At 32.7% G+C, this 72,089-nt stretch overlaps 6 protein-coding genes across 15 annotated transcripts in view; 2 read left to right on the top strand and 4 right to left on the bottom strand.

Annotated features, from left to right (window-relative positions):
* Window positions 1-10,121: 10,121 nt before the first annotated feature.
* LOC115706198 (laccase-4-like) lies at window positions 10,122-17,308 on the bottom strand. Its single transcript, XM_061103510.1, has 6 exons — window positions 17,094-17,308; window positions 15,292-15,443; window positions 13,966-14,210; window positions 13,709-13,837; window positions 12,133-13,083; window positions 10,122-10,473 (listed from the first exon to the last, which is right to left on the bottom strand). Exons 1-6 carry the CDS (start codon window positions 17,214-17,216, stop codon window positions 10,343-10,345), a joined length of 1,731 nt encoding a protein of 576 aa, XP_060959493.1. The 5' UTR covers window positions 17,217-17,308; the 3' UTR covers window positions 10,122-10,342.
* Window positions 17,309-33,041: 15,733 nt separating this feature from the next.
* On the bottom strand, window positions 33,042-34,047 carry LOC115703773 (uncharacterized). Its single transcript, XM_061111546.1, has 2 exons — window positions 34,042-34,047; window positions 33,042-33,685 (listed from the first exon to the last, which is right to left on the bottom strand). The coding sequence occupies exons 1-2, from the start codon at window positions 34,045-34,047 to the stop codon at window positions 33,167-33,169; spliced, it is 525 nt and encodes a 174-aa protein (XP_060967529.1). The 3' UTR covers window positions 33,042-33,166.
* Window positions 34,048-50,425: 16,378 nt separating this feature from the next.
* On the top strand, window positions 50,426-54,670 carry LOC115700032 (uncharacterized). The gene is made up of 6 exons (XM_061111495.1): window positions 50,426-50,593; window positions 51,801-52,661; window positions 52,738-52,964; window positions 53,024-53,750; window positions 53,845-54,362; window positions 54,451-54,670. Exons 1-6 carry the CDS (start codon window positions 50,426-50,428, stop codon window positions 54,587-54,589), a joined length of 2,640 nt encoding a protein of 879 aa, XP_060967478.1. The 3' UTR covers window positions 54,590-54,670.
* A 4,693-nt stretch (window positions 54,671-59,363) lies between these two features.
* On the top strand, window positions 59,364-61,244 carry LOC115707445 (glucan endo-1,3-beta-glucosidase). Its single transcript, XM_030635409.2, has one exon. It carries the CDS (start codon window positions 59,862-59,864, stop codon window positions 61,002-61,004), a length of 1,143 nt encoding a protein of 380 aa, XP_030491269.2. The 5' UTR covers window positions 59,364-59,861; the 3' UTR covers window positions 61,005-61,244.
* A 4,417-nt stretch (window positions 61,245-65,661) lies between these two features.
* Window positions 65,662-68,685, bottom strand: LOC115705900 (uncharacterized protein At2g39920). Of its 9 annotated transcripts, none has more exons than XM_061103497.1 (6): window positions 68,552-68,662; window positions 68,353-68,457; window positions 67,749-68,189; window positions 66,962-67,409; window positions 66,480-66,680; window positions 65,662-66,310 (listed from the first exon to the last, which is right to left on the bottom strand). In XM_061103497.1, the coding sequence occupies exons 3-6, from the start codon at window positions 67,816-67,818 to the stop codon at window positions 66,100-66,102; spliced, it is 930 nt and encodes a 309-aa protein (XP_060959480.1). In that variant the 5' UTR covers window positions 67,819-68,189; window positions 68,353-68,457; window positions 68,552-68,662; the 3' UTR covers window positions 65,662-66,099. The 9 variants fall into 9 exon arrangements, with proteins under 9 accessions (XP_060959480.1, XP_060959482.1, XP_060959486.1 ...); XM_061103499.1 differs by lacking the exon at window positions 68,353-68,457 and having other exon boundaries at window positions 67,749-67,898; window positions 68,104-68,189; window positions 68,458-68,620; XM_061103503.1 differs by having other exon boundaries at window positions 67,749-67,898; window positions 68,104-68,189; window positions 68,294-68,552.
* Window positions 68,686-71,940: 3,255 nt separating this feature from the next.
* LOC115707223 (uncharacterized protein At2g39910) overlaps window positions 71,941-72,089 on the bottom strand; it is a 3,556-nt gene continuing 3,407 nt past the window's right edge. For both annotated transcript variants that reach the window (XM_061103493.1, XM_061103494.1), the window contains one exon: window positions 71,941-72,089. This exon is cut by the window's right edge. The gene's annotated coding sequence lies outside the window, so the exon portion shown is untranslated.

Here is a 72,089-nt window from a genome sequence, read left to right as displayed (position 1 = left end):
TACACCATATTGTAGAGCTCGTCTCAAGCTTCGAAACGGTATATAGAATATCCAAAACGGACACTCGAGTCAAAAGTTATGACAAAAATACGATTTCTGATCTCTTAGGAATTTCTATAAACTGTGAAATACGAAAATTTCAATTTTCGCACTCACCGAAACACTACCAAAACTTATCCAAATCACTCCAAACTTCACAGGGTGCATGTATGCCATAAATACTACCATCCTTACGTAACAGAAATAAAAATCGACCCCTTAAATGAAAAACGCCATTAACGTTCGGACTAAGCTTTAAAAAGTTCCAAACTCGATTTCTAACTCAAAAATCACTTCTAATTCAACAAGAAAATATCGAAACTAGTCCCATGACTACCCGAGAACAATTCTATAAGGTCAGAACCTTCATAACTATTCTAATTCACAAAACCCCTATACGAAACCAATTGTTTTTAAACTTAAAACGAAATTAAACCATACCTTAAGCTTCCCTCTTCAAAGATTTGCTATCCTGCTACTACCAGAGCTTAGATCGCTAAGTTTTGGATTGAAAATTGAAGAAAATAGATATAAGGGGAGAAGGTTTTATCGAAGGAGGGAGAACGAGAGTTTCGTTCGTCGTTCGTTCTGTTCTGTTTCACTGATAACTTAATATATATATATAAAAGTTAACTTACGTTAACTTATATATAAATAATATTATAATAATATAATAATAATAATAATAATATAATATAATATATTAATAATAATAATATAATAATATTAATAAAAACTTTATTATTAATAATTATCTTATTATTTCTTAGCCACTAAGAAATTTCTATTTTTAGGGTATTTGGTCAACTTCGAGTACCCTAAAATACCCCAATATTTCTAAAATCAACTTATCCCAATAATCTCATCAATATTTCTAACTAAAACTGTTGTGACATTTTTGGCCTCCAATCGGGTCTCCTGTGGTCGCCAAACTTGAAAATATTTTTATTTCACAAATAACTCATATTATATCCACGTATTTCAAATAAATCCCCGTAATTAACAAATTACGCTTATATATCCACTTATTGAGTCTCCGGGTCGCCGAACCTGAAATATTTTTATTCCACATATAGCTCATATTACATTCACACATGCTATATAAATCTCCGTAATTAACAAATTACGATTATTTACTCACTTATAGCAAAATTTAAATTTTATGCTGAAATAAATTAGTAGGATCATAATCCCACTTATTACCTGATTAATTCATAATATTAATATAAACCCTAATTATTTACCATTTAACTTATCGGGATATTACAACCATCCCCTCCTTATAGAAATTTCGTCCTCGAAATTTATTTAAACAATTCGGGATATTACCCCAATATTTATGATTCTAATTCTCAAATTGCTGCTTCTATCTTACTGTTTTTTTTTTATAGCACTTTCTTAACTAGTAGAATTGTCTCATTTCATCTTTCTAGTCCAAAACCTGGACAAGATATTTTTCTCATATAATAAATTTGTCTGAAGTTTAACATCGTCACAACTAAGAACATGGGTCGAGTCTGATTCATATTTTCTCAACATGGAGACATGAAACACATTATATACTCCGGACAACGCAGGAGTTAAGGCTAGCTAATAGGCTACCTAGCCTATTTAATCCAGTGAACATGTATATAATAGTTCTCTTGTACCACACTTATTAAGGTACCTAACCAGTGGTACATTTAATTATCACTTTTTAAATAAACACCTCATAAGGGAAGATATTATTCTAAGATATTCTAACCTTTATCAAATATGCTCACAGTATATTTCTAATATTCTATTGATCTTCGCAGGTTACCTACCTTTCAAGAATAAAGCATTATACTATTTTCGCTTTAACTTCCATGGTTCTCAATAACCTTCTTTAATTCTTAACATCATAGCCAAAAATATCAACCTTGGAATTTTACAAGATTAGACTATTCCTTTGTATGAATTTTGTATTCTCATTTATAGTATAAATTGTCTACACTGATAGACAACATATTAACTCTGTATGTCCAATCGTTACTACTCGGTCAAAATCATAAGATCCCATAGTACATAATTCATAATTATGTCTTTCTATTCCTTCTATGAGATCTCCTAAGCTGATCTACTGACTTAACTTAGTAACAAGTTAAGTATTCATTTCTGATAGATATTCAATTAGAGCACTTCTTATTTCCACTCACTTACTTGTCTCAATACCTTGTAAATTTACGCTTATTAACACATCACTTCCTCTTAATAATTTCTGGAACGACTACCGATTTTGCATCCTAATATGAATCTTTCTAGCGTACTTTGTCCTCACTCATACACTTCCCAGGGTGACTCCCCGAAGGATTTCCCATCTTGAGATTACCCCAACTTAAATATGCTTAACTCCAAAGTAAACTCATGGTGGGTTATCAGAAAGTAGATGCTTCTTTGTCGTTCTTAATTGTATTTCTTGCTTTCATTCTTTCATTAATAAAATTCAATTGCTATCACTCCCTTCATAAACCTCTTGCAATTCCTCATCGGTTTTTGTTCACTTAAACTCGAGGAATTCCCATCTTATTGTCAACTTAAATCTTGTTCATCTCCACTTATTTTAACTTGTATCAATTTCCCTTGAATTGACAGAACTTTTAATTAATTTTTTTTCCAATCATTTACGATTTACCACAATTATAAAGTAATTTGATTAAACCTATACAGTAGAGGCAACAGTACTCATACCAAGTACCCACAACTAAACTGGAAATACCCATTTCCTGAATTCTCAACTAATAACAATTAATTAAAGATCATTCCTTGATCCCGAAGTTTATTTTCATCATCACCACTAAGGTTTCACTCCCGATTCATATGATACCATTGCTTCTCTGCAATCATCACTATCTTCATACTTCGTTAACCACTTTAAAACTTATTCTACACTCAATTATATAACTCGTTGTTTAATAAACAACCTACTTTGTGATCCAACATCCACCAATCACTCAATTACGTGTCTATTAAATTGCATCTCAATTCATAAGCTTTTCTCCATTCTGGGTGAGTATGCCTTTCCATAATTGCACAATAAAGTAATCTTTTCCCAAAATGTCAATGGTCTCCTTATATACCATATTGACTATCCAGTCAATTATAAAGTACTCTCCATCATTACCGTATCACCTTAAGTAATTTAGGTAATCTTCTTTACTTCAGTGATACCACTACTCTTCCTGACGTTCTTTTATACGTTACACACTTTATGCCTCCATTGGGCCCTTACGCCCATAGAATGATGGCTCTTATACATGACTTCATCACTCTAGTTGTTTCTTGGACTGATGACTGGTCCCACGAACCAATCCAAGTGTTTCTAACGTGCTTTTCTCTGACTCGCACGCTTCATAGGAAAATTTCCTAAATGAAACCACCCCAAGTCAAGGACACTCAACCATGGAGTTCCTTCATGCCGAGCTACCAAAACAAGATGCTTCTTGCTAACATAGGTAGTCCCACGACTACATAATCTCAAAATTACTACACAATCATCACCTTCAATTCATCTGGGATTCCAGACAATACTCATAAATTGTCCCACCTTTGGTAACGCTAGATCACTTCTAAACAAAAGATTTTGTTATTTGAATCAATAAGATCGATGCCTCCATTAACTACTCATTTTCTATATTCCACTAGGGAATATCAACAATTTAACTCATATTGTCATCTTTCTAATCTGAGTTAAATAGATTACCATTAAATAACATACATGCACAGTCCATTCAGATTTCTTGATGTCTCTAACTAAATGTACAATGTTTAATATCAATAGTAATTATAAATTGCCCATAAATTCTAACTTAAGTCGACCGAAGGAGCGATATTCGCGTCCCCTTGAATCATAACTGACACTTGGGCAGGACCAGTACACTTTTCTCCTTTAACATAAGTCTTTCTTAACTACGTGTAGGTTCTTTTCAGATGACCCGCTACCCCATAAAAAAAACAAGATATGGCTCTAAATTGGCTCAAATGGCGCCTTTTTGCATCTTGAACACTCAGGATAAGGTCACCATCTCTTATACTCACTTTGACCGCTATCATGGTCACCCTAGAACCTTTCGTTTTATCCCATAATTTGTGGTTCATTTAGTTTTTGCTTCTTGATCTATTAGTAAGGTGGCTTCATATATTCCACCACATCTAGTGGTACAACAGGAAGTCTCGGTAGTATAAGAACAGACACAAGATGAGCCTGCTATCTTTTCAAATCTTAGATTTATTTTTTTCTCCTTGTCGTCTAACCATGTCCTGTATAACAGAATTTACATGTTCCCAGCATTATGGTCATAAATAATTCTCTTCCATATTGTTTGCCCTGAGCCCAAATAGCTCGCTAATCAGACTATTTGATTGCCCTTACTGTATAACTTATCACATATTTAGTCCACGTCTTCTAACTATTTAAAACTCAGACGGATATTAATATCAATATGCATATACCATACACATATTCTTATCAAAATTATCAGTATGTTACTTTTCCCAACATACTTTATAATTGCCTAGGCAGGTAATCCAATAGCAAATAATATAAATACTTACTATATACCATGAGTCGACCTGTCCTCGCAGCAAATGTACATATTCGACCAGTCTTCAGGACCTTTAAAACCATGGCTGCTCTGATACCAAGTTGTAACGCCCTAATCTATAGGGACGCCACGTGTGTGATTTTATAAACTAGTTTAATACTAATAGAATAATTAATTATTAAAAACCGTGATAATATTAAAAACTTGACTAAAATAAAACACTAAAAATGGACATTATAACGGCATAAAAAGTGTGTTCCGGGAATCCCTGTTGTAAAAAGTTTTGCTAAAGAAATATGTACGACAACCATTTAAACATAAAATCAAAATACACAGCAGATACAACCAGTCTAAAACAACTCACGGCAACTCGGCACGCAGTGCGGCGAGGTCAATATGTACATTGCTGGAGAAGACTGCCACCTCATGGTTGATCTAGCTTTTCTTTGCCTTTACCTGCACCACATAGCACCCGTGAGTCACAAGGACTCAGCAAGAAAAGTAATAATAACAATCATATAGCTTATTATTCGAATATTGTCATTTATACACAATAAAAATCAAACCATCACACTTTGTTCATAAGATGAAATCCAAATCACTACTGGCATCTGCCACGAATAAACATTAGTATACAGATATTTGGTAATACAAAACCATTATACCAATAATGGAATTCATATTCATTTAATCATATAAATAATATATATGTTACCTCATAAAGCAACCATCTTCATGACATCATGTTGCCTAATTAGGCAAGTCGATGCTTTAATCTGATGATCTTGTATTGTATCGCCTAATCAGGCAAGCCCATGCCATAGCCTGGCACCCATATGTCGCATAACTGCATCACCTAATCAGGTGAGCCTATGCCCAAAAATCTGCACCCATATATCATACAATTGCATCACCTAATCAGGTGAGCCCGTGCCACAATCTGGCACCAATATATCGCATCGTCTAACTAGACGAGCTCGTACCTACGCCCGGTACTTATCATGTCACTGACGCCTGTACTTACGCCCAGTATGTCGCCAGGAAAATCGCATCACCTAATCAGGTGAGCCCGTACCTACACTCGGTACTCATCATATATCACTAACGCCCGTACTTACGCCCAGTACGTTACCATGAAAATTGCATCACCTAATCAGGTGAGCCAACATATCACATGCATAATATTATCACATTATCAATACTCAACCAATCAATCTTTTCAATATATAACAATATTAACTATATCTCAATATTAATCAATTCATAACAATACTAATTGTATTACATACAATGTACTATGCAGTACAATATACTTTTCAATATATAACAATATTAACTATATCTCAATATTGATCAATTCATAACAATACTAATGGTATTACATACAACGTACTATGCAGTACAATATACTTTTCTATATATAACAATATTAACTATATCTCAATATTGATCAATTCATAACAATACTAACGGTATTACATACAACGTACTATGCAGTACAATATACTTTTCTTACCTTTAATCCAGGTTCATACATTTCAATCAATCCAAGTGGAGAACTATCCTCGATGATCCCGGCCCTATGTCACAACAACGATAAACTAATAAGTGTTTATCCTAAAACACTGCTTATATTCACATAAGACAATCTAGGGTTTTCTACCAAACCCCGCGGTATAAATACACTAAAATAAAACTTATATTTCAGCTCTAAAACATACACCATATTGTAGAGCTCGTCTCAAGCTTCGAAACGGTATATAGAATATCCAAAACGGACACTCGAGTCAAAAGTTATGACAAAAATACGATTTCTGATCTCTTAGGAATTTCTATAAACTGTGAAATACGAAAATTTCAATTTTCGCACTCACCGAAACACTACCAAAACTTATCCAAATCACTCCAAACTTCACAGGGTGCATGTATGCCATAAATACTACCATCCTTACGTAACAGAAATAAAAATCGACCCCTTAAATGAAAAACGCCATTAACGTTCGGACTAAGCTTTAAAAAGTTCCAAACTCGATTTCTAACTCAAAAATCACTTCTAATTCAACAAGAAAATATCGAAACTAGTCCCATGACTACCCGAGAACAATTCTATAAGGTCAGAACCTTCATAACTATTCTAATTCACAAAACCCCTATACGAAACCAATTGTTTTTAAACTTAAAACGAAATTAAACCATACCTTAAGCTTCCCTCTTCAAAGATTTGCTATCCTGCTACTACCAGAGCTTAGATCGCTAAGTTTTGGATTGAAAATTGAAGAAAATAGATATAAGGGGAGAAGGTTTTATCGAAGGAGGGAGAACGAGAGTTTCGTTCGTCGTTCGTTCTGTTCTGTTTCACTGATAACTTAATATATATATATAAAAGTTAACTTACGTTAACTTATATATAAATAATATTATAATAATATAATAATAATAATAATAATATAATATAATATATTAATAATAATAATATAATAATATTAATAAAAACTTTATTATTAATAATTATCTTATTATTTCTTAGCCACTAAGAAATTTCTATTTTTAGGGTATTTGGTCAACTTCGAGTACCCTAAAATACCCCAATATTTCTAAAATCAACTTATCCCAATAATCTCATCAATATTTCTAACTAAAACTGTTGTGACATTTTTGGCCTCCAATCGGGTCTCCAGGGTCGCCAAACTTGAAAATATTTTTATTTCACAAATAACTCATATTATATCCACGTATTTCAAATAAATCCCCGTAATTAACAAATTACGCTTATATATCCACTTATTGAGTCTCCGGGGTCGCCGAACCTGAAATATTTTTATTCCACATATAGCTCATATTACATTCACACATGCTATATAAATCTCCGTAATTAACAAATTACGATTATTTACTCACTTATAGCAAAATTTAAATTTTATGCTGAAATAAATTAGTAGGATCATAATCCCACTTATTACCTGATTAATTCATAATATTAATATAAACCCTAATTATTTACCATTTAACTTATCGGGATATTACAGAATTCAAGGCCATTATCAGTTCTGAGCTTCTTGATTCTCTTGCCAGTTTGATTCTCGATCAAGGTTTTCCATTCCAAAAACACCTTAAATGAGTCATTCTTATTTTTCAAAATATGAACCCAAACAAATTTGGTAAAGTCATCAATAAAGGATAGAAAATACCTGGCTCCACCTCTGGATTCAGTCCTTGAAGGTCCCCATAGATCCGAATGGATGTAGTCCAAAATAGCCTTTGACACATGAAGACCCTTTCCAAACTTGACTCTTGTAGATTTACCTAGAACACACTGCTCACAGAATTCAATTTCTTAGATTTGATCCTTCCTAAAAACTCCTTTCTTCTTGAGCACTTGCATTCCTCCATTACTAATATGAGCAAGTCTCCTATGCCAGATTAATGTTGGATCTCTAGATGATTTAATTGTTGCATTCACTTCTGAGTTATCTGTGTGACCCTGCAACAAATAAATTCCATTCTCTTTGATTCCCTTAATGACTATCATAGAGCCCTTGACAATTTTCATAACCCCACCTTCTATCTTGACAGAACACCCTTCTTGATGAAGCATAGCTACTGAGATAAGATTTCTCTTAATCTCAGGAACATGTCTGACTTGTATCAACTCAGCAACTCTACCATCATTCAATTTTAATCTAACAGTTCCTATTCCTGTGATGTTGCAGGATCTGTTGTCACCAAGTCTGACTGAACCTCTTTTGATTGCATTGTACTCATTGAATTGGGATTGATCAGGGAAAATGTGGAAGGAACACCCTGAGTTAATTACCCAATTTGATGAAGAACAATCTTTGGAGACAACTAGAACCCCTGGACTGTCATAACCTTCTTCATCAGAGGCTAAGTCCACACTACCAGAGTTACTGTTATTGAATTTCTTCCACAATGGGCAGTCTTTCTTGAGATGTGAAGTTGAGTTGCTGATAAAACATTTTCTTTTATTCTTTGAAGAAGAAGAATACTTACCCTTATTTTGATTACTTCCATCTTTATTCTCTTTCTTTGGAAATTTCCCTCGAACCAGCAATCCTTCCCCTGAACTACTCTCTTGAAGCTCAGATTTCCTTTTCATTTCCTTTGACATCAAGGCATTTTGTACTTCTTCTAATGTAAGGGAATCTTTCCCATACATCATTGTATCCACAAAATGCTCATAGTTTTTACTAGGAAGTGAATTTAGGACTATAATTGCTTGATCCTCATCTTCAATCTTGATGTCAATGTTCTCAAGATCAAGAATGATCTTATTGAAATCATCTAAATGATCTTCATTTTCCTCATGCCATCTTCAAAGAGTACAGTTTCTGCTTCAAGAACAATCGATTAGCCAAAGATTTGGTCATATACAAGCTTTCCAATTTCAACTAAAGTCCAGCTGCAGTTGTCTCCTTTGAAACTTCCCTGAGAACCTTGTCCCCAAGACTCAAAATAATGGCACTGTGAGCCTTTTCAAGAATATCAGATCGTTCTTTCTCAGACCAACTTGCAGATAGCTCTTTCTCCCCTGAAATGGCACCTTGTAATCCCTGCTGCAACAGCAATGCCCGCATCTTTACTCGCCATAATCCAAAATCGTTCTTCCCTGTAAATTTCTCAAGATCGAACTTTGTGCTCCCAATTTCTTCTCGTATAGTTCACCAAGCTCTTGTTAATCGATCCAAGATCCAACTTCGAACTCCCAAGCTCTGATACCAGTTGTTACACAAGTCCACTACAGTTCAACATCAATCAACCATACAAGATTGAATCTAAAATGTGTTTTAATCAAAACTAGAACACTTAATAGAGTAGCAAAAAAGCAATGCTCTGTTATTGTATTATTTCAGTAATGGTGTCAATTACAACAGTTTAAAGAATTGAGTTACATACCCTTTTATAGAACAAGGGATTACAAAAATAAGAGTAGTAACTAACATTAACTGCCAACAACAAACTAACAGTAACTAACCTATTAGAATGTGACACCTAGGCTAACTAACTACCTATAATAACTGTCATGATATTAGTTTAAGCAAACCAGAAAATAACACCAAAGAAACTAAAGTATCATGATAAAGAATGATTTGATCAATTATGATCTTGTATAGATATTGTGTATAGAGGTTCTTATAGGCCATTTGTAATTTTGTGTTGTACTATTAGGTAGTAAAGTTGTTTGTTTGTGGATCAATACATCTCACTTATTTAGCAATATATATATTTAGCTAGACAGTAGGCATGATATACTCTGTAAAAAAAGAAGTAGTTATTTTATTCTTATATATTTCTATATTGTTAATATGAATTGTAATAAATGATATAAAAATATTAGCATTTTTTCAAACATAAAATTTTATTTTCCACACTCAGAAGGAAACTATTTTTTTATTCCAAAATAAAAAAAAAAAAAAAAAAAAAGTAGGAAACTACCTTTACTTCCTGAAAGACCACAACCATACAAGGGCATTCCAATTGTACATCGACCACAACCACAACTAATTGAATTCCTTATTTTTTTTGTTGTCTTCATTTATTCATTCACATGTACAAGAAAACCAATTTGTTATATCAACCTCTTGTCCACTAATCCATGATGATGATTATTGTCTAAAATTTACTACTTCCCCACGTATAATAACCAACTCTTCTCTCTACTCTCCATGAATGAAATAAAAGCTTATTCTGATTTTTGCATCCGTAAATGTAATGAACACATTTTAACACTGTGGAAGGTCATTAGGCGGTGGTGGCAAAGACTCATTTGGGCCAAAACCATTATCCACTATGAATGCCATCTTCAAACCCCAAGTTGTGTGCACCTCTAAATGACAGTGCAAAAACCAGATCCCTGCATTAATTACATAAACAAAAACTTATTAATTATAACAACATCACACTAATTACTCTGTTGTATAATCCAATTAATGAAATAATGTAATTAATACTTAATTAAGTAACAAGGTCAACTGTCCCATGAGATTATATAAAGTGATGTGAATACATCCAACTTTATTAAAAGTCTTTTCCCAATATGGAGATAAGAATAGAAAGAACATGTATTGCTTGAACGTGCAACTTCTTTTAATGCATGTGGTCCAGAAGATAATTATAACTTTTGTGTGTTAGGAGAACTTTATGACATATGGTTGGTTTTTACTTCCATACTAAGGTACTCATATAAATAGTAACATGGTGTAATATCTTTGTCAAAAGAAATAATAAAAAATAATCAAATATCAATTCATGATCTATTGAATTTCGAAGTTGACATATTGTAATATACATCAGTGGTGATGATTTAAACAGATAATAAATAGCATTACTCAATTTATTTTATAATAGCTAAAGATAATATGTACAATAATGTACAGATACACATATATATGTGGGCATATCTCACACACAATAATTTCTTATGTGATCCTACATCACATGCAACCTCTAGCATTAACGTATCCCATAAAATTAATTCCAATTAATCACCCATAATTATATATATATTTGTGCATTTGCTACATATATAATTAAATAAATTTATATAATTGTTTTTTAGAGGAATTTATATATATTGTTTGAGCTTGAAATTAATATATATTATATACTAAATATGAATGATCAGTAATCTCTAGCTTGTATTATCATTCTAATGTTCACCTTAATTAATTAAAGAGCTAAGTAGAGCGGTTGGACTGTTGCTCAGGTTGAGCTTGGACTAGGCTAAGTCTCCTTTTAGAATCCACAAAAGCCAACGCCCAAATAAAAAAAAAAATCACTTTGAAAATATGCATTAATTATTTTTAGTATTTATTTTAAAAATCTCATATTTTCTTTTGTAAATGATTCAATAATTTTGTTGAGACCCAAAAAGTCTGCCCAAGGTCTTTTAGCTCAAGAGGTCTCCCAGTTTCTTTTTCTTCGATTTTTTTTAACATTATATATTAATGCTAAAAAAAATTGTTAGAAAACTTGTTTAAAAACCTTTTGAATTTTATTTTATTTCTCAAATAAAAATGCACATTTTCTTATTTTAATTTTTCGATGCGGACCTGATATAACGTATTAGTGATGCCCAATTCTATTTTGGAATTGGTTTGTACAATATGGTACATGCATTTTGGAACAAATTAAAACGAAGAAAATGGCTGCCATTAACTATAAGTTTGGTTCAAAAGTGATGAGATTATTTGAGAATTGGGATAAGACAATGTTCAAATCTTTGATGTGTTGGTATTGATTGATGAGAATCTTTATTTCAACATTAAGTGTGCTAATTCATGACAGAAATCATGTAATATAAATTGTATCTATATTGCTATTGTTTTAAGATTATTGAATGTGATAAATTGTGTCTATCTATATATATTTATATATATCATTTATGTTGAAACTAAAATAATTATTATAGGACAATTATGATGTAACTTAATAGAGTTGCAACTTATTATGATGTAACTAATAAAAATACTAAAATTATCTACAAATTTGAAGTGGTAGAATAATTGATCACCTGGATTATCTGCCCTGAACCTGATAGCAGTCCATCCAGCAGTTGGTACTCCAATAGTGTTCCTCTCAACCGGGTCAACAAGATTAAACAGTTTCGGATCCTTTACCGGGTCAAAATTCCCTAATCCACTTCCAATCACGTAGAAATTGAATCCATGCAAATGGGTCGGGTGGCTCTCAGGAGCTATCACACCCGTACCCTGCAAAACGATCTGTACACTCGAATTGTAACTCAACCTGTAAAGCCTCGTCCCATTCATGGTCTGGATATTCGCCGGAGAAGGCCCGGTGTAATTGAAAACAACCGGCGGTTTGGCCGGAAAGTCATCGGTGAAAACGCCCTTGATGTTGTGATAATGTGCTTCAAGAAGAGCAACAGACGGCATGTCAAAGGTAACGTTGTTTATATTTCCCACAAGTTTGGATCCACTGGCACACGTGTCACACGGGTTGAGCCCAACTCCTATAGTGAAGAGGAGAGAGTGGTCAACGGTCAACGGGACTTTTGTTGGGTACTGGATGGAGTTCAGGCTTTTGAGGGAGTCAATGAATTTTTTTGTTATTGGGGTTGCGTTGTGGGGTGGAATGTTGGTTAAGAATAATGTTGGAGCAATTTGGGGAGTTGATGATGGATGAGTAGTACTACTATTATTGAGTTTGTATTGTAATTTTGAGAATGAGGTGGAGTTGTCAAAGCCTATTGGGGCGTCCATGAAGGGTGAAATTACTATTAAGTAGTTGCCAATGGGTTTGTCTGCTTTGAGAATGGCGTTTGTGGTTTGACCTGGGCTGACAAATATGGTGTCTGTTTCGAAGGGTTTGGTGTAGACAGCATCGGCTTCCACCACGGTCAGCTTGTGGCCGGCGATCTTGAAGAAGAGCTCGTCGTTTAGGGCTGCGTTTATGATTCGTAGTAAATATGTCTTCCCACTTTCCACATGTAGAGTGTAACCTGCAATATTAATTACAAGGGCAAAATCGTCTCATTACAAGAATATATGTATATATGTTTATATATACATATATTAACGGTTCATTTTCATGTATTAATAAAATGAACAAAACTTTTGACTTGATATATTGTTGCTCAAATTCAAAAATAAGCTGTGCAATAATTTAATTTATAAGTTAATAGTGTTGTATATTAATTCACTATACACTCATATCCCATTATAGGATTTTGACATTAACCATTAGCTTTATAGAGATCTTTAGTCAAGCCAGGAAAGGGTTGTTAATGATAATTAGCACAAAAACTTTTAACATATAGTTAGCAATTATTGGTCACAAAATCTTAGCGAAATTCATGATCATATAAGTTAATATTTAAAAATATAATAGCATAAAATTAAGAATTATATATGGATATTGCTATTAGGTATCCCACATGGTTATATCAGCAGTTTCCTAAATTATTTATTAAATCAAAAAGTGTGAGACTTAATACTAAATTGCACCAATAAATATTTTTGTGGTGTTTGACAAAGTGCCGTAGCATTTTTCAATAATATTTTTGAACAAAAAACAAACAATTAAGCACAAGGTTTAAGTATACCCCCATGTGGTAATTAGTATACCCTGAGAAGAACAATTAGGAAAAGGTCCTGCAAAGCCATTAATGGTGTGAGCATCGGAGACATTGGGTGGAAGACCAGCTTGTGTGGCTTCGTTCACCACATTTTCAACATCTGCTTTCCACCACTCACCTATATATACATATATATTATTTGTACATACAAAATGAACCAATTAATAGATACTCTATATATAGCTAGGTGTAAGTTAGAAAATGTCTTTCAAAAATGATAATTTAATTAGTAATTAATAAGTATACCTAAAATGATGATCTTTTCGGCGTGAGGTTTTGGAAAAGGGTAAGGAAAGGATTTCTTTGGTAAAATGACAATGGCGCCGTGGAGTGTGGCTCTTAGCCAGGAGATATGGGCGTGCCAAAGTAGAGTCCCCCTTTGACCTGTTAGGGTGAAATTGTACACGTAGTTTTTGCCTGGCTGTATTGGGCATTGGGTCACATATGCTGGCCCATCAGCCCAACCTGTTCGGACTTGTCTCACTCCATGCCTATACAACAGCTGATCACTCAAACATCCATATATATATTTACCAAATATGTATTGTTATATATCTTCATACAATTTGTTATGAGAATTAATGCTACCAACACCACGAATCTCATATATATTAATTTAATACTACTCGTGAAATCACCAATAAAACATTACATATATGGTTGTTGTAATTAATAGATTAGCGCTAGCAACACCATTGTAGACGTGTTAAGAAAGCTTTATATTCTCAATCATAAATTACATTATGGTTATTAAATATATTAAAAGTATATATATATATTGATTAAGTATAATAGAACATCAAACAATTCAATTCATTTTTTTTTCTCACTTTGCCCTTATTTCTACATTTATCTCCTTAACCATCAAACAACTAATTTTTTTTAGCTCTTACAATATATTGCTTTTTCTTGTCTAATTAAACTCATCATAAACGGGACTGAATTACTGTTTTTTTTTTGGCCAATCTACAAAGTCAACTTTCATCATTTCCTCTTTTTGTTTAATTAGTACGTAAGGCTAGAGAAGATATTATACTTGCAATTCAATGACAATGTATTTTTTGTTATTGTGAGATGTAATAATTAATAAATTTCTGTTTTAATAATACTGCATCATCGTGATTAATATAAATTAGTTACAACAATAAAGTAATTTTCTTAAAAAAATTATATACAGTATATATATATTTCGTTACAATTAAATCTCCTTTATATATATATTTCTTATTATTACTTCACTATTTCTTATAATAAAAAAATTGTGATAAAGATTTAATATTTGACCATTGGTTAACTATTTCTAATAGAAATCTAATCAAAATCTTTAGTATATATTTAGATAAATAAAAACGGAAGACCAAATTTATACTTGTTCATTGTTCTCAACTCAAATATGTATTAACAAATAATTTAATGATCGTTAATATGTCAATTTTCGGGACCCATATGCAGTACTAGCTAGCAATGATATATATATGAAACTTCTTTTAAAAAGTGATTTAGTTTCCAATATTATATATAGTATATATTTATTTATATATGTGTAATAATATATTGTAATTTTGATCTCACCAGTGAATGGTGAGGTTGTATGTAACGTGGTTTGTGACCCTTACGACCACGTTATCGTCTTCCCTTGCGTAAAGAGTTGGACCTGGAAAATGGCCGTTGACGGTGACAATGGGTTTAGTTGAGCAAAGCTTTGTCGTATTCCTCAATACAACCTGCATATATCCATATATATACATATAATCTTGTCCTTATTAATAGAATTATATATATAAATATGTGTGTCTTCTTTAATATATTTGATCTTGATTATATCAGCATGTTGATTGATAAGGTCATGATCAGCGATAAATAACTATTAACTTTAATTTGGGGACCAGTACTACACAAATAATTTATATATTAATTATTGATAGTCCAATTATAGTACTATAAAAGACACACCATACATGATTATTCAAAATGATATGCATGAATAACCCGTAAATATATACACAGATATATAGCTAGGGACGTAGACTGATCATGCTGTTTTAGCTACTTTTTGATCTTTCTTTTCTTCCGTCTTCTATAATTATTCCTTTGTTTTGGAAGAAGTTGACCAATAATTAATTTGTACGTACGTTTCGTCTATCTGCTGCTTTTATTATTATTATTATTATTATTATTATTATTATTATTATTATTATTATATTACTTGCTTAAAGCGATGATCTTTGCTGTTAATGAATGAGATTAGTATTATTATAGACTAATTGGTCTGATTCTTAGTTAAATAAAATTCAACGAATAATAAAACAAATATATATTAAGATATAAAGCTGAATTAATGTTATAAATGAATCTGGCTTCATATTAATAATGAGAAGATTTCGAGACTCAAATATCTTTTAATTAAGAAAAAAGAAAAAAAAAATTATCAAAAGGGTGTATATATAACCTTCATTAATAATTATAATATATATAGTACCTATACTAAATATACATATATATATATATATACTAGGTGATCGTTACGTGCCAAGCCACGTACTGTTAGTTTTATTTAATATTTAAATTTTTTATTTTAATTAATAATTAAAATAGTATAATTATTTGAACGATTTGTTTTCAAAAAATAAAATATGTGTCAGTATATTTAGTAAGTAAAACATAATTGTGTTATAATAATGTATGTTATTAATAGTAAAATGTACATTAATCTTCTAATTGAAAAAAAACTCTATTATCTCATTTCATATCTAATAATAGGTACACAACTATATATTTATAGACTTTCACATTCTTTGCAAATTACTAATAAGCACCAATAATATTTTCATATTCTAATATTTTTCAACCTTCTCCTCTTGGTGGTAAAATTAAAAATAAAACTAAAAATAATCACAAACATATAAGGTAAATATCTATATTTTTCTTTTTTTTAAAAAAAAAAAAATTATTAATATTCTCCCAAGATAAGTTAGTTAGAGAGATATGTGGCTAAGCTGATTTTTTTTAATTTAAAAAGAGATTATTAATATTTAAAAGATTGTTTAATTTTTTGGGTTAATTATTGGGTTTATTTGTTAACGGGAGATCAAAGCTAATCGTTAAATTTAACAGAATATTCTTTTATTTTTAAGTATATTCTGTTAAACCAAGAAATGCCGTTAGATAGACACTTTTAATATATAAAGATATGTGTGTGTGCATGTATGACTTGATTAAAATATGCATGCATGTGTACTTAGATATACATTTTCAAGTACTCTTATATGCATGTATGACTTGATTCTAGGTTTTTCTATATACAGGGATACTTGAAATGGTACGTGTGTCCTATAAACGAAAGAATTAATTCAGAAAAAGATATATGTACTTACTCTGAAATTGTAGTGACGAACCAAACTGTCAACCATTGCCGGAAATAAGAAAGAAAGGAGTAGTACAATCTTTAATAACATGGACCCATAATAACTAGAAGACTTCATGATGATCTTAATCATCTTATTAATTTCTCTTATTTTATCAAAATATGTAGATAATTCTAAAAATAATAATATGTTCGCTTTGGTGTGTGCTCTTTTTGTAGGAATGAGTTTCGAATTAGTGGCAGTGCAATATATATATATATATATATATATTATATATATATATGTGCACCTAGGATGCAATGTCGTTTTTGTAGACGGTAGGTGAATGAGAAATGCATGCCACCCCAATTATTATTTTATTTAGGTACATGTTGATCAATTGTCATAAACAAATATACATAAAGTTGAAAAATAGTTTTCGTGCATGCTAAACAAAGTATGTATAGTATATATCGTAGTTATGACCAGTCGCCTTTAAATTGAGTATTTTTTTATCTTTGATGAAGTTAAATTGTATTGTTGTGATTCAACCAACCAGAAATTCACTCACACACAAACACTTGTAAGAACTGTAGCTAGACAATCAATCAATCAAAATTGAGAAGAAAAGAAATGCAGGAAAACTAAGAAAAGAACATAGTTGATTTACGAGAGTTTGATATAAGAATATTTTTATTTAAGGAAATATATTTCTATTTAAAGAAATAAATTTCTATTTAAGGAAATAAATAAATAATTGATTTTCTGATAAATGAATATTTTATATTCATTGAATCTGGACAAAATCAATTATGTCATATTCTATATATGGTCAGATTTCTATATTCATTACCTGATTTGATGTACTGAATTAATTGTCAAAATATTCTGACAATTAATGTGGCGCAGATACTGATGGAGTATCTCACCTATAAATATAGGGTCTCGGTCCCCGAGCTCCTCACTCATTTTGTTCATAACAGCAAATTCCATCTAAAGAGAGTTGAGAGAGCGAGGAAGCCCGATTACCCACATCAATCGGTTTCTTTTGCAGATCATGCTTATGTGGGACTAAAGCTCAAATATTCAATGGCTGGAGGTATTTCGATCCTTATTCATAGTATATATATGTTTGATTTAATTCCGCACTTTATACATAAACATATATATTTCAGTTTATACATATAAATGTCTAACAGTTGGTATCAGAGCGGATTATATATCTCTGTCTTGATATTTTTTTTGAGTTTCATATATATATATATATACATACGGGGTTCTTCATTATATATATATATTTTTATATATATATAATTTCATATTATATAATCCCAATTATATATATATATATTCATACTCAATTTAGTTATATATATATTAATGTTCATGTTCATTGATATATATAAATATTAATATATATACAGTACATCGGTTGGATTTTGATTTATGATTTCAAACTTATGTATATATATATTATATATAGATTTATATCCATATAATTTTAATCAAATATATACTTTCATATTCATGTTTCACGTTTGTATATACATTTATATATATGCACATTCAGACAGCGTATATACATATATTTATTTTTTTATATATATTTATATATTATACGCATTCATTTATTCATTTCATTCTATATAATTGATTATAATTCATTATGATGTTTTTATATAGTTTAATATGTGTATACGAGTATATATATATAATCATGAATTTTAGTTATCGGTCGTCTGATTGAATTTTTGCGTTTTCTTTTTCGGTATGTATTTCGAATTCTATATACATCACTATATTCATATAGTATTATAGATCGATCTAAACATGAGAAAACTTTTGAAAAAATTTAAAATGGAAAAAATTCTCTGTTAAACCTTTTCGGACCCGACTAGACTTTTGTGATATTAAAGTCTAATTTTTATTTGTTTTAATTGTCTAAAACCTACCTGAATCCCTTAAATTATGCATTTGGATTCATTTAGAATTGATTTTGGGTTTTTTGGACGTCGGGATTCATTTTTTCGACTGGGTTTTAGGTCGGGTCCGTGCGACCCGCGTGCAGTAAAACGGGTCAAAACGACCCGGACGAAGGTAGGAGATGACCGAAAACGACATGTCGTTTTCACATACTGTGGAAAACGATGTGTCGTTTTCCCTTAAGTGTTCAGCCCAAATCCTTCAAACAAAACGACATGTCGTTTTCCACATTCTATGGAAACGACATGTCGTTTTCCCTTTAAATTCAGTCGCTGAACCCTCTCAAAAACGACGTGTCGTTTTTTCCTATAGCAAAAAACGACATGTCGTTTACATGCAGTGATTTTCAAAAAAAAAAAAAATAAATAAATAAATAAAAGGAAATATTCCAAATTTTTATAAATTTTTATTTGTTTGGAATATTAATTATTTTCTTATTTTGCTTTAATTTAATCAATAAATTGCATTTATTCAATTTCCATTTTTGTTTATTACATATATTTAGAATCAATATGTTATTTAGTATAAATTGAAAATGGAAATTTGTTTAATTTGGTAATTTATTACATGATTTATTTAGGCATGTAATAATTGTGCAATTTGTATAATTGTGCATTTAATTATTTATTACCAAATTTATGTAATTTATTGTTTAAATTAATAAAATTTGAAAAATGTGCCATTAAGTATAGTCTTTAATTTTGCGTTTAATTCATTCCATATAATTAATTGTACTAATTTGTATATTTACTTTATTTATACAAATTAATTATTAGTACAAATATTTAAGAAATTATAAGGTTATAAATGCATAATTACTTACATATTATGAAATTAAGCATTTAATTTATTGTCATACAATAATTGTTTTAATTTGTATTTATTTGGCAAATTTATTTTGAATATAATTAATTTTATTTGTATGATTTAAATGCTAAACATAAATTCCTTTTATAGTGCTAGATATATTTAAAAATATTCAAACATTAAGATAAGTTGAATATTTTATATAGCACATTAAGTTTCATAAAATTTCATAAAATTATTCATCAAATATTCATAAAACTTCCAAAAATAAATAAAATGTAAGTAATTTTGTGGTTTGACATAAGAAGACATGAACTTAGGACAAATGCTCATATCTAGAACGGTTTTTAATGATCTTCGGACGACCACACTAGGAGCACTAATCTCGGTGATTGTCTATTATATTAATAACGAAATTACTTTTAGGTAGAGCCCAATACCTATTGTCAAAGTGAAAATATAATTTTTTATAATTAGGGAGTAGCTACAGCATCTTTAATTATATAAAAGTATATATTAATTAAAATTCACCTTAATGGACATAACTTGTAATTAATTATATAGGTATAATAATTTTACCCCACAGGGATATTGTTATATTTGTATAATTAATTAGGATAATATGTTAAATTAAATTCTCTTAATTTACTCCACAGGGAGTTATGGGGATTTAATTTAATAGTGTTATCACAAATTTAATAAAGATAGATAATAAACCTTCATTTTCCTAAACTAATTGTTTAATTAAATCTATCATAAAGTTCATCTAATTTTATTAAATTTAAAATTTAGCCCACAGGCAATTTTAAATTTAGTAAAATGTTAATCTTCAGTTTATACTTTGGTGTCTAGTGAACCACATAATTTTAAATAATTAGGGAGTAGCCACAGCATCCTTAATTATATAAAATTATATATATTAAGTGGATCAAGATCACATAATGGACATGAATTATGTGAACATAATAATCTTACCCTACATGAATTTTATTATATTTACATAATTAATATGTTAAATTAAATTCTCTTAATTTATCCCAGAGGGAATTATGTAGATTTAATTTAATAATTTTATCATAAAGTATAAAATTTTGAAACATTTATAAGTGTTTCATACCTTTCATTGAGATAGAAATATTAAACTTTAAGGTTTTTCATAAATTGTGTAAATCTATCATAATCTACATCTAAATCTAATCTTATTAATTAAAAATTTAGCCCACAGGTAATTTTTATTTAATAAGATTTCATATTTAAGCATGTTTATTCATTGTTAAAAACATGATTCATTTAAACCTCAAAACTTTATATGTAATTTTATTACATCACTATTCATACATTTCTTCCATACGAGTAGAAATTTCCAAAATTTATTCTGATAACTTCATCTAAAATGTACAGTTTTTACTGTATAATTAAGAAAAATAAATCACACTTTATTATCACCAATAAATTTTAATTTATTGTGTATGAATTCATTCTAATATAGTTAATGTGATTATTAACACATAGTGGATTATTTTAGAATGTTATTCCACATTCATAATTTCTTGCAAGGTTTACAAGTAAACCTAAGAAAGTCAGTAACTGTGAGCAAATCTTATCCACAGACAAGATAAGTTCTCACATTTGGAAGTTTAAGGAACAAGCAATATAGTAGTGACTTTGTTTTAAAATTGGCAAAGACCTTTTATGTTCCAAGATTCTTTTGAAACTTGATTTAGACACATTTAAAAGTCTTTACTACAAAATGATGTCACTCATAAAGATATGCAAGTTCAATCTGACAATAAGAAATGTGTTATTATTAATAAGAATTCTTCTATATTATAGCACCAAAAATTATGGAACATATCTCCATAAATAGAATAAATGTTAGTAAATGGTGGGGATATTCATTACACTGATTTTACTAACTTTATTTAGAACTTGTGTGAAATTCATTAAGAATATGTATTCCAACAAGTCAAAATCGGTGCATATTAGAATTCTATCATATTAGAAATCATACAAGTCAATTAATTTTGAAGACATGGACTCAAATTTTGCATCTCTTTTTTAATGATTACTCACATAAATTATATTTCTACAAAAGTATAGATTTATATGTTTCAAGACATTTAAATCTTAAGTATAGAGAAATGGTGCATTTTGCATATTAAGATAGTGAGATCAAATATAAAATGGAGAATACTACATTAAAATTTGTGAGTATGGATAAACTCGCAGTCTATTTGCAAAGTTTCTTTAAAAGCATGGGTTCATTGCCCGATACATATGCTTGGTATACCCAAATTATAGTGTGTGACAGATTTAAGAAACTAAGCATTTTTTGGACATGGGGTGGAGCCTACATAGCAAACTCCAATCTTTCCTAAATCTTTGTCTATTGATACTCTTCAATGGGGGTGTACATATCGAATCGTGTTCTAACCAAAGTTGTTTCTCAAATATATTTTGAGTTGTGATAAGGTTGAAAACCGACTGGATGACATGTACACATTTTATAAATACCCATATATAGTTAGAGTACAATTGTCAAAGAAAAGATCTGGGCCCAAAACCATAAATGAGCATATTTCATCTGAAAAGCTATAAGGTTTAAGGGTTACATATTTTATTATCCATCTCACAACTCTAGAACCGTGGAATTAAGAATTGACTTTATCAGTGGGAGTGGTCAATCTATGAACCTTGTTTCTGAGAAAGATCATTCATTTTTTCTCAAAATTCCACCTCAAGTATTAGATTAATTATGATTTAGTACAACAACCCTTAAGGTTAATGGTTATTGAGAATTCATAACTAATCATTAATAATCTACAAGTCATTGATAAAATTCTAATAAGTTATGTTATTTAGTAATTGCTAAAATAACATGCATTGAACCATTTGCTCTTTTAAGAGTTTGTTGGTCCATCTTTAAGATGACTTATTAGAACTGTAGAAAATAGTGATTCGAATTGTGTGTAGATTTCATAGAATAATACATATTTATATACAGAGTTAGGAGACTAAATATCTACTAAATATCTACTAAATATCTGCTAAATATCTAACTCTCTTACAGCTAATATACATCTAATATCTAACACTCCCCCTCAAGCTGGAGCATAGATGTTAATCATGCCCAGCTTGTTACAAAGATAATCAACCCGCACCCCATTCAAAGCCTTTGTAAAAATATCTCCTAGTTGTTCTCCGGTCTTCACATATCCTGTGGAGATCAGACCTTGTTGAATTTTCTCACGAACAAAATGACAATCAATCTCAATGTGCTTAGTTCGCTCGTGGAATACGGGATTCGAGGCAATATGAAGAGCAGCTTGATTATCACACCATAATTTTGCTGGAATAGAAGTCTTAAACCCGAATTCAGTCAAAAGCTGATAAATCCATATTACCTCACACACAGACTGGGCCATAGCTCTATATTCTGATTCAGCACTGGATCTAGATACAACATTTTGTTTCTTACTCTTCCAAGAGACCAGATTGCCCCCAACAAATACACAATATCCTGAAGTGGATCGTCTATCTACCTTGCAGCCTGCCCAATCTGCATCAGAAAAACACTCAATCTGGGTATGTCCATGATCCTTGTAAACTATACCTCGTCCTGGTGCTCCTTTTAAATAACATAAAATTTGTTCTGATGCTGCCCAATGATGAATTGTTGGAGAAGACATGAACTGACTGATAACACTAATCGGGAATGCAATATCTGGACGAGTCACAGTTAAATATTCAACTTTCCAACTAACCTGCGATATTTCTCAGGATCTTCAAATGGTTTCCCATCACGTGTAAGATGCACAGCTGGATTCATTGGAGCATTGCAGGGTTTTGATCCCAATTTCCCTGTCTCAGTTAGCAAATCAAGTACATACTTTCTTTGAGACAGAAAAATACCCTGTTTACTCCGAGTAACTTCAATCCCCAAGAAATACTTGAGCTCCCCTAAATCTTTCGTGTTAAACTGGGTGTGAATGAAAGACTTAAGGGATGAGATGCCTTCAGTATCACTTCCAGTAATAACGATGTCATCAACATACACCACTAACAAAATGATACCAACAGTTGATCTTTTATAAAACACAGAATGATCTGACTTACTTTTCAACAAACCAAACTTCTCAACAGCCTGACTAAATTTACCAAACCAAGCACGAGGGCTTTGTTTCAATCCATATAAAGATTTGCGAAGATGACAAACTCGCCCTAACTCCCCCTGAGCAACAAACCCAGGAGGTTGCTCCATATATACTTCTTCCTCAAGATCTCCATGAAGAAAAGCATTTTTAATATCAAGCTGATGCAAAGGCCAATGATGAGTAGCTGCCATGGAAATGAACAGTCGAACAGATGTGAGTTTAGCAACAGGAGAAAAAGTATCACAATAGTCCACTCCATAGGTTTGAGCATAACCCTTGGCAACAAGACGGGCCTTTAAGCGAGCAACTGTGCCGTCTGGATTGAATTTAACCGTGAACACCCATTTACACCCGATGGCCTGTTTTCCGGAAGGTAAATCAACCAAGACCCAAGTACCATTCGCAACCAAAGCATTCATCTCTTCTATCATTGCAGCAAGCCAACCAGGATGAGACATCGCTTCTCGAACAGTTTTAGGAATAGTGATAGAATCAAGAGAAGCAATAAAAGAACAAGAAGAAGAGGAGAGATGATTATAAGACACATAAGAAGTAATGGGAAAAGTACATTGGCGTTTACCTTTACGTAGTGCAATGGGAAGATCATCTGAGATTTTCGGATCTGATGACGAAGATGTAGGTGCAGGACATGAAACAGGAGGTGGAGGAGGGGGGCGCCTGGTGTACACTATAGGAGGCACAGGGAGTGGTGGAGGTGGTAGAGGTGGTGGAGGTGGTGGAGGTGTAGACATTGTGGGGGTGACGACCGAGGCAGGTGAAGGAACAAGAGACCCGCCAGAACATGTAGCAGGCGCATAGGATGTGACAGAATAAACCAACAAATCATCATCCTCCCCCTGACTAGTAGAAGTAGTGGAAGATGAAAAATAAGGTGTATTTTCTACAAAAGTAACATCAATAGAAACAAGATGTTTGTTGAGATCAGGACAATAACACCTATACCCTTTCTGAAGACGAGAATAACCAAGAAAGACACACTTTAGTGCCTTAGGGTCTAATTTGGTGACAGATGGACGGACATCACGAGCAAAACAAACACTACCAAACACTCGCGGAGCAACTGGGAATAATGACTTATTAGGAAAAAGAATTTTAAATGGAATTTCACCATTAAGAACAGAGGAGGGCATGCGATTAATAAGAAAGCATGCCGTGGAAACTGCATCGGCCCAAAAAGGTTTAGGGACTTTCATTTGAAACAAGAGAGCACGTGCAGTTTCAAGAAGATGTCTGTTTTTACGTTCTGCAACACCATTCTGAGGTGCCGTATCAACACAAGAAGTTTCATGAAGCATTCCATTAGAGGTCATATAAGATTGAAATTGAGCAGACATGTACTCTTTGGCATTATCACTTCTCAAAGTACGAATAGATACATTAAATTGAGTTTGAATCTCAGCACAAAAAGCACAGAATATAGAAAACAACTCAGAACGATTTTTCATTAAATATAACCAAGTTACACGAGAATAATCATCCACAAAAGTAACAAAATACCTGAATCCAGGTTGAGACAAAATAGGAGAAGGACCCCAAACATCAGAATGAACTAACTCAAAAGGAACACTAGCACGTTTATTGACACGTGGACTCAAACTAACACGATGATGTTTGGCAAACTGACATGACTCACAATCTAACGAAGATAAACTACTATATTGGGGACACAGTTTCTTGAGCAAAGGAAGGGATGGATGACCTAAACGACAATGAGCCTCAAAAGCGGAAGCAACACTCGAACAAGCAATAGAGGTTGGCGGAAGTGGGTCAAGAACATACAAGCCACCAGATTCATGTCCTTTACCAATAATCTTCTTCGTCACAAGATCCTGAAACAAACAATGATCAGGAAAGAATGAGATGCAACAATTTAGATTACGAGTGAGTTGACTAACAGAAAGCAAATTAAAGGACAAATCAGGTAAATGTAAGACTGATGACAAAGATAGCATAGGTGTAGGAACAATAGTGCCAGATCCAAGAACAGAAGCTGTTGACCCATCAGCTAAGGTGACAACAGAAGTGGGACTGTGAGACTGAAAAGTGGAAAAGAGACGGGAATTACCTGTCATATGATCTGTGGCACCAGAATCAATGACCCATTTTGAGGATTTGGAAAGAAGGCATGCATTAGAGTTACCTGAATCAGCAATCGCGATGTGAAGAAGATGAAGACTTAAGTGTTTCCTGATACCTTGAGAACTTGGCAAATTCATCAGCAGAAATAAGGACCGATTTGTCAGATGCATCACTAGTGCTTGCAATATTGGCAGAGTGTTGTTGTCGATTCTTAAATTGTAACTTCCTACACTCGAACTTGGTGTGGCCTGGTTTCTTACAATAATTGCACATGATGCTCCCAGAATTTGGTGTGCGGTTATCAGGTCCTTGTGAATTACCTCCTTTAAATCCACTTGGAGTAGAGTTTCTTTCCGGTGCAGAATTATTACGACTCACCAAGGCGCTATTTAGAGGAGTTGCAGAGGTAGTCTCTGTGCGAAGAACACGAGTAAACACATCTTGTAAAGAGGAGACATCAAAACCAGAGAGAACTTGTGACTTTGCAGAGTCAAATTCAGATGAGAGTCCTGCAAGAAAACTCATAATAGCCATCTGTTCTCGTTGGCGCTGTTGAACTTTTACATCAGGACTAAACGGTAATAGCACATTAAGTTCTTCATATGTTTTCTTGAAAGCCATAAAATAATTCATAAGAGACTTATCTTGTTTCTCCGCGCGATAAAAAGCTTTGCAAACATCATATATGCGAGATATGTTGTCTTTGCCAGAATACAAAAACTCCAAGTAACCCATTAGTTCTTTAACCAATTCACAATGATTAATCAAACTAATTACCTCATTATCGATAGAATTTCGAATTTGAAGGAACAAGCGAGCATCCTCACGGAGCCATATTTTCCTTGAATCGTTTGTTTCTTCAGGAGGATCGTCAGTCAAGTGATCATCTTTGTCAATACTCCTCAAATACAGTCGAATCGTCTTACTCCATTCCAAATAATTCGAACCAATCAACTTATGATCCGTGATTTTAGACATCACGGGAACAACATCAGAAACAACAACTGATTTTGAATCTGATCTCATCTCTGCCATAATCTCAAAAGCAAACACAAAGGACAGAGAAAAAGAACAAAAGAACACCAAAGAATGAACACCCAAACACGAAGAAGACAAACAAATACCGAATTACAACCTAGAACAGATGCGAGTGGGCTTAGAAGAACCCAGTGAAGAATCGGCAACAGAACGCCGTTGAAGGCGCCGTCACACGCGCCTCCACGCGCCGGCGCGTGAGCCCCACGCGCAGAAGCTTCAGGCGGCGCGTGAGCCCCACGCGCGAGGAATCCGGCGACCGGACTTCGGTGGTTCGTAGATCGGAGGCTGGGCAGTCCTCTTATGTGGGCGGTGAGAAAAAATCTTCACTCCAAATAGGATTTTCGAAAAAAAAACAACCCTAAACTCAAACCCTAATTTTTTTTTTTTTTTCAGAACCCTAATTTCGAATTTCGAATTTTGAATCACAATGCTCTGATACCATGTAGAAAATAGTGATTCGAATTGTGTGTAGATTTCATAGAATAATACATATTTATACACAGAGTTAGGAGACTAAATATCTACTAAATATCTACTAAATATCTGCTAAATATCTAACTCTCTTACAGCTAATATACATCTAATATCTAACAAGAACAATAAGATCAATGTTTTCTAGTGATTACATTTTGTACAATAAGAGTTCAACTACAATATTAATTTGAGACACAAATTAAATTATAAAATGATAAAGAATTGAAGTTGTAGTACAATATGCCATGAATGAAGAAATGAATATCTTAAAGAGCAATAAAGTTTATCTTTAGGAAAGTTGCCTAATCGGGTGGAGAATATTAATTAAGCATAGGTTTTTTCACCAATAATATTCATTAGGCAACATTGAGAAACATAAAGATATAAAAGAATATTCATTGCTAAGAAGTTCATTTTGAACTAAGAATCAATAACAAAAGAGATTTACATTCTCACTTATTTTTATAAATGATTCTATTATAGACCTTGGCATTTGTTGCTTGTTTTAATTCATTAATCAATTCCAAACAGTGAACTAGAGGAGAAGGTATACAGACCGCCATAAAGATTTTCTTCTAATAAGTGGTGAACATATGCAAGCTTAAAGTGTCTACCTATAGATTAAAACAAACATCTCACAAATTGGTATTATATCATCTTTTCCTTTAGGTTTGAAAAGAGAATTATGGAAATAATCATATACCAGAAGTTTAGTGGGAGTAATATTTGTTTTATACGTAGACAATATGTTACTTGCAAATGATGATTAAAGTTTTCTATATAAGTTGAAATAATTCATATCTCAAATTATTATTTTGAGATAAGGAATATAAATAATATATATAATTTTAATTAATTAGAGAGTAGCCACAACATCTCTGATTAAATAAAATTATGTATTATTCATCTGATATAACTTTTATCTTTAAGTGTGATAAATTCAACTCGAACCAGCATCTGAAAAATGATCTGGAGTGAGAATAAATTAAGAACATTCATTTGCTTCTATTTTAGAAGCCTAATGTATGCCTAAGAGTCTGAATAAGACTTTGCATTACATTTATTTCAGGATTGTTAAGTAGTATCAGAATAACTAAAGTTAAGACCACTTTATTCTTCAATACAAAGTGATGAGGTGTCTTAAAGATACTAAAAATTATATTCATACATATTTTAAGATGAATTGACCATCTGGAAATATAGTTAACCAATTAGATTTTAACGTACTTCACTGGTTGTATTAATTCACGTAAATCAATATTTTATTACATTCTTAAGATTACCAGTAAGTTATATTGTAGAGAATCTTGATTGTTATTTCCACTATAGAAGTCAGATTCATTGTTTTGAGGATACATCTCGTATGATGTATTATAGAGCTTCATAGTAGGCCTGGAGTTCAGAATTACAGTTTCATTAGGCCATTAAGAAAATTTTGCGATAAATTCAGCTACAAAATTTATGGCTAATAACTATAAGAGTACTGGTCGAAGCTAGCATATCGACATTAAGTATTTAGCCATAAAAAGGCGTGATAAGTGGTCATTAATCACGCAAACTGAATTGGGTGATCGTATATATCCTTGACTAAAGGCATGCCGCAACACAAATTCAAGGATCATAAAGTAAATGTGGGATTCAGTTAACCCATATGCAGTTTTTTATTTGTACAACCAAAAATTATTCAATGAAACTCTAATTTCGATATTTTCTCATATTTACGTGCACCTTAATTTCATCTGAGAAAAGTTATCGTAAGAGGACCTGAATAAACATAAGGGTTAGGGTTTATTCACTTAAGTACATTGCCACATAAAGTACATTGTTATATAATAAATATATCGTAATACATGGAAGATAATACTCGACTTATAATGAGGACATGTCGCTATGATTCGTATGTTTATTATATAATGAGGAACGTTTGGGTTTGAATGTTTTAGTCTAAATGCTGACCAAGTGGGAGAATATAAGAATATTTTTATTTAAGGAAATATATTTCTATTTAAAGAAATAAATTTCTATTTAAGGAAATAAATAAATAATTGATTTTCTGATAAATGAATATTTTATATTCATTGAATCTGGACAAAATCAATTATGTCATATTCTATATATGGTCAGATTTCTATATTCATTACCTGATTTGATTTCCTGAATTAATTGTCAAAATATTCTGACAATTAATGTGGCGCAGATACTGATGGAGTATCTCACCTATAAATATAGGGTCTCGGTCCCCGAGCTCCTCACTCATTCTGTTCATAACAGCAAATTCCATCTAAAGAGAGTTGAGAGAGCGAGGAAGCCCGATTACCCACATCAATCGGTTTCTTTTGCAGATCATGCTTATGTGGGACTAAAGCTCAAAGATTCAATGGCTGGAGGTATTTCGATCCTTATTCATAGTATATATATGTTTGATTTAATTCCGCACTTTATACATAAACATATATATTTCAGTTTATACATATAAATGTCTAACATTTGAACCATATGTAATGCTCTATAATATTTCGGTTGAACAGCGACCATAAATATTTTTATTAATCAGATCAAGTTACTGAGTTTACAAAGAATAATTCTTGTCAAAAACACAAGTTACAAGGGTTGCTTAGATCACTTGTGTGAACTCTCTCTATCTATCTACTCTCTAGTAACGTGGAGTAGTATTTATAGCCTTGAAAATATCCCAAGGCTCTAACTATTTTTACTGTCACCAAACCGTGTTAACTCCACTTGTATAAAGTTAGTACCAACTAACTTTAATAATTAACTTCATAAATGGTAACTTGTAACCATATTTTCACAAATCTCTACCTTGCTTTAAGTTATCATGAGCGAAAAAAAAAAAAACATAGCTACTTAATTTTGCTGTCCAATCAAGCCCCAGAGGGCTTAGCTAATCCCAACAATTAGTTCTAAAAAATACTCGAATTTTTTGCTTGGAACTACTTTAGTTAACATGTGTGGGGGGGTTATGTTCAATACCAACTTTAGCAATGTTGACAATTCCATTCTCCACAATCTCTGTAATGAAATAGAGCTTAATATCAATATGTTTATGTTTAGTCTTCTCATGGTGCAGCTTGTTTTTCCTCAATTGAATAGCACTATGATTATCACAAAATACAAGGATAACCTTCTATTCAATTCGGAGTTCTTCAATCAAACTAAAGAGCTTCTTTTATAGCTTTTGTTATAGGGTCCTGTTGTAATATCCCGATAAGTCATCTAAAGAGCTTCTTTTATAGCTTCTGTTAGTTTGTTTCTTTTTAATAAAATCAAGGCTAATTAGTAATTTTTCCCTCTGAATTTTGACATGTACTAAATCGTGCCCCTTGAACTTTTTTGACCGTTAAAAATTCCCCCGAACTATTGAGATTGTTAAATTTAAGGACTTTTGTTTAATTTCATTTAATTTTACTATTTCAGTGATTGTTTATGTACTAAACCATGTTCCCTAGACTTTGATATCTACCAAATCATGTCCCTCAAACTTTAATATGTACTAAATCATGCCCCCTGAACTTTCATTCATGTTAGAATTTTTTACTAAAATTAGACAAAAGTCCTTAAATTTAACAATCTCAATAGTTCAGGGGGAATTTTTAACGACCAAAAAAGTTCAGGGGGCATAATTTTGTACATGTCAAAGTTTAGGGGAAAAATTACTAATTAGCCTAAAATCAATGTAATTATTTTTAGTAAAAGTTAAAGTTATTATTTTAGACCTTTTTAAAAAAAATGACAATTTTAGAATTCTGTACTTTGGAGTACTTAAATTGAGGTCTAGCATATTTTTGTTGATCATTATTGAGGTTTTTTCATTTTTACACTTTAAAATAGTTTTTTTTAGCATTTTTACTGAATTCTATATAGAAACTCCTATTACAATTTTAGAGCTGCAACCTAAATCGCAACAAAAACTCGTATAACAACTTACATAGAAACCACCGGAGAAACTACTTTAGAAACCTCTACGATAAATTTTAAAAAAAATATTAAAAAACCAGTATATGAGGTAATTCCCCAAAACGGGGATAATGTATGTAATGTTACTAATTCATGTTTAAATAGTTGTCCTCGTCAGAGGTACTAAGCTAGTCGACCTTTCATGGTTAATAGGAATTGCTTTTGGATGAATTGGTTAATGGAAGTCAGTATGAGTCAAATGAGCCCACCCACAACAACATATATATACCAACTAGTTTAAAAGTGTAAGGCCACAAATATCACCACCCGTACGGAATGTTAATGTATTATGATTTTTGCAGGATTATGTGTTGGTCAAAAAAATATTCCAATGGTAAAAAGAAAAAATAAAACTAAAATTCCTCTAATAAAGTTAAAAGTATTGTTGAGATATAATTTTCATTGGGAATAGGTGCCGCTTTGTACTCCAACTTAAAAAATATATACAAGGATTGATTGGTGTAACACCTCAACTTCCACAATAGTACTTTCAAATTCCACATCATTTTCATTTAGGTTTTGCTAAATTGATCCTCGTGTTTATGACTATATTCTAGTTTATAATAATGATTGTGTGTGTTTATCGATCGGTTGATCATTTCAAATGCAATAAATTAATAATTCTCTTAATAATAAGACGAAACTCTTCTCCCACTTGGAAACTCTTTTATCATTACGTTTAACATAATTCATCCCCTTTCAAATTCTTTACGTAGTAAATATTTTGAATCATATATTTTATTATAGACAAATTTTCGAAAAGCTTCTATTTGTCTCCCCATACATTAACATTCAGCAAATGACAAAATCAGTGATGGTAAAAGGCAAACAAGCACAGCTTACTCAATCGATCGAACTCTCGTTTAGTATCACATCAACTTTACGTTAATTACAGGCATATTACATTTATTATTTTCTGTACCATAGACTTTGACAAATTATAGGTTCTTTTTTGCTTCAGCAAAATTCTATATATTTATCAAAATTTATACAGAAGTAATATCAATTCAATATACTCAATAGACATATATATGGGGACAAAATAAGTGTAGAACTTTTCTATATATTTATATTTTTGATAACTACTTGGTATTGTATGTTACTATTTGAAAAAAAATTACTAGTCACACTTAATTATTATTTAAAACAAAACATTATATAAATAATATAACATAAATATGTATAAATAAACGATATTCTTGCAAATTGGAAAACAAACTTAAAAAAATAAAAATAAATGAACATTAATGTGCTATTCTTCAAGATAAATTCTAGATTCAAGAAGAAAGTAAAGCTCCAAGATCTCTATAACTCTTTGAACGAAATTAATCAAGTGCCAAATCCAAATAAGAATGAAAAATCCTAAAAAAAGAAAAGTAAGAATATGATTTTTTAATCAAAATGAATTGTTTCATTTTAATTAAGCGTGAAGTATGTTGGATTTAAATTTTAAACTAAACATAGCTAGGGGAGATTATGGAGAAAAACCAATACAAAAGGTATACATTTATAGCATCACCAAAAACATTAATAAATACATGTTAAGTTGAAGAGATGACATATATATTGGAGTTAAGCTTTGTTGGATGGTGCAGCATCAATTGCGGCCTGAATCCTATGAATACAAGACTTATACAAAAATCCCAAATAATCTACAATACTCTCCTCACATAACCCATCATAGGGATTAACCTCAAAAGACCACTCAACCAGAGTTGAGTCTTCCCCATAATCAACCACTTTCAGCCTATTCACAGAGCCATCTAACCCAACAATATTGGTGGCCTCCATTCTATAAACGTAGCTACACAATGGGGTATCCATATCCATATCCATATCCATGGACACCAACCTCTCCTTGATCCATGACCTTTCTCCATCTTCCTGTGGAAACATGAAGCCTGATATAAGCCTAGTGTACCCTGGAATCCCTTCTTTCCCTTCCAACTCTGTGCATCTTTCCACCATTGTTATCCACTCCCGTAACCGCTTCGTTTTGGACACCAACCCCCATACTTTCTCCGCCGGAGCTTCAACTATGCCGCTCACCCTTCCTCGCCACTTTGCCACCTCTTTCTTGTCCTCAATTTCCTGCAATGATCATCACATGAAGTAATTGTAACACAATCGAAAGAAAAAGGAATAAGAATGCACAGGTATTTATACGTACCATATGATGAGTTTGAGCCTTTATTGTTCCTTGTTCTAGTTATGTTTTGTGTGAAGAACTAGTATATATGGTTAGTGAATCATGAGATGAATGAATAAATGTTTTTGAGGTTGCTGGTAATAAATTTGTAGATTCTCATAGTGTGTAATATTTTAACTACCTTTTGGGTTGTTACTTATTTGGCTAGGGGAGAGTACTCCTAGGATGACCTCTAGGGATTTACAACATATATTATATTTCTATTAAAACAGCTAGCTCTTGCTACACAACAAATTACATTCATACATGTCATTAAATAATTATTTTTCTTGTTGGAGTAGTTAATTAGTTCATATATATTAATGTCACCATATAATCACGTACGTATTTATATACCAGATAAATGTTACGTGCCAATGCACGTATGTTTAATTTATTTTAAGTTATATTTTCTTTTTTTTTTAAATATTACATGTAAACTCTTATGTGTTTAATTTTATCGTTTTAAAGATATTCATATTTAGAACATTAATCAACATACTTGTTAATAAATCTAGATACTGGTAAAATATTCCCAACATTATTTTGGTAACAATAAAGTAGAGACTTCTATTACGAATGCAATTGAGGATATGAACATGATTGTAAAAATAATGTTAATGAAGTTGAAGATCAAGTGGTAAATGACAAAGAAGAAGAAAGTCGAAATGTTAATGAGAATGAGAAAAATTTAAATGATAAGAATAGTTTTTCTCTTGACATAGATGATCTAGGAAATTGGAATAAAATTGATCATAATCTGATTGATTTTTTAGTTGAAAGAGGTCGGAGTCAATGGTGTCACATATATTAAAGATGATTTTGGTAGAAGTTTTTCTTCAGCACATTGTTGGAATTTATTTTACCAGGATCTTAGATCTACTCACAAGTATGTTTATTAACATCCTAAATAAGAATTTTCTAAAACGATAAATTAAACACATATAAAGTTTAAGAAACCTTACATTGGGTGCAGCGGAATTAAATGACTCCTTCCGTTCAGATCTCTAACCCTTGTATCCTTTCTGTAGCAGAGTATTATCAAGATCTGAACCTGGATCTCTTTCTCTGAATCCTTGATGCTGAATCTCCTTTGCTGGTGATCTTTCTTCACGATCTTCCTCACTATGATTGAGGTATTGCTTGCTGTGTGTGGGCACTACTTTAATCACTAAGGTAAGTTCAAAAATCAAAGGAAGAAGAGAGAGAGTGAGTGGCGGCTAGGGAAGAGAGATAGGAGGCTCAGGTTTTTCTGATTCAGAAAATGTAATTTTCCTGAAGCCTTCACTATCTATTTATAGCATTCCACTAGGGTTAGGTTTGAATTATTTGGCATTAAAATAATGAAAATATCAACTTAAGAAGCCTACAAAGGTGGTCGGCCATGGCTTAGTGGATCGGGCCTTGCTTTTTGTAATTTTGCAATTTTAACACCTTTTGTATCTGATTTTCTCAAAAAATGCCAATTTCCTAATTCAACCATTTAAATGCCAATTCTAACTATTTAATAACTATAAATAATTATTAAATAATATTGTCATTTATCATATTTATTAATTGAACCATACAAAGTATCATAATTAACAAATATGCCCCTATTAACTCTTTCTTTACAATTTCGCCCTTACTTAGTGAAAATTTTACAAATAGACATAGTCTAATTTGTGAATTATAATTGATTAATCAAAACCAATTACATGAGTCTTACAAACAATATTATCTCAACTAGTGGGGGGACCATGGGTCTATATAACCGAGCTTCCAATAAGTAGATCAAGAATTTAGCACTAAAATTCACTAACTTATTAATTCTTCGTTGAATCCACACATAGAACTTAGAATTGCACTCTCATTATATAGAATGCTCTATATGTTCCACCATATAGACATATCATTAGTTATCCATTGTTATAATCCTAATTTGATCAATGATCCTCTATATGAATGATCTACACAGTAAAGGGATTAGATTACCGTAACACCCTACTATGTATTTTATCCTTAAAACACTTGACCCCGTATAAATGATATTTCAGCTTATGTGAAATGAGATCTCCACCATTTATTTTCGTTTGGTCAAGCTCGAAGGAGATCATTCTTTACTTACTATTCGCCAGATAGAAGCTATAGATTCCATGTTTATGCTAGCGCTCCCACTAAATTGCACTACCGTGTTCCCAAAATGTACGTATCACCCTGACCTAAAAGTAGGCTTAACTAACAAATCAAAGAACACGAATATCCTTTCAAGATTGAGCCTAATCATAACAGGATTAAGATCATTTGATCTAGGATCAACTTGGCGATATTGACTTGAATAGATTTTACGGTAAGTTTAATTAAATCTAAGTCAAAGTTCAATATCGGTCCCTTCCGATGCATACTCCATGCATCCAACCTGAGCTTTACTTTAACCAATGTTCTGGAAAGAACATAGTATTTCTCCAAATACAAGTAAACTCTTGTTGTAGATTATCATATCAGTAAAACCCTGTGTCTGATAAATCTAGGAAACTTTATTCACATAGTCATGTTTACTTTCCAATGTGATGACAGCACAATAAACATGATCAAGTATGTGAAAAGGGTTTAAGATGAATTTATAAATCAAATAGACAAGCAATTGATAAAGTGAACCAAAACATACACAAATGAATGAAAAATACTTCTGTTTGTTTATTGATGTTGAATAAAATAGATTACATTGAAATGGAGTTTTATTTAGGGCATAAAACCTAACAAACTCCCACTTGCACTAATATAAAACTAATTAGTACATATCAATTAATCCTAAATTCTGACAGTGCTTTTCAAAGGCTGTCACGGCCAGGACTTTGGTAAATGGATCAGCTAGGTTGTCCTCTGTGTCAACTTTCTCAACTAGTACATCCCCTCTTGCCACGTATTCTCTGATAATGTGATACTTCCTTTCAATGTGTTTGCTTCTCTTGTGGCTTCGAGGTTCTTTACTGTTTGCTATTGCTCCATTGTTATCACAGAGTAGTACCAGAGGCTATTCCATTCCAGGAACAACACCTATGCTGGTGAAGAACTTTCTTAGCCAGACAAGTTCTTTAGCAGCTTCGCCGTCGCTATGTATTCGGCCTTCCATAGTCGAGTCCGATATCGCGGTTTGTTTTGCACTTCTCCAAACCACTGCTCCACCCCCAAGAGTAAACACCATCCCAGATGTAGATTTCCTGTCTTCAAGACTTGCTTGGAAATCTGAATCAGTGTAGCCTATGGGATTTAAAGCACCACCCTTGTAGACTAACACAAGATTCCTTGTACTCTTTAAGTATTTCAGAATATACTTAACTGCATTCCAATGTTCCTGTCCTGGATTAGACTGATACTTGCTCACGATTCCAACAGCATAACAGATGTCAGGTCTAGTGCATAACATTGCATACATTAGACTTCCAACTGCAGAGGCATAGGGAATTTTTGCCATGTCCTCTATCTCTTGAGGATCAGTCGGTGACTGTTCCTTAGATAGACGAATACCATATCTAGAAGGCATGTTTGCCCCATTGGTGTTGTTCATGGAGAATCTCTCTAAGACTTTGTCTATGTAGGTTGTTTGAGAGAGAGCAAGAGATCTGTTCTTCCGGTTTCTGATAATCTGAATACCAAGAACATAGGCTGCTTCACCCAAATCTTTCATATCGAATTGAGTGTTGAGCCATTCCTTGATGTGAGTCATTTTCTTGACATTGTTTCCAATGATCAAAATGTCATCAACATAAAGGACCAGGAATACTACTATTTGGTCTTCCTTGAGTTGGTAAACACAAGGTTCATCTTCATTCTGAAGAAAGTCGTAGGTCTTGATGATTTCATCAAACCTTTTATTCCATGAGCGAGAAGCTTGTTTAAGTCCATAGATAGACCTGTTTAACTTGCAAACTTTCTTTTCCTGCCCAGGAAGAACATAACCTTCTGGTTGCTCCATATAGATGGTTTCTTCAAGTACCCCATTAAGGAAGGCAGTCTTGACATCCATTTGCCAGATTTCATAATCGAAAGCAGCAGCTATGGAGAGAAGAATTCGGATGGATTTGAGCATGGCAACAGGACTAAAAGTTTCCTCATAGTCCACGCCTTCTCTTTGGGTATAACCCTTGGCTACAAGTCTAGCTTTAAAAGTTTCGACTTCGCCTCAAGCTCCTCTTTTCTTCTTGTAAACCAACTTGCATCCTATCGGATGATAGTCGTCAGGTGCGTCTACATATTCCCAGACTTTGTTCTTTTTCATGGAATTCATTTCTGAATCCATGTCGGCTGACCATTGTTTCCGTTGCGGACTAGCCATTGCCTGTTTATAGGTTAATGGATCGTCATCAATACCGTCACCTACGACCATATTGATTTCACCATCCAAGCCATAACGAGCAGGTTTTGTTGAAACCCTCCCACTACGACGAGGTACGGTTGTCTTCTGAACAGAAACTTTAGTAGTAGATTTCTCAGTTTGTTCAACTGAGGGAGTGGGATTGTCTTCTTCACGAGTGGAAGAGGACGGAACATTGGAAGGACTTATATCTGATAGCAATTCCTCTTGAACAACTTTACTTTTTGGTTTGTAGTCTTTAATACAGTTCTCTTCAAGGAAAGTAGCATTTGTAGAAACAAACACTTTGTTATACTTGTGACTATAAAATAGTCCACCCCTAGTCTCTTTAGAATTTCCGACAAACATGCATACTTCGGTACGTGATTCAAGTTTGCCTTCTTTCTTTCTTAAGACATGAGCAGGGCACCCCCAAATTCTGTAATGGCGTAAACTAGGTGTTCGACCATTCCAAAGTTCGACGGGTGTCTTAGGGACTGCTTTAGATGGAACAACATTTAGAATATCATTTGCCATCTGTATAGCATATCCCCAGAAGGACGTAGACAGAGTTGAATAACTCAGCATAGACCTAACCATTTCCAAAAGAGTGCGATTTCTTCTTTCTGCAACTCCATTTTGTTGTGGAGTGCTTGGGGCAGTGTATTGGGATTCAATTCCAAGTTCAATTAAATGAACTTTGAACTGCATATCCATATATTCTCCACCCCTATCAGTTCGCAAGATCTTTAATGATTTACCTAATTGGTTTTGGGCCAAAGCATGAAACTCCTGAAACTTTTCAAACGTTTCAGATTTCTTTTGCATTAGGTAAAGAAAACTATATCTAGAGAAATCGTCAATGAAAGTGACAAAATACTCATAACCACCTCGGGCTTTGACATTCACAGGTCCGCAGACATCGGAATGCACTAACCCTAGAGGGATTTTGTAATATCCCGATAGGTCTAATGGTAATTAATTAGGGTTTATATTTATATTATGTGTTAATCAGGTAATAAGTGGGATTATGATCCTACTTATTTATTTCAGCATAAAATTTAAATTTTGCTATAAGTGAATAAATAAGCGTAATTTATAAATTACGGAGATTTATATAGAATGTGTGAATGTAATATGAGCTATATATGAAATAAAAATATTTTCAGGTTCGGTGATCCTGAAGACCTGATTAGTGGATAAATAAGCGTAATTTGTTAATTACGGAGATTTATTTGAAGTACGTGGATATAATATGAGTTACTTGTGAAATAAAAATATTTTCAAGTTTGGCGACCCTAGAGACGCGATTGGAGGCCAAAAATGTCACAACATTTTTAGTTAGAAATATTGATGAGATTATTGGAATAAGTTGGTTTTAGAAATATCAGGGTATTTTAAGGTATTCGAAGTTGACCAAATATCCTAGAAATAGAGATTTCTTAGTAGTTAAGAAATAATAAGATAACTATTAATAATAAAGTTTTTATTAATATTATTATATTATATTATTATTATTATATATTATTATATTATTATTATTAATATATTATTATAATATTATTTATATATATATAAGTTAACGTAAGTTAACTTTATATATATATATATTAAGTATAAGTGAATTAGAAGAGAAGGAACGAACGACGAACGAAACCCTTATTCTCTCTTTTTCGATAAAACCTTCTCCTCCTATATCTATTTTCTTCAATTTTCAATCCAAAACTTAGCGATCTAAGCTCCGGTAGTAGCAGGATAGCAAATCCTTGAAAAGGGAAAGCTTAAGGTATGGTTTAATTTCGTTTTAAGTTTAAATTAAAACGATTGGTTTTATATAGGGGCTTTATGATTTAAAAAGGTTATGGAGATTCTGACTTCGTAGAATTGTTCTTTGGTAACTATGGGACTAGTTTATATGTTTACTTGTTGAATTTGAGGTAATTTTTGAGTTAGAAATCGAGTTTGGAACTTTTTAAAGCTTAGTCCGAACGTTAATGGCGTTTTTCATTTAAGGGGTCGATTTTTATTTCTGTTACGTAAGGATGGTAGTATTTATGGCATACATGCACCCTGTGAAGTTTGGAGTGATTTGGATAAGTTTTGGTAGTGTTTCGGTGAGTGCGAAAATTGAAATTTTCGTATTTCACAGTTTATAGAAATTCCTAAGAGATCAGAAATCGTATTTTTGTCATAACTTTTAACTAAGGTGTCCGTTTTGGACATTCTATATACCGTTTCGAAGCTTGCGACGAGCTCTACAATATGGTGTATGTTTTAGAGCCAAAATATAAGTTTTATTTTAGTGTATTTATACTGCGGGGTTTGGTAGAAAACCCTCGATTATCTTATGTGAATATAAGCAGTGTTTTGGGATAAACACTTATTGGTTTATCGTTGTTGTGACATAGGGCCGAGATCATCGGGGATAGTTCTCCACTTGGGTTGGTCGAAATATATAAATCTGGATTAAAGGTAAGAAAAGTATATTGTACTGCATAGTACGCTGTATGTAATACAGTTAGTAATGTTATGAATTGATCAATATTGAGATATAGTTAATATTGTTATATATTGAAAAGTATATTGTACTGCATAGTACGTTGTATGTAATACAATTAGTATTGTTATGAATTGATCAATATTGAGATATAGTTAATATTGTTATATATTGAAAAGTATATTGTACTGCATAGTACGTTGTATGTAATACAATTAGTATTGTTATGAATTGATCAATATTGAGATATAGTTAATATTGTTATATATTGAAAAGATTGATTGGTTGAGTATTGATAATGTGATAATATTATGCATGTGATATGTGGGCTCACCTGATTAGGTGATGCAATTTTCCTGGTAACGTACTGGACGGAAGTACGGGCGTTAGTGATATATGATGAGTACTGAGTGTAGGTACGGGCTCACCTGATTAGGTGATGCAGTTATGCGACATATGGGTGCCAGGCTATGGCACGGGCTTGCCTGATTAGGCGATACAATACAAGATCATCAGATTAAAGCATCGACTTGCCTAAATAGGCAACATGATGTCATGAAGATGGTTGCTTTATGAGGTAACATATATATTATTTATATGATTAAATGAATATGAATTCTATTATTGATATAATGGTTTTGTATTACCAAATATCTGTATACTAATGTTTATTTGTGGCAGATGCTAATAGTGATTTGGCTTTCATCTTATGAACAAAGTGTGATGGTTTGATTCTTATTGTGTATAAATGACAATATTCGAATAATAAGCTATATGATTGTTATTATAACTTTTCTTGCTGAGTCCTTGTGACTCACGGGTGCTATGTGTTGCAGGTAAAGGCAAAGAAAAGCTAGATCAACCATGAGGTGGCAGTCTTCTCCAGCAATGTACATATTGACCTCGCCGGCCTGCGTGCCGAGTTTCCAGGAGTTGTTTTAGACTGGCTGTATCTGCTGTGTATTTTGATTTTATGTTTAAACGGTTGTCGTATATATTTCTTTAGCAAAACTTTTTACAACAGGGATTCCCGGAACACACTTTTTATGTCGTTATAATGTCCATTTTTAGTGTTTTATTTTAGTCAAGTTTTTAATATTATCACGGTTTTTAATAATTAATTATTCTATTAGTATTAAACTAGTTTATAAAATCACACACGTGGCGTCCCTATAGATTAGGGCGTTACAGATTTTGTCACGCTCTCCCTTTGCAGAGAAAGAACGTTTAGTCATTTTTCAATGGACCGTCTTTGGTGAGCCTATTGAGTCTATCAAAGCCTGTATGACCTAAACGTAAATGCCATAGATAAGTTTGATCATCATTATCAATCTCTTTTCTTTTTAGGTTCCTAGGTCTAGCTACACTGAAAAAGTTCACTATTTAGTGAGATTTGAGTACTCGGTCTTAAAACATAAAGCCCTTGTTCCATTATAGCTACACATATTTGAAATCCATTACGAGAAATTGAACAATTTGTACTCGAAAAATTCAATATATAAGATTGTGTTTGCAAACATGAGACACTAATCAAGTTTTCACTAAAGTTTGGAATAAATAAAATATTTTCTAAAATTAAAAATCTTTGTTGAAACTTGATGCGGGCTTTTCCTCTAGCTTTGACCGATACTAATTCGCCATTGCCAACTTTAAGCTTTAACTCTCCTGGAAGCAGATTTTCCCAAGTTTCAAGCAACTGCAGTGAAGAACATACATGGTTAGTAGACCCAGAATCAACAATCCAGATGGATTTGTCGTTCTCTAAAACACATGATTCAAAGACAAAAGCATTACCTTCGTTTGAATTGTTTAGAAGCCTGGGACATCGTTCTTCATGATGTCCCTTTTCATTACAATTCGAACATAGAAGATTATGTCTGATAATTGTACTTGAAGAAGCAGTTTTGCTAGATCCTTCATACCTAGTCCTTTTCCTTCGATTATTGATTGCAAACCCAGGGGGACCCATTGCAATCAAGTTCCGTTCATGGGCTCGTAATTCTGCTTCGAGCTTGTCCATGTCGGAGGAGTTAGAATTGTTGATCATGTAAGAGATAACAAATTCATTATACTCCGGAGGAAGACTATTAAGGATAAGTTGGACCCATTGTTCTCTTGATAAATCAATTCCTAGTAGATTTGCCTTTTGGAACTTCAGATTCATCATCAACAGGTGCGAGTTAATGCAACTACCAGGATGCATTTTCACACTATAGAGTTCTTTTGCTAAGATAGTAACTAAGAGAGGATCGGGGTGAGGGTTATTCATAATGACACTACAACACATCAATAAAACAGAAGTAAGGTTTTGGCTCATAAATTCATACACAGTTTAGAAAATAACAAGTAATGACATATGTTATAGAAATACTAAATCTAACATAGTTTATTTTCCAAGGTATTTCAACAAACTGATACAGTGTCCCGTTTAGGCGAGAGTCAAAGCATCATCCATTGAATAGAGTTGTCAGCTCATCTAAAATGATAACCATTCTAGCAACCTTTTATTCGATCAAGATTGGAATTCAGCGTTGTCCCGTTTAGGCGAGAGTCAAGGCAATTCTATCTTATGAGCTTCCACCATTGTTTCATAACTTGCAAGTCAAGTATGGTCGCCACCATTAGGGTGATCCATACCATACAAAACACTTACAAACTACTTATCATGCGAGGTTAAACGGTGCGAAATTGCTAATGAACGTTCCTCCATTAGGGAGGATTACTCACTAAAACAAACGCGGTGTAAAACCCACAATGGAGATCGAATGTCTCTTGATTAAAAGCTCATTATTTAAAATATTATATGTATTTTGTATAATCATTTCAATTCGATATTATAATAATGAAAAATTACAAACTAAAGTTGGTTTAAAAAAAATCAACTTTAATTAATTTTTAATTATTATTAAATTTGAAAAATAAATTCAAATAAATATCGAACAAGTTCCATAATATAATAATGAAAAATTACAAATCAAAGTTGGTTTAAAAAAAATCAACTTTAATTAATTTTCAATTATTAATTAATTTCGAAAAAATAAATTCGAATAATAAATGGAACAAATTTGAAAATATCTTGTTTAAGTTGTTTTAGAAAAATCTAAAAAATCAACTTAAATATCTTTCAAATCAGATTTAATTAAATTAAAATTAAGTTGTAACCACTTAATTTGAAGATATTCCATTTTAAGTTAATATTCGAAAAGATATTAACCTAAAAAATATCTAAAATATTCCATTTTAAGTTAATATTCGAAAAGATATTAACTTAAAAAATATCTAAAGAATCTTAATAACCAATGCCTAAAATTCCTCAACTTAATTTTGAAATTTTAAATCCAAAAGATATTCAGATTTAAGTTGGTTAATTGTAAATAACTAAATATCAACTTAAATAGGAATATTCAATGAAAAATTTAAATTAAGCTTCAGAAAGAATCTAAATGGTTATAATTCTATATTTAATTAAATACAAGAAAATACATATAGTTTAGCTTAGAATATAAAATTCTTTAAACTATGATTTTCTAAATTAATTTCAAAATAAATGAAATTAATTATGTTACTAATCAATTTTAATTAGGTTAAACTAGTGTAATTAACCTAGTACAGTCATTCAAATCAGGCAAATGGGCCTTCACAATTGGGGTGGTTCATGTGAGGGGGTGTTGGGTTCAGTATGTCGTACCCACTTCTATGGCTCCCAACTCTCACACAAGGCCCAAAAGAGAGGAATTTAACCTTAATAAGAACAACTGTTATTAATTGAATAGGCCCAAAATCTAAATGGGCCTAAATAAATTCTATCAAGAACTATGATAATTTATTTTAGCAACAACAACCTATATGCATCTATAATAAAATTAAACACATAGGCTCACACAGGCACACTTTGGATGGGTCCTATCATGTTGCTAGGTCATACACAGATGAAAGAAGTTTGTAAATATACCTGTTACAAATTATTATCTTGACCAAGGGAGCCATCAGATCATTAGATCTGGCAAAAAGTAACCATGGCTATTTGCAATCAAGTAATAATAGGTTTTGAAAACTTACACACAAGCTAAAACACATACTCCTGCAACAAGGTTAGTTGGATAGTTGGATGTAGAATTTATTTAATTTTAAATTAAATAATTAATTTCGAAAATAATTAATTAAATAAAAAAAATTTCGAAAATTTAAAAAAAAAATTGAAAAATAAAAAAAAAAATCGAAATTTAATTAAATATTTAAATTTAAAATTAAACCTACAATTTTGAAAAATTAGGTTTCAACCAACCTAAATATCATTTAAAAAATTTGCTAACTACTTTTAAATTTTAAATGTTATTTTATAAATAAAAATTAAATAAAAAATTAGAAAAGATAAATGAATATATTTTCCAAATTTTAAATGTAATTTAAATAAATAAAATAACAAAATTTAAAAAATTAGCAAAATATCTTATATCATTTAAAAATTACATGATTATAGTTATCTTATTTTAACTTTAAATAAGGTCAAATTATTAAAAAAAAATTAATTTAAAATACTTTAAATCTGACCTTAAATTTAAAAGTAAGATAAGATATAATCAAATTTTAAAATAAGATAGATTATTAAGCAAAAAGATAGATACTAACTATTTTCAAATTCAAATTACACTAATATCTTGAATTAAATTTAAAAAATATTAAATTAATTTAAAATGATAATTAGAATTGAATTAGGAATAGTAATAGTATAAATAAAGAACTACACAAAAAATCGGAAGTTAATTCCATGAAAAAGCATGAAAAAACGAAGAAAAACGAAAAAAAATTGTGTGCTGTACGGACAGTTTTCGCGATCGCAGGAAAATTTCAGCACAGCCCCGATTTTTTTCGAATCTTCAAAAAATCATAACTAATTCAAATTAAATCGAAATTGAGTTCTGTAAAAAAGTAACTTGCTTAATTTTTTCCATACTATCCAATAAAAATAATTCACGAAACAGAATCGCAATTATTTTTCACAAAAATTCACAAACATCAATCAATCATCAAGTAACACTTAATACAACATGATACCATCCAAAAACAAACAAATAATCGTTTTAAAGTCCAAATTTCTTGCAAGTAAATCAATTACCATGGCTTTGAGGCCAGTTGTTGGAATTTATTTTTCTAGGATCTTAGATCTACTCACAAGTATGTTTATTAACATCCTAAATAAGAACTTTCTAAAACGATAAATTAAACACATATAAAGTTTAAGAAACCTTACATTGGGTGCAGCGGAATTAAATGACTCCTTCCGTTCAGATCTCTAACCCTTGTATCCTTTCTGTAGCAGAGTATTATCAAGATCTGAACCTGGATCTCTTTCTCTGAATCCTTGATGCTGAATCTCCTTTGCTGATGATCTTTCTTCACGATCTTCCTCACTATGATTGAGGTATTGCTTGTTGTGTGTGGGCACTACTCTAATCACTAAGGTAAGTTCGAAAATCAAAGGAAGAAGAGAGAGAGTGAGTGGCGGCTAGGGAAGAGAGATAGGAGGCTCAGGTTTTTCTGATTCAGAAAGTGTAATTTTCCTGAAGCCTTCACTATCTATTTATAGCATTCCACTAGGGTTAGGTTTGAATTATTTGGCATTAAAATAATGAAAATATCAACTTAAAAAGCCTACAAAGGAGGCCGGCCATGGCTTAGTGGATTGGGCCTTGCTTTTTGCAATTTTGCAATTTTAACACCTTTTGTATCTGATTTTCTCAAAAATGTCAATTTCCTAATTCAATCATTTAAATGCCAATTCTAACTATTTAATAACTATAAATAATTATTAAATAATATTATCATTTATCATATTTATTAATTGAACCATACAAAGTATCATAATTAACAAATATGCCCCTATTAACTCTTTCTTTACAATTTCGCCCTTACTTAGTGAAAATTTCACAAATAGACATAGTCTAATTTGTGAATTATAATTGATTAATCAAAACCAATTACATGAGTCTTACAAACAATATTATCTCAACTAGTGGGGGGACCATGGGTCTATATAATCGAGCTTCCAATAAGTAGATCAAGAATTTAGCACTAAAATTCACTAACTTATTAATTCTTTGTTGAATCCACACATAGAACTTAGAATTGCACTCTCAGTATACAGAATGCTCTATATGTTCCACCATATAGACACATCATTAGTTATCCATTGTTATAATCCTAATTTGATCAATGATCCTCTATATGAATGATCTACACAGTAAAGGGATTAGATTACCGTAACACCCTACTATGTATTTTATCCTTAAAATACTTGACCCCGTGTAAATGATATTTCAGCTTATGTGAAATGAGATCTCCACCATTTATTTTCGTTTGGTCAAGCTCGAAGGAGATCATTCTTTGCTTACTATTTGCCAGATAGAAGCTATAGATTCCATGTTTATGCTAGCGCTCCCACTCAATTGCACTACCGTGTTCCCAAAATGTACGTATCACCCTGACCTAAAAGTAGGCTTAACTAACAAATCAAAGAACACGAATAGCCTTTCAAGATTGAGCCTAATCATAACAGGATTAAGATCATTTGATCTAGGATCAACTTGGTGATATTGACTTGAATAGATTTTACGGTAAGTTTAAATAAATCTAAGTCAAAGTTCAATATCGGTCCCTTCCGATGCATACTCCATGCATCCAACCTGAGCTTTACTTTAACCAATGTTCTGGAAAGAACATAGTATTTCTCCAAATACAATTAAACTCTTGTTGTAGATTATCATATCAGTAAAACCCTGTGTCTGATAAATCTAGGAAACTTTATTCACATAGTCATGTTTATTGTGTTTACTTTCCAATGTGATGACAGCACAATAAACATGATCAAGTATGTGAAAAGGGTTTAAGATGAATTTATAAATCAAATAGACAAGCAATTGATAAAGTGAACCAAAACATACACAAATGAATGAAAAATACTTCTGTTTCTTTATTGATGTTGAATAAAATAGATTACATTGAAATTGAGTTTTATTTAGGGCATAAAACCTACACTAGAGATTTGCCAAATAGGGAGAAACAAGATAGAAAGTGGTTAGTATATTCAGTTTCTCAAAACAAAGTATTTTGCTTTTGTCGTAAGTTGTTTTCAACAAAACATCATGTGGGTCATTTTGCTCATGAAGGTATAAATGATTGGCATAATATTTCTAAAAGGCTTAGAAGTCATGAGAAAAATAAGCAATCACATTGTGTCTATTGCTAATTGGGTAGAGTTAGAGAAACAGTTAAACCTGAATCAAACAATCAATAAAGGTCTACATGAACAAATCAACCAAGAAAGGGAGCATTCGAAACGTGTATTAGAGAGAATAATTGCTATTGTGAGAAGACTTGGAAAAAATAATTTAGCATTTCGAGGAAGTAGTGAAAAGCTATATGATGATAGCAACGAGATTTTTTTTACAAATGATAGAATTATTTGCTGAATTTGATTCAACTATGCAAGAACATGCGCGTCGTATTATGGCACATGAAACTCATTATCATTATTTGAGTCTCAAAATTGAAAATGAAATAATTCAGTTGTTGGCATGTGAAGTGAAAAATCAATCACTGGTAAAGTTAAAGAAGCTATATATTTCTCTGTGCTACTTGATTGTACCCCAGATGCCAGTAAGGAGAGCAAATGTCTCTTGTATTAAGATGTGTAAATATTTCAGATAGTCTAATATTTGTTGATGAATATTTTATAGATTTCATTAAGGTAAATGACACATTAGGACTTGGGCTACTTAATGAACTTCTACATGCATTACATACTCTTGATCTTGATGTTGATAATATAAGAGGACAAGGTTATGCTAATAGATCTAACATGAAATGAATAAATAAAGGTGTACAAAGCAGATTACTTGAACTAAATCCTAGAGCATTTTACTCTCCTTGTGCTTGTCATTTTCTAAATCTTGTACTTTATGATATGGCTAATTGTTGCTCCAAGGCTGTGTCTTTCTTTGGTGTGCTACAACGTATATACTACTCCTTGTTTTCAGCATCTACAAAAAGATGGAAAGTGTAGCGGTAAGGTTTCAAGCTCCTCAAATAATAACTGCTTTACTCCACTTGGCAAATAGTAATTGATGCCAAAACAAAAAATGATGTTGAGACTTTAGCAACATATAATATTCAAAATTTTGAATTTTCGCTAAGCTTGGTCATTTGGTATGATTTACTGTCTGCTGTGAATAAGTTTAGCATCGTTCTTCAAAGTGAAGATATGCAAATTGATGTAGCTATTAAACAATTGAAAACTCTCCTTTCCTTTCTACAAAAATATAGAGAAACTGCGTTTGAAGAGGCTATGGTTGCAGCTACAAAGATAGCAAGTGAAATGAAAATTGAACCTGTGTTTATTGAAAAACGAACACGTCACAGAAAGAAATAATTTGATGAGAGTACTAGCAACGCAGTCGTACAATCACCTGTGGATTCTTTCAAAATTTAATTTTTCTCTATATAGTTGATCAAGCTATTTCTTCATTTGAATCCAAGTTTGACTAAATATATACTCATATGAAATGATTTATTATATGTATAGTGTACATATATTGATAATAATATATTTTCTTCTAAAATTAGGTTTGCACAATTTGAAAGGTTTGAAGAAAATTTTAGACTTTTGCTTAACTTGGAGAAATTGAAGTCTACAGATGGAGATAGTTAGAAGAGATTTTGTGATAATCTTACCAATTTAATGAGCCATAGCAAGATTTCAGATCTTAATAAGGATGACCTATATCAAGAGTTACAAATGCTACGACATAACTTACCAAAAGAAATAAAAAAGGCGATTGATTTGTTGAATTATATAAGTGAAGTTAATGGTAGTTACCCGAATGCTTGCATTGCTTATAGGATTATGCTAACAATTTCTGTCGCGGTTGCTCACGCGGAAAGAAGCTTTTCGAAATTGAAGTTGATCAAATCTTATCTACGATGTCCCAAGAAAAATTAAGTGGTTTGGCTATGTTATTTATTGAAAAATATATAACTGAAAAACTTGATTATACAAGTTTAATTAGTACATTTGCATCACAAAAAGCAAGACCAATTATGTTTACATAATACTTTTGAGCAAGTAAATTATTTTGCTCATTTTTATTCTACTTTATTTTGTGAATAAAGCACCCATAATTTTATTTCGTTTTAGGTCCCAAATTGCCTAAAACCAGTTTGTTAAATAGTTAGTTAGTCAGGTATTACTGAAATTTTGTTATGATGTATTGTGTATACATACACCTTCTAACTCTTCTTTTCAATCAATGAAAAATCATTCTTTTCATTCATTTCTTCCCCTGTTTTTCAATGGGAAATTTGAATTTCCATGCTTAAATAACCTAACAATTTGTCTCCTAAATGCAAAGTTATAAAAATTGGTAATATATGACCATTTTATAAATTTTCCTAAACTACCCCTCTCATTTGTAATCAGCTCTCTTCCTCTCTCTTCGTCTCTCTTCCCCACAGCCGATCCCTTTCCCATTCCAACACCAAACCCACACTTCCCACACCAAACCCACACTTCCCACACCAAACCCACACAGTCGGACCCTCTCTCTTCCTCTCTCTTCGCTGCTCGCCGGACCCGTGACACCATTCGAGGAACTGCCAACATAATGTCAAAGGTATGTTTTTTTTTTGTTTTTTTAGAAAGGATTTAAAGATTACTTATGTTTGAGATTGTTTGTGAGATATTATTGGTTAGATTTAGGTTTTTTTGTGAAAATGGGATTCGGATTCCGACTGTGTAGATGGGGTTCGGACTGAAAAATGGGCTTCGGATCTGGGGAAGAAGACCGGCCCGATGGTGTGACATCGGTCCGATGGTCCGATTGGGGTGGGTCCGATGGCCCAATTGGGGCGGGTCCGATGGCCCGATTGGGATGTGGGTCCGATGGTCCGATTGGGGTGTGGGTCGGGTCCGATTGGGGTGTTCGTGTATGGGTCCGATGTTGGGTCGGACTGTTATGCTGTATGGGCAGGGGAGCTTGGACCGATGGGTCCGATTGGACCGATGGGTCCGATGGGTACCCAATCGGGCCAATCGGACCAATCGGACCCGATATTAATTTTTTTTTTTTTTTTAATATTAATGATTTAGTAATTGTTTTAGGTATTAATTTATTATTATATTATTTAGTGATTGTTTTAGGTATTAATTTATTTTTAATGACTTAATAAGTATTTTTTAATTAATTATTGGTAAGTAATAATTTTTAATTTATTATTAATTATTAATTATTGTTTTAATTTTTATTGTTTTATTAATTATTGTTTTAGTATTAATTAGTAATTATTGTTTTAGTATTATTTATTAATTATTGTTTTATTATTAATTATTAATTTTTGTATTATTTTTTATTGTTTTATTAATTATTGTATTTTTATTAATTATTAATTAATGTTTTAGTATTAATTATTGTAGTAATTTGTATTGTGTTATTATTTATTATTTTTTACTAATTATTAGTTATTAATTATTAATTTTTATTAATTATTAATTATCATTTTATTATTAATTATTAAATATTGATTTAATTTGTATTGTGTTATTATTTATTAATATTTTACTAATTATTAATTATTAATTATGAATTTGTATTATTTATTAATTATTGTTTTATTATTAATTAATAACTTTTGTATTAATTTTTATTGTCTTATAAATTTGTATTATTTATTAATTATTGTTTTATTATTAATTATTAACTTTTGTATTAATTTTTATTGTCTTATTAATTTTATTATTTATTGATTATTGTTTTATTATTAATGATTAATTATTGTATTAATTTTTATTGTTTTATTAATTTTTAATGATTGTTTTATTTTTTATTGTTTTTGTAATAATTACATATTGTTTTATTAATTATTAATTATTGTTTTATCTTTTATTATTTTATTACTTATGTATTATTTTTCTAGTATAAATTATTGATTATTTTTTTTAATTTTTATTGTTTTATTGATTATTGTTTAATTATTAATTATGAATTATTGTTTTATTTTTTATTGTTTTATTCATTATTGGTTATGTTTTATTATTAATTATTTATCGTTGTTGGTTATTAATTATGTAAGTATATTACCAATTGTATTTTTGTATTATTAATTATTAATTATCGTTGTTGGTTTTTTTTTTCAGGGAAGTGCACATCTTATAATTCCAGTGTCGGACCATTACACTGGCCGTGTCACATGGCGCGGGGGTAGTTACTACTACCCGAAGATTAAGGATAAATTTGAAGAATTTAACCTATTGGACAGGGTGAGGGAATCCCCTTTCAAGCAGTTTTTCGAGAGAGCGCCCATACAATTTTCTGGAGCATTTTTTCATCAGTTGATGCTTCACAAAATAAAATCTGACAAGCCGGACGAGGTCCATTTCTATGTTGGAAGGAAGAGATGTAGATTTGGGAGGGTGGAGTTCGGCTTGGTCACCGGGTTAAACTTATTGCCCGGCCCTACTGAGGAAGACATCAAACAAAATGGAAGCTCTGACCGGTTGATTCAGGAATATTTCAACGGTAGTGCTTCGATCACCTTCGGCCAACTGCGCAGAGTTTTTGAGAGCTGCACAGAAGCTGATGATGTTTACAAGTTGGGGATGGCCTTGTTTGTTATGGGCGTCCTCACTGGTAAGGAGGAGAAGACTGCCGTTCCTCCTTTTGTGATAAGAATGGTTGATAACCTTCCATTCTTCTACGAGTATCCCTGGGGAAAGATTTCTTACACCAAGCTGATGGAAAGTTGTAACAAGGATTACTTGGATGTGAAGAATAAGATGTTGAAAAAGATTGAGAAGGGAGTCACTCAGAAGGAGGCAAAATACTCAGCCTACGGCTATGCTGCAGCGTTGCAGTATTGGGCATACGAGGCCATATTACAGCTGGGCAACGAGTATGCAGTGAGGAGGTCGCATGGCTTTCCGAGAATGGTCAACTGGGAAAGTAAGCCGAAAACTACACTCGGGAAGGATGAAGTCACCAGATTATTTGCGAAAAATGTAAGTTTGTTACGCTTTATTTTGAATTCATGTTAATTTCCATATATTATATTAATATATTTGTTATATTTTTCAGTTGACAGTGTACTCCGTGTTATGTCCTCGGCCGAACGAGATTGAGTTTGTGAGTTACATAACCGGGGGTCAGCCTCCGTTATTTGTTGACTTGGAGGAACTTGTGTTGGGTGAGGATGGGCAACCAACACAGGATGCTTTGCGAAGCCAGGCCGAAAAGCTTGCCTCCACATTGGAAGAGCGAGCGGAGGCAGCCCGAATATTTAAAGACTCTACACCACCTCCACCGTCTCCTCCACGTGCACCGCCCGCAGTTCCAGATGGGTCTGGTGTTGACCCATCTCCAGCTTCGGCCTCGATGGGTCTGGTGTTGACCCATCTGCAGCTTCAGTTCCTGATGGGTCTGGTGTTGACCCACTTGCAGCGTCACAGGGTCCTCCTGTTCCCCCGTCAGCTTCCATTCCCAGCACCTCGGAGGCTCGCGATCCAGTATACCCTGCCATTTTGGCAAGGTTGGAGACTGTGGAGAGGGGGCAGGCCGCTCTGCTAAGAGGACAAACAGCGATTATGGATCAGTTGAAGACCATAATGACGCTCCTGCAAGATCCTGGAAGGCCGGCAGCAGATTCACAGCCACAGCCACAGCCACAGCCACAACCGGAAGAGGAGGCTCGGACACCGGAAGATGACTTCATTCTCCCAAATGATTACCAACCGGATGATGATGACATGTTCTGTACACCTGAGAAGACGAATATCACCAGCATCGGGGATACTCAGGATTCTGAGGTGCAGGTGTTAGAGACAGCTCCAGAAGTCATGGAGAACCGGAGGAAGAGAAGGCGGCCTAGGTGGTTCGCTGAGTACACTGAAATGAAGAAGAAGGCTAGGGCTACTTCGACACTCGTGAATGCGGACCCACTTAGAGTGGTTGATCGGAAGCTGCTCAAGACTTTTCACAATTGGGTACTCGGCCAGATTGGGAACAATTACCCGAGAGAGTGCTTCACCGGTCGATACCATTCGTCTTGGTTCCTCGAACTGCATACTCCGAAATTTTGGCTTGGGAACGATGTAAGTTTTTAAGACTTTTTACTGCTTTTGCTTTTAAAGACTTTATCTAACTCTTTTTTATTTAACTCTGACATATTTAATTTTCATGTTTTAGCATTTGGATGCGGCATTCCATTTGATGAGGAGGCGGCAACACTTTTATCCCGAGTCCTACCCGAATAGATGTGTCATAATGCCGTGTATTTTCCCAGCAGGAGTTATTGCTCGGTGGGAAGCTGCGGGTGATGACCAGGCTAACTATCAGTGGGACGAGGGCATATTAGATTTGATCCGAGGGGATGAAAGTCAATTCTTGGCCAGTTGGAAGAACAAGGAGAGAATATATATGGCCCTCTACTTCGATGGAGCAAAGCATTGGGTGGCATTAGAGATAGATCTGGATCATTGGTTGTTGAACATATTTGACTCCAGCCTCGGATCGATTTCCACGAACGAATTGAACCGTCACCTGGAAATGTGGGAAAAATTACTACCAAATTTGCTGCTGCAGGCTGGCCTATTCGAGAGTCATGACATGATCCTCTTGCCTCAACTTACCGCCTCAGAGAGCCAGGTCAGAAATTTCACTTCAAAAGTCATGGATCGGGCCGTTGTTCCACAGACAAAGACAAGGTAACTTTACTACAATTGATTTTTTTGTTATTTAACTTGAATTTAATTTGCACACTTTTATTCATTTACTTTTTATTGTCTCATACAGCGGTAACTGCGGGATGTACGTGATAGAGCACATCGAGCATAGTATGCTGGAGACTACGTTTGATAATGTGCACGATGAGAATATGAAGAAATTTAGAGAGCGGTGGTGTGTAGATTTGTTTTACCAGAATTTAGCATGAACAAATGTTTTTTTTATTTGGTATTTATTAAGATAACAATGTAAATGGTTTTTTTTTATTGGTATGTTTATGTTTTTTCAAGAGTTCATACAAATTTTACGCCTTTCTTTCGTGCGACAAATTATAATAATTATGTAAACATAAAATATCACAAATTCTAATGTTTAAAATAGTCCAACATTAATTCAATAACAATACATAATAGTCCAACCCATCACGATACAAATAAACTAAAAATTTATGTTAAACCTCGGTAGGTGCAAGTGCTTCTGTTGTGTCCCGTGGCACCGCACTTGCTACATTTTCGTGATTTGATAATCCTTTCACCATTACAAGCAGTTCGGTTGTTCTTAATTCTTCCAACCTTTTGCTTCTTGGGTCGCCCTACTGGTTGCTTCTCAACAGGCACTCCAACTGTCATGTTCTTTATGTCATCAGGTAATTCCCAATCATCCTCGTCACCAACTGGCATAATTGTTCCTTCGTATGTTCTCCTCCAATATTCTGTTGTGTAATATGGCGAGCATAGTGTGTACACGCTAATACTTCGCTCCTGAGATGCAGCACATGCATGAGGACAAGGAAACTTCATGCACTGGAACAAGCCGCAAGTGCAACTCTTTTCCTGGAAGTCCACTACGCCACCGGTGAGAACTGTTCTTCCAGGGTGAACCTGCAACGTGTAAGGCCCGCATGAGTCAACGTTCAAAAACCGACCTTTTTCAAAATGCAATGCCAAGTCCTCCTCCATTTCTGGTGCTAGGGGTTTCGTCCACTTGTCAGCTTTTTCTTTTCGTGAAGCAAACCACTTCTGGACTTTGGACCTCAGGAATGCTACAGCAGCAGTGATCGGGAAGCCTCTTGCATCCTTAGTTGTGTTGTTGAAGCTCTCAGCCCAGTTGCTCGTCATTACATTGTAACGTACCCCTGGAAAGTACGACCGAACCCATTTTTCAAATCCGATTTCCTCAAGATATTTTGCAACCGCTGGATTCATGGCCCGAATGTTCTCAAATTCTCTGTGAAACTCTGATCTTGAATACGTGTACGCACACGTGTAAATGTGATTCGTGAAGACGTCAGTCTTGAACTTGTGGTTGACGTTCATAATAATGTGGTGGTAGCATGCACCGTGGTGTGCATCAGGGAACACGATATCCAAAGCACGAACAATACTTTGATGCCTATCCGAAACAAAAGCTAAGTTCTCAACATCACCAATCGTTTCTTTCAATTTTCTCATAAAATAGGTCCAGGAATTGTGGTTTTCACTGTCAACTATAGCAAAAGCTATCGGAAAGATATGACTCCCTGCATCCAAAGCCACTGCACACAACATTTGCCCACCATACCTAGTCTTCAAGAAAGACCCATCAACGCATATAACAGGTCGACAAAACTTAAAACCCCGAATAGAAGGACCCAGAGAGAAGAAACAATACTTGAAGCGACCATCTTCTACCACAAAATCCGTGATGGTACCTGGATTCCGCAACTGTAGCATGTGCAAGTAACTAGGTAATAAAGAGTACGAATCTTCAGGTGTACCCCGAGTCAGGTGTATTGCCTTCTCTCGTCACCTCCATGCCTTTTCGTAACTCATTTGGATCCCGTAATCCTTGTGCATACTTTTTCTTATATCAGAGGGCAACTGATCCGAGCCGTCAGTTGTGAACTTGTCCTTAATTAGATGGGCAACTATTACAGGTGATGCTTGACGGTTATCTTTTCCTCGAAGATCAAGGGAACATGTATGTACATTATGAAATGTACTCACCTCAAACATGTTAGAAAGTACGTTCTTCTTCGCTCTTAATCTCCACCCACAATCTGTATCCTTACATGTGACGTACCAAATATCAGTACCGGACTTCCTAACGTAGTAGTCAAACCCTTTCTTCATTGCATACAGGCCAACAACCATCTTTAAATGCTTTTTGTCTCTAAAAAACTTTCCCACATGTAACTCCCCGCCTGGTGTGCCACCCGTAGATATATAATGACTATGATCCTCGATGTCTTCTCTTGTATACATTTTCTCCTTGAATTTACCGTAACTTGTCGAAGAAGAAAATGGATCGCTCCATCCAGTCACATTGGTACCTCGAGCATCGTAGGACCACTAATATCATTGGTCTCTCTACCATTATTAGGACTCCGTACCGTCGGTAGTTCCTCTAGCATGACCGGTTTCGCCTGGACGACTACTACTAGTACCAGGTGTTTGACAATTTTCTCTACGGGGCATTCTTTTCCGTGTCGGTGGCCTCGGTGGTATTTGGTACGATAGTGGAGTCAAGTTCAAAGGTACAGCAGCAGGGGCCTCTGCACCTTGGTCGTCTCTTACGCCATCATTGCCCTCAACATAACATTCAGGGTCTGGACTATTAAAAAAACCATCGATGAACGGCATTTGTGCTACAATATCAGCACTCGGCATCATATTGTTTAATTCAGGTAATACATCTGCAACCAACACCTCTGGATTTGTTTCTGCACCAACAAAACTCCCAACCTCGCTACGATTATCCTTAACAAAACTTGGTGTGGGACTAGGATCGACGCAAACATTCTTCTTTAACAAAGTCACAAACAAAGGAATAAATTCATCTGGCTTCTTCGCAAGTGTAGATAAAAAGTACCTTGCACGCTTATCATTTCGAATAACTTCAGGAGGATACTCATAGCCTTTCCTGTACTTGTAATTTACTTCCAATTTCAAGTCATACTCCGCTTTGTCAACATCCAGTTCTTCGTACAAAACATCAACCAAACCTGAGTAACTTAGGTTCGGATCAATGTCAATTGTCAAAGCGGCACTCCCTTTATAAATCCAATCTCTACCATCAAGCTCCCAAACACCATTATACATAACATACGCATTAACAGTTGAATCTGTCACAAACATTTAAAAAAACACAGTTATAATTTACAACAAAAATCTCACCGAAAAAAATCTTAATTAATCATTAATAACAAAACAATAATACTTAATTGATAATAAAATAATAATTCATAATTCATAATAAAACAATAATTAATAATTCATAATAAAAAAAATTTAATAATTAAAAAATAATTATTAATTGATAATAAAATATAATTAATAATTATTACTCAAACCATAAAAAATAAACAATAATTAATAATAATTCATAATTTATAGTTAATAAAATAACTAAAAAAAAAATAATTCTTAAATTATTAACTAAAATAATAATTAATAACTAATAATGATTAATAAAAAAATAACTAATAACACAAATAATAAATCAATATAAAATAAATTAATAATAATAAATAAACAATAATAATAGATTACAAAAATAAACAATAATTAATAATAATTCATAATATATTAAAAAAATAATAATTAATAATAATAAATAAAAAATAATAATAGATTAAAAAAATAAACAATAATTAATAATAATTCATAATTTATAGTTAATAAAATAACTAAAAAAAAAATAATTCTTCAAACATTAACTAAAATAATAATTAATAACTAATAATGATTAATAAAATAATAACTAATAACACAAATAATAAATCAATATAAAATAAATTAATAATAATAAATAAAAAATAATAATAGATTACAAAAATTCAAAAAAAATCCCGTAGGGTCCGATTGGTCCGATTGGTCCGACCATCGGACCCCACAAGGATGGATCGGACCTTGTATTAAAAAAAAAAAAAAATTTAAAAAAAAAATATTTGGGCCGGGCCGATGGGTCCGATGGTCCGACCATCGGACCCCTATGGGGACCATCGGACCCTTGTTCCAAAAATAAAAAAAAAAAAAAAGAAAAACACATCGGACCCGAGGAGGGTCCGACCATCGGACCCAGTGGTGTACCATCGGACCCATCGGGTCTTCGCCCCTGCCAACACATTTTCTTCCACGTCGGGCCATCCTTCGGGCCAGCATCGGGCCCCATCGGGCCCGACGAAAAAAAATGCAGAAAAACAGCAAAATCCCAGTTTTCACATGTAGCAAAAATTATAACAGAAAAAATAACAAAATAACAGCAACAATCCACAGATCAATCATCAAACACAACATTCTTAATTAAAAATGACAACAACAAACAAGATTTAGAAAAAAAAAAAAAATTAATTACTTACCCATTGATGGAGCTTGTATGTGTTCTTGCTTCTAATGTGGTGGATTAGTGTGGTAGCTTGTAGTGTGGAAGGTTGTAGCTTTTAGTGATGAGTGAAGAGAAGAAAATTTTTTTGGTGGTTGTGGAAGCTTTCGGGTGGAATGTTTGTTGAATTGATGAGAAAAAGGTTGGAGTGGGTAGATGTAGGTGGGGAGGGTATTATGGGAAAAATACAAAAAGTGTCATATAAAATTAATTATATATAGTTTTAGTTTAGGGGAATAATATATGGGTTATTTAAGCATGGAAATTCAAATTTCCCTTTTCAATTCTGTTATAGTAGGTAGGATCTATTATAATAAGAAAAAAAGAAAAAGCAAACAAACTAACAAAAAATCTCTTAATAAAAAAAAAACAAGTTATCAATGAACATCAAAATTAATAACTTTCAAACATCTTCTTCCTGTATAAAAATTATTTATAACCCAAATTTTAGAAAAAAAAAAATTATTAACCTAATTGAAGTATCATTACACTTTTAAGAGATCGGGATATATAAAGAAAAAAAAAAGAGAAATCTCTACCTAGCTTGTTTGTAGATGATCATAGACGGTTTGACTTTTTCTTTTTGGAAATAAACCATACACATATGACATATGTTGAAAATACAGTTAGGAAATTTAAAATCAACTGTATTACAACGTGAGTGGTTTTCTTTTTTCCAAAAAATTAAAATAAATAATAAAAGTTGTTAATCTTTTATGGAAATATCCTATGACAATCAAAAGAACTGCTACCATTTGATTAAGAATCAAAAGCCACAAAAATGTTTTTATTAGAAGCATCTCCAAAGAAGAAAATTCATTTTTCAATCCATTTATTAAAGTAAAATAAAAAGAAATGAAGCAAGTTATCAAAGCAACCAGGCTATAAAGCGCGACTAATTGGGCTTCAATTAGAGAAGAAGCCCATTGAAATGCAATCTACATATCCACCACCAATGGCCCAGTGCTAAAGTACGCAGTCCTTTTCCATTCCGTTTCGAAACAATCTGCTTATCGTCCGCCTCCGGCGTAATATAGCAAATACCCGTCAGTTTTAAACCAGAAATAACTCCCTCCAAAACCCTACTCCCACTGGCAAGAACCAGCAGTGGAGTTCCAATGTCGTTTCACCACTTCTTCATCTTCTCCCTCACATTCTCCCTCTACTTTCTCTCTCCGGTCGCCGGAGCTACCTCATTCACCGCAATCGGAATTACCTACTCGCCAGCAACCACCGCGACCCACTCGCGGCCCCCTTCTCCCGAACGTATCTCTGCATTGGCAATCTCCCTAGGGATGAACTCGGTCCGACTCGACCAACCAAACCCAGCCACGATCAGAGCCTTCCTATACTCGAACACCACCCTCCTCCTCAACATTCCCAACTCCCTGGTCCCATCAATGGCCGCAAACCGCTCCAACGCCTTCCAATGGCTCTACACGATGGTGGTCCCGTTCTTTCCACGGGTCAGGATCTCTACAATCTCCGTCGGAAACGACATTCTAGAAAACTCACCGGAGAACTCGAGCTTCCTCCTTCCAGCCATGGAAAACGTCCACCTCGCTCTCAGAGATCTAGGTATTCGCAAGATCGACGTCTCCACAACCTTCTCCTTCATCAACGTCATCACCTCATTCTTCCCGCCCTCCGCCGCCCAATTCCGAGAACCGGCTCTAGGGAACGTAATAAGCCCCTTGCTCCAGTTCTTGCGCGACACGAATTCGTCATTCTTGATCAACATATACCCATACAACGTGTACCGAATGAGGAGCGAAATCCCAATCGGTTACGCTCTGTTTCAAGAACACGCATTCGGTTTCAGAGACGACCTCACCACCGGAGTCAGGTACCGGAATCTCTTCGACGTTATGGTCGATGCCGTGATTTGCGCCATGGCTGTGTCTGGGCACGAGAACATCCCGTTGGTGGTAACGGAGACTGGGTGGCCGAGCTCAAGCGGCGACGCTGGGGAATTAGACGCCAACCCAATCTATGCCGAGCTTTACATGAAGGGTTTGGTAAGGCACTTGAGATCGGGATTTGGAACTCCCCTGAGAAAAGAAGGGGTTGCAGAGACTTATATATACGAGATGTTTGATAAGGAAGAGAAACTTGGAACTCCTAAGCAGAATCGGACATGGGGGATTCTTTATCCCAATATGACCAAGAAGTATAACATTGATTTTTCTGGGTCGATAAGGACTGTAAGGAATTTTTGGGTGAGTCTTATTGTTGCTTCAATTGGCTTGTCTCTGTTATAGAGTTTGTTTTCAGTAATGGGGTTTGATGAAAAAGTATGGCTTGTGCTTTTTGTATAAAGTAGTTTTGGCTTCTGCTGTTTGGTTTTCAAGAAAATGGATCAATTTTTAATTTTCTTTTTCTTTGTGAATGGGGAAGAGTGGGTTGTTTTACGGGGGAAGTTTTCTGCAAAATATGATGTGGATTGTGGCTGCTGGGTTTTATACAAGCTATAAACGTAAAACCTCTCTTCTGATTCCGAAGTTCTTTTGTTTGTTTCCTATTGTTTTTGAACGAATAATAACTACATTAAAATTGAAAAACGACAAAAAAGTGAAATGTGAATAAAACGACATAAAAATATATAAGACGTCATAAACTCCGTAAGACATTTGGACACCAAACGACGCCGTATTCCTCGATCAATGTCTACAAAGAGACCAAGCAATGAGGTTCATATATTTGACCAACACTGTTGTTGTATTAAAAACCAAAAAAAAAAAAAAGTTGTAAGAATGATACTTAAAAATGTCTTAAATTAATTTTTGTGTTTTCTTTTTTTTTTTTTTTTGGACAAAAAAAAAATTAAAGATTATGTTAAAAGTAAATTACACTTTAACATGTTGCAGAGTAAATTAATTTTTTAAATTTACTCCTTAACATATTTTCTAGATTACTTTTCTTTTACATAATGATATGTTAAGTTTAATAAAAAAAAATTAAATGTGTATATTATATTTTATGAATGCAACTTCTGTGGATAAATAGTAGAACAATATGAATACAAGGCTAATTAAGGCCATCTGGTTGTCTCCTATTCATAAAGACAACTTGTGAGAGAAAAATGTATCAATAGAATAAAATATCAAGACAAATATTCTCTTGCAAATTAATTAGGGGTGTTCACAAAGTATCCGATCCAATCCAATCCGCAAAATGCGGATATCCGCACTTGTGCGGATTGGATTGGATTGAAAAATCCAAAATCCGCACTTGTGCGGATTGGATGTTGTTTGACCTCAAAAAGTAACCGATCCAATCCGATCCGCACTTAATTATACATATTTTTAAAAAATTATAATATATAATATATATTAATCAAAAAAAAAAAAAACACAAACTTCTTTTAGTAACATATTGAGTTGGTGCATTTTATTTATTTTATAATAAAAAATACAAGAAAAATAATTTTTATTCACATAGACATATACACATAAATTTAAATATATGTATACTAGCTTAGTTATTTTAGTAAGAGATACATATATATTTTAGTGTAAGTCTAAAGATAAGTACATATATATATTGATATATATATATATGTATATTGGTTTAATTTGTATATAAATAGAGATGGAAATAGATTATTATTGGAGATTAAGAAACAATAGTCTTTTTTTAATTTTTTTTCTATGAAATATTAAATAATTTATTATTAAAAAAATAACCGATCCAAAATAACCGATCCAATCCGCACTATTGCGGATTGGATTGGATTGGATTTAAACTCTTATGCGGATCGGATTGGATCCAAAATATGAAATCCGCACTTAGTGCGGATTGGATGTTGTTTGACCAAAAAAGTGCGGATTGGATCGGATGAACACCCCTAAAATTAATTATCAGGAGTATATAATTGATTGAAAAAAAGTTATACACATGAAAAAGTACAAGCAATTGAATATAATAAGTAGAAGAAGATAATAAGCTATGTTTATTTTGTGGTAGATAATGTTCCTAAAAAAATGGAAGGATGGAAAGTGTTATACCCAAAATTCGGCTGTGTATCGGTGACACGTGTCAATCTCAGAGAATATAAATTAACGAATATATTGATAATTATATCAACAAATATTAAATGGAATAAATCATGAAATGCAGAATCCATAAAGTATGTTTATAACTCGCGGACTACACAATCTTTAGCGAGACAAGGACGTACGAACTATTGATTCACGTATTGACGAGAAATTATTTCGCGTCAGAAGGCATAATCTCAAGGAAGACCTAAACAACGCATAGCGAGGCATCTACCTCGCGATATGTATAAGAAGGTATTGACGAGGTGAGTCGGTTATTAAAAAACTTAGCGTATAATATACATTATAGCAACTAAGTATAATAACTTGAAGGACATGATTGTCCAGTCTGCAAGGTCTTATGGTCAAAGAGTAGTTCTTAAGTTTGCTCAGTACACTAGTACTCATGCCATTGTTGGAAGACTTATGAATAGACCAAGATGTTCATGCACCAAGCGAGACACCTCAGCGAGATACGTTTTGCAGTATGTCTTAATCCACGTCAGTGTTGACCCTTTAAAAGCAATTTAATCACAGCTGTGTATTTTTTAAATAATAACTGCATTTATTTACTTGGAGTATAATTAAGCCCATAATTTTGGGAAAAAAAGGAATATATTGATTGTAAAGGACCCTAGTCCTGTAGCAGAAAAATCTGAATAAGATTAACTCGTGGACTATGCAGAGTTAACTGCAAAACTACGTAAAAACCTGGTGTTATTTTTGCTTCCATTACTTTTCTTAGATTTCTATTAATTCTGTGCCAAATCTATTACGAAAATAGGCTCATAATCGTTAACGAAAATCTGCGTTAACAGTTTGCTGCTTTCATTGAGAGCCTACGTGATAAAAGCTTAGAAAAATTCCTCCTAAACAAAGAAGGAATTTTTTCTCCATGGCTGATAATGGGGAAAACAATAACTCTCATCCTGAAGAGACTACTCATCGTCTTGGAAAAGAGCCAATGGGCTCACGGAGGCCACCCAATTCACGAACAACACGTTCAACATGATCAACACGTTCGAGAAGAAGCCAACGTGATAGTGATTAGAACCCAGAGACTGGGAATGAGGAACCCAACACAAATGCTGGTGGTTCTACGCCTATAAGTGAGGGTGCCTATGACCCCACTAGGTATGTACCGTTGGTCGAGTGAGAAAATCGTCAACTCTGGTGATGTTTGGAAGAGGCAAACCAACAATAAGTTGAGTTGGAACGGGAGGCAGCCGCAGCTAGGGCGGCAAAGGAAAACAACACACAAAACCAACCAGGAGGCAGGAGACGGCTCAGGTTGACCCCGGCCAAAACACTCAGGAGGAGCAACCTGGGAAAACTGGGGATGTTCCTGAAGATGAACAACCAAATGATCAGGCACCTCGTCAAGAAGTGCCTCAGAGACCCCGGGGATTTACAACCCAAGGGAATGAACACAATGATTTGCCAGAGTCTTCTCCCAGGAATGCGAGCAGAAGACAACCCCAGACTAGGGAACAGGAAATCCCTCGTTGTAACGAGAGAAATCCTGGGACTCAACCTAGGACAAGCGGGTTACCACCGAGACACCATCAACGTCCTTCTCGAACTGATAGGGAAGGGCACATACAAATCTCAGCAAGGGGCATGTATCAACCCATTCCCAAAGGAGAAGTTCGGTGTGTGACGAAGCAAGTTCTAGCTCGGGACGTACTAGACCTCGAGATCACAATCGATCTGCATGAGAAGGGGATAGACCTCGACGCAGTAATGATCAAGAAAGTATGAGTTACACGAGGAGTAGCCAATCTGAGAGTTACTCAGGTATAAGGTCTACAAGTAATGATGATCGAGGACGTCCAAATCTTCTTGATCAATTAAATCGGAAGAAGCCCGATTTACGTAAACAACTCAATTCCAACCAAAAGAAAGAGGATCAAATCCAATTGCGAATCATTGAGTTGGAAGATAAATTCAAGAGATACCAAGATGGGGAATATCGGAAACGGCTTGGTTATGACTCAGACGAAGAACCCGAGCCTTTCCATCTAGACATTATGAGCAGTGAATTCCCCTAGGGATTTAAAAACCCTCACGTCTTGTCATACGATGGGACTACGAATCCGGTCACTCACCTCAACAACTTCAACACAATAATGCGAGCCAGCAATATTACAAACAACTTACGTTATATTTTATTTCCCACCTCGTTGACTGGCGCAGCGATCAGCTGGTTCAATAAATTCACCCATCACTCAATTACTTCTTGGGAACAGCTGTCTAAAGATTTCAAGAAACAGTCTCAGGGAGCAAGAGACAGGTGACCTGAAGCGTCTTCTCTTACTAACATAAAGCAGCTAGCAACCGGGCGAGACACTTAAGGCCTACTTAAGTCGTTTCAGTACAGTTGCTGCAAGGGTTAGAAACTTGAACGACAGTATACAACTTACTGCTCTTCAAGCGGGGATTACGACTGATCTCTCGACAGCTGGAGGCGAGCTGTGGGATGACTTGCAGGGTCGCCTGTAAAAAACATTAGTGAATTCAATAAAAGAGCTCAAGTGTTTGTACAAAAGAAGAAGCAAGAAAAGAGAATTGGACCTATACTCTAGGATATAGAGTTTGGAAATGGAATTCAGATCACAAAAGACCAGAAACTTCAAAGTATATTCTAATAGTTTATGGGTTAACAAAACACTTGATTCTAATTGCAAAGCGCGGAAGGTCATGTTTGTTTGGTATTCTACCATTGAAACTTCCATTAGCTGACTAACTTGATTATTAATATCTTATAACTCATCAGTTTCTCTTCTTTCTGTTACGCAGCTTTAATGCTTGAAATGTCATATCACTCTTCCACTTTATCCCCTTTTCTTAGAATTTATTGTACCAACAGATCGATATGCCATGACATCGAAAGAAATCTTTACAATATATAAAGTAACAATAATGAGGATCAACATATTATACAACAGGGTGGTGTATCAGTGTATGACTAAACTAAGTGCCAAATTAAGGGGAATAAATCAAATAATTGATGAATTTATCTTCAATCTGTGGAGTGAAACAAAAACTACAAGTACACGCTTAAATTCGATTCCACTCAGACAACTAGAAATCATACAATGACAGTGGCCTGACATAGATTTCATCAACGTCCCAATAACAATCAACTGAAGGAATAAGTCACAAGGTGCAATTTCAGGGACTAATCAACCACTCAAGCTGCAAGACAAAATGTTCAATCTGTGCTCAACTCAATTATGATTTCAATGTTGAAATCTTCATCTCTTTGATAGTATCTCCTGGTACATAAGCAAGCCGTTTTAATAGCCTCCAATATGGCCTAGGTTGTTGTAACTGTGTTTCCATTTTGATTCTCATAAATGCAATAAAGTGGGTTTGGAAGCTTAAAAACGAGTTGCCCACAATATGGACCTGTTAAAGCATCGTAGCGACTGCTTATAGTGCCTGCTATGCGGAAACCTTCCTTCTGCAATGCTATCCTTCTTCTGGCAAAGTATTCATAATTATCCACACGCAAGTCCTCTTCTGATCTGCAAGAGTTCTTGACTTAGCCAGCTATAATATGAGTCTATCACATCATTTATAAAATGACAATTTCCACGATGCTATCAGTCTATCACAGTACAAAATTATAAAGCCTGCTATTTCGTTAGGGTATCAATAGACCATGTTGAAATGGAAGGAGCAAAGCATAAGTACCTCATTATCAATAGAGACCAATCTTTGTAACCTGCAGAAATAAGGTGCTTTACGGTGGTGTTCCTTTGTCTCTCGGGCTTTCTTGACAGCAAAATTAAAGGCCAGCCTCTAGCATGCAGTTTCTTGTATATCAAAAGAATAGACTGGAGCTTCAGATAAATTGCATCTCCAATACAATTACTACATCCATATTGATTATATCTGTACCAAGCAAAGCTCTTTCTGATTAATTTACACATTAGAAATATAAAATCAACAAAGGAAAACCCAAGTAAGAGCTTACTAGACCGAAGGAGTTAATAGTATGAAAATTGTTAAGGTGCCTGATTTATCACAAGTAGTTTAAATACGAAGTTCAGATTGGTTTTACACAAACTCAACTGTAACCAATCATATAACAGTACATAAAATACTAAAATTATATATAAGAAACTGAAGAAACATAGCACATGTATGATATTAAAGGGTTATAAGGAAATTACCCTTGAAGTAATAAATTATCACTTTGAGGGTTTGAAGAGGAAATGTCATCTATGTCAATCAAAACCACATCTAGACCATCATCTAGCGGGTCAACTGTTTTAAAATGATTCTCTACCACCACAATTGTAGAGTTTAAATCTCTAGCATATTGGCCTTCTTCAATATATTGGACAGCGAAAACCTTGCAAATCATAGGAAAGTGACTTGCTTCCAAGTTGTTGAGCTCTGCATGGAGACCAAGATTCTTGCAGGCATTATAGTCGTAACTCGATTTCACATTCTCAATAACTCCTGCATTTCTACTTTGACAAGATTGCAGCATTACTGTTAGCGTAATCAGCAAAGTAGTCATTAAAACTCCAACAGTAACAATCGCCCCAATGAAAATCGTTGCAGCAACTGATGTCATGTAGAAACCTGTTTCCATCACGTAATGGCTATCCCCATCTGTTCAAGAAAAAGGGTACGAGATAAATAATACACATTAAGCTCAAGATTCTTATTACATATTCTGGTCCTAACAAGTAACATGTTAAATTCTGATTGAATCCTGCAGCAGATACTTAACGCGAAAAGGCATCTTTCTCCAGCAAAAGTGTTATAGTATGTCAAGGAACTCATGTTTACCAACTACTATTTCAAGTTCTGATTTTCACAAAGATGTCAAAAATAGGTCTATACCAATACCAAACCATACATCTACAGAACTTTGTCAAAACTGCTTTAATTGGAACCTCCTATGTATAAATGCATACTGCTAAAAACCCACAAGATAGGAAAACATACCAGAATCTCCATTGCCAGAGAGACTCTGTGCAGAGTACTCCCTCTCCATTTGGTGACCATAAGCAGACATGGCAATAATCTAGCCAGCATTCAACAACTAAGTTTTCTGGAACAATACTCCAGATTCCTTTGGGTTCTTATAAGGGTAATCTGCTAATAAAAAGACTTGACTCACTCATACTGAAATAAGTGAATCTCTAAGTGCAAAAATAATATGTCATCAGAATTAGGACTCCCCTTCAAAGAGTCATGGTTATTATAGAAATTTTCATCATTACTTATCTCAAGCACTCGGAAAGAAGAGTTTCTAGCTATTCTTCATCTCTAATAATCCAGAAACTTCATGGGCCCGTACCTTGTTGAGCATGTACTTACAAGAATCATCACTACAAACTTCACCACCCAATGAAAACCCACCTCCATAAGGGCTCAACCAATTAACTACACCAAAATTTAGAATTTTTTAGTGATGTGATGAACCAATTACAGGCAAATAACATAAAATTGTTATTTCCTTGATTCTGACCCAATAATCAGAATCTTACCATATCAGATCAACCAGTTTAATGCAAATCACAGAAAATTATGCTTGATTGACGCTCACCCAATACATATTTGGTGTAGCTATAATCATGAAACCATTAATGACACTCAGTATTCAGAGATTGATGATGAGTGAGGTAGAAGCAGAGTTAATGGGAGAGAATACCTGAGAGAAGCATCGAAAGATGGGAATTTTAAGAGGGCAAGAAAGAATAATAAGACCATTTAAGAAGAGGTATCTCAGAGAATTGGCCTTTTACCATTGATGTCTTTGTCACTGACTCTCTCTTTGTCCTTCGCGTGAGGAAGCTTCCTTTGTAATTACCATGGCCGTGCCTCGACTTGGAGTGGGGACCTGTTGTAATTTTGAGTTTTGACATTACCCAAATCACATTTTGCACCGTTTTTTTAAAAAATAAATAAATAAATAACATTTCCACCAATATACAATAAAAATAATTACTTTCTCACTAAAATTTGTTTTAGCAAAAAAAAATCAAGTAGTATTTGTTTGTATGTATATTTATGCAGGATGAATGATATGTATATTAATAATCCTAATTAAATATTTAACAAATATATATCGTTTATAAAATATAAATAAAATTTGTAAATATATTTATATATTTTTTAAAATTTCAAATATATTATTTAGTAGTATATTAAAATATAAATATTCAATCTATTTATAATTTTATATATTTAATTTTATGTGTTTATTTTTTAAAAAAATTAATTAAAAATAATTAATTTGTTAAATTTGGAAATATTTATATGTAAAAAAATAATTAGTATTTTTACTTTCTGAACTTTCGGTTTCGGCACTATATAATTTCGCCCCTTAAAATATATTACTTGTTAAAAATTTACCTTAAAATATAATTTCGCCCCTTAAAATATATTACTTGTTAGGTTCTATTTCTTTTGCCGTCAAAAATTAACATTTTTACTCCCTAAATTTTTACCAATACAAAATTCGCCATCTTTTATTAAAAAAATTAATTTAAAAAATTATAATATTCTATTAATTCTTAAAAAAGAATAATCAAGTGTATTAAAAATTTTGATAAAAATATTAAATTTATTACAAAATATTAATTTTACCTAAAAAAAGCTTAAATTATTCTTAAAAAAAAAACTCAAAATTTATTTTATTTATAAACACTTATCTTAAAAAATTAAACCAAAATTATTGAGAATTAAATAAACTAAGATTTTTGAAATAAAAAAAATCAAACTTATTTATATTTATAAACTCATATCTTAACAAATAAAAAAAAATAATTAAAAAAACAATAAAAATATAAAATTATTTTGGAGAAAGTTAGAAATTAAACTAAAAAATTGTTATCTTTACTTAAACAAATCTGCATTTTTTTTTTGTTGAGAAAAACAAAATAGACCCAAGTTTATTCCCACAAAATTTAGTTTTTACAAAAATTAAATTTTTAATGTCTAAATGAATTTTTTAATAAAAACAAATAATTTTTTTAATCACTTAATTAGTTTTAAAATTTAATTTTATTTTCAATTTTCTTAATCCTTCAAAATTATTTTTTTAAGAGATCTAAATTAATTTTTTAAGATTTATTAAAAAAAAAATATTGAATCTTTCTCGTTTTTATTTTGAGGGGGTACGATTTGATAATTGTCAAAGTTTAGGGGCAAAATTACTAATTTACAAAGACATGTCAACATTTAAACAGAATAATAAGACAGAACTTAACAAAGGACTAAAATTCTGTAAATATAAAAATTCAGGAGTTTCTTAACAAACCGTATATTTTAAGGGATAAAATCAATATTTTCAAAAATTTAGGAAGAAAAATTACTAATTATTCTTTATTAAATTGTATAGAATTATGTAATTATGTTTTGTTTTCATATTTTTGTAATATAGTAAATTAACTAAGTAAACATATTATATAAATTGCCTCCAAATAATAGTAAGACAAATAATGTTAATATTTTTTAATTAAACTTGAGTTTTAATAAAAATTGAACCTAAAATAATGTGACGAAGTGCGTATTTATCCACAATTATTATAGTATGTTAGATGTACATACTAAAAAATATTAATGATGGCAAGGTCTAATTTTAATTTAATATATGAATACTTTTTAGGGGTTTTTTCATTTTTACACTTCAAAACAGTTTTTTTTTTTTTTTTTGTGCATTTTTACGGAATTAGGCATAGAAACTCATATTGCAACTAGCGCTGCAACCTAAATTGCAACAAAAAATCGTACAGAATCCCTTACTGCAACTAGTACTGCAACCACTTTAGAAACTCAAATCGTAAATTAAAAAAAATAGTATATGGAGTAATTCTTCTAATTTTTATTTCAAAAAATAAATAATAATTGAAGATTGTACTTTTGTATACATAAATATATTTTAACATTTAAATTAAAATATAATAACAATAATAATACCCGTGCTTAATTTACGATTTCTGGTTCATTGTCAAAAAAACAAAAAAAAAAAATTACGATTTCTGCAAACAAAAAAATAAAAATTCAATCTTGGAATACGTATTTTCGTTTTCGTTTTTTTATTTTTTTTTAAAAAATGCATTTTCGTTTTAGTTATTGTACAAAAATTTCACTTTTCTATGAACTAGAAGACTTTTTTATTTATTTAAGAATTAAAGACGAAAAATTGCCTTTTCTTCTTCAATATTTTATTCCTTTTTGAGATAATTAAGGGAATATATTAAACCGAAACAACAAAAGAAAAACAGCTAAAACAAAGCATATTCTCAAGAGTAACGCAAAATAATTACCCTTATTTCTAACATGCAGCTCAAAGAAATTAATGGCTGGGGATAAATATATGTATATTTATAATACAAACATGCCAGCAGAAACTCAGATTATCTCTTTTTTAACTTATTCCCTTTCTGAGTATTATCAATCATAAATAAATTCACATGAAGGTGGAACTGTTTGACATCAATTTAATTGGTTTAGAAGATATTTATAAAATCAATATGATGTGGATTAACTAAATATTATATATATACATCTTGAGATACCGTTGGATTTGAACATTTGTCTGTTTCAATAATTCAGATCTTTAATTTATGACAGCTAACTGTATTAAGGGGTCGGTCTTTGTTCCCTCCAATAAGTGAAGAAAAAATAATTTGTGAATCTGGATTTCTTTTCATATTTTATAGATTACCACATTATATATTTATATGGTATTTTACATTTTCTCTTTCTGATTGGAATTTTACTCGACACATACTTTGTTTGACTCTTTTTAAATATATTATTTTTTATCTGCCAAGGATTAAGGACTTTGAGTATGAATAAATGAACAAATAAATAATAGAGTTATTTTTCTATTATTTGCGGAAAAATCCTTTTATATTTTGATTTTTTTACACTTAACTCTTTTTTTCTTATTTTTTTTTAACAAAACTCCCTGTCTACTTTTCTTTGTATATTTGAATTGTCAATCAAATTTCTGAGGGTTTTGACCAAAAAAAAAAAAAAAGAATTATGTGCATAAAAACTAAAACTTGGCCACCAATTACTCTAAATAATATGTATTGCACCTACTATCATTAAGATTTGTTAAATAGAATCGTGAATTAGGCAAAGAAAAGAGAATCTTCAGTAGTACAATGACACGTTAGCATTTTCTTTCTGAAAGGTGGGAAAGCTTTTTCATAAATTACGCAGCAATAAATTCCCAATTAAACAAAACTATTCCATTACACAATATTAATCTTTAGGAAAGAGCATCCTCTACTACTACCTTTATCTCTTCTATTAAGCTGAAAAGTA

The sequence above is a fragment of the Cannabis sativa genome, chromosome 1, assembly GCF_029168945.1.
Source record: "Cannabis sativa cultivar Pink pepper isolate KNU-18-1 chromosome 1, ASM2916894v1, whole genome shotgun sequence".
Lineage (NCBI taxonomy): Eukaryota > Viridiplantae > Streptophyta > Magnoliopsida > Rosales > Cannabaceae > Cannabis > Cannabis sativa.
The sequence above is the reverse complement of the archived record's forward strand: the minus strand, read 5'-3'. Positions and strand labels throughout refer to the sequence as shown.

Excerpts from the sequence above, each read along its gene's own strand:
- LOC115706198 (XM_061103510.1), bottom strand. The coding sequence starts at position 17,216 with ATGATTAAGATCATCATGAAGTCTTCTAGTTATTATGGGTCCATGTTA. Across the intron at positions 13,838-13,965 it reads CGAAAAGATCATCATTTTAG|GTGAGTGGTGGAAAGCAGAT; the intron begins GTATACTTATTA and ends ATGTATATATAG. Across the intron at positions 10,474-12,132 it reads GTTCAGGGCAGATAATCCAG|GGATCTGGTTTTTGCACTGT; the intron begins GTGATCAATTAT and ends TAATTAATGCAG.
- LOC115707445 (XM_030635409.2), top strand. The coding sequence starts at position 59,862 with ATGTCGTTTCACCACTTCTTCATCTTCTCCCTCACATTCTCCCTCTAC.
- LOC115705900 (XM_061103495.1), bottom strand. The coding sequence starts at position 67,818 with ATGTCTGCTTATGGTCACCAAATGGAGAGGGAGTACTCTGCACAGAGT. Across the intron at positions 67,410-67,748 it reads CTCTGGCAATGGAGATTCTG|ATGGGGATAGCCATTACGTG; the intron begins GTATGTTTTCCT and ends TTTCTTGAACAG. Across the intron at positions 66,311-66,479 it reads TGGTCTCTATTGATAATGAG|ATCAGAAGAGGACTTGCGTG; the intron begins GTACTTATGCTT and ends GAACTCTTGCAG.
- LOC115700032 (XM_061111495.1), top strand. The coding sequence starts at position 50,426 with ATGGGCTTCGGATCTGGGGAAGAAGACCGGCCCGATGGTGTGACATCG. Across the intron at positions 53,751-53,844 it reads AATTTTGGCTTGGGAACGAT|CATTTGGATGCGGCATTCCA; the intron begins GTAAGTTTTTAA and ends TTCATGTTTTAG. Across the intron at positions 54,363-54,450 it reads GTTCCACAGACAAAGACAAG|CGGTAACTGCGGGATGTACG; the intron begins GTAACTTTACTA and ends TGTCTCATACAG.